The sequence below is a fragment of the Henckelia pumila genome, chromosome 2, assembly GCF_033568475.1.
Source record: "Henckelia pumila isolate YLH828 chromosome 2, ASM3356847v2, whole genome shotgun sequence".
Lineage (NCBI taxonomy): Eukaryota > Viridiplantae > Streptophyta > Magnoliopsida > Lamiales > Gesneriaceae > Henckelia > Henckelia pumila.
In genome coordinates, this window is record NC_133121.1 from 119739451 (window position 1) to 119810093 (window position 70643).

Here is a 70643-nt window from a genome sequence, read left to right on the forward strand (position 1 = left end):
AAACTCAAACTGGCGGCATAACGGCTAAAACTGATCAAACCGGAAATACAGACAGTATAATATCAATCCAATAAACTCAAATCAACCATCAAACCCAAAAATGGCTAAAACCCAACAAATCTCCAAAACCCAAATTTTGAATAATCTTCCAAAAATCAAAACAATTCCGAACGACGCTCAAATTCAAAACTGACTGAGAATAAACGATCAGAACTCTGCCAAGAATAACATACTCGAAACTCAGTCGATTCTAACAACATCCGAAAAACAAAACGTATCTGATCGGAGAAATACTTATGGTATAACGGAGCTCTCGCTGCCGTGATCGCTAATCTGCCTTCAGAATTAAATTCCAACGGACGGATCGACCGGAAATCGAAATCACAAAGCTTGGAATGGGTTTGGGGCGTCGTCTATGGAGGAGAGAAGCGAGGGAGAGAGGAAGAAGAAGTCAAAAGCCCATTAAATATCTAACAATCTCCATTTTTGCATTTTAGTCCCTGAAAAATCCAAAATTTTCAAAAAGGATCCTGATCAAAATCAAGTCGGCTCTTGAACTCTGAAATCTCCGATTAACTCAATTAAGATAAATTCGGGGCGTTACAATTCTCCCTCTCTAAAAATAGATTTCGTCCTCGAAATCAAAACGGTTCAATCTCATAAGAACTAGATAGAGTCAAGACTGCAATAAGGATTCTTCTCTCAGGACTAACCCTGAATTTGCTGCTCTAAACAAACTCTGTTCTTCTAACTGCTTCTTCAAATCCGTAGCAACTTCACTGCACTAATACAAACTAAAACGGTTTATCTCAGAACTGTTCTGATTCAGGTCGAAACTCTGAATTAGTCATCTCAAGCAATTTGTCATCTCAACAAATCCGGTCTCATCAGTTAAAGAGCTAAAGAAATTCTGATCTGATAACCCAACAACAAGGATTCGGTGATAATCCGCATCAAAAGACGGAAAACACTACGTGAAAACCAGAAAGAGACGGAATAAAACAAGTCTGTAGGAAAGATCGCCCATCATCTCCGGACTCTAATGATATTCAAACAATCTCAGAGACGATTTATCTCTCTTCTCATCTCTGACAAATCTTTCTGAAACTCGGAGTCTTCCGAAATATTCAATCTTTCCGACCAAAATACAAAATTCTGCATCTAAAATCTGAATACTTCGACCGCTTAGTCCAAGTCATCTTCATTCTTGACACAAAATCATCAACTGATCAAAATCTCGAAACAATTCTGGTCCCAAAACAGGTGATTCAAAAGAAGAACCATCCCAATACAATGGAGGTTTTCAATTCTGCTCGCACAACTCGTCAAAAGATTCTATCCAGATAATCATCTGATAGTTTTTTGTTGTACAAGAACTTCATAAAAGTTAGCGACACTCGTCAGCTAGCGCAAGAGTCAAGCACCATGCTTCAGATTTCCCCCTCCCGGGATCAGAGAGTTTCATATCTTCCTCTCATTCGAACCATGGACCTTCAGGATCGGTACCATGATTTACCAAGTCTGGTTAAGGTTGAGCTTAAGAGAGGGCATAGACTGCTCATACAAAAACTTTTTTCTAAACAATAGGCAAACCTCTAATCCATATCATCTGTTCTGGCTGTCCGTCGTTCTGAGGATAATCACTGAACTCAGGTGTACTAGAATAACAAAAGTCTCTTCGAAGACTATACCAAAAGAAAGGCCATAACCAAGATCTCAATCTAAAATGACCAGATTCGACATTCAATCAATCTGACAAAAGTTCTAACAGAAACACTAACATCTGATCATGTCTGAGAACCATTCTGTAGGGAATACAATAGCAGATTCATCAATCGGTCAATCAAACTCGGATGGAAATTCAAACTCAGACTGACCGGTAGCTCTGCAACAACACCTGTCGAAAGTTCCCAATTCTATTCTGAAATAATAAACTGTACCACCGAAATCAGATCTCTCTCTCAGCTACCAGCTGTGGACAGTCCAGATTATCAGTAGTTATTCTTTAAACTTCCTTCTGCATCTGTTCTGAAAAGATCAATCCCTCAATTCTCTGAATATCCGTCTGTCATCTGAAAGAATATTGAATAACTCAAAAGTGCCGATCTCTAGATACTCTGCTTTCTCGAAACATTTGACGTAGCAAAACAATTACTCCCAACATACGATCTCAGCACTGAACTGAAACTCAAACTGTAACCCAATCTGAATTTCTTCAACGAATTCTCATACATGCTTCAAACTCAAAATCGAAACTGTATCAATCGTCACTCAAAGAGAATTATCGATAGTAGATAAAATAAAAACATATCTTTCGGCTTAGAGCAACAGCTGCTGCATTCGATATCCCCGAAATGAAAAGATTTCCAATCAAAAATTCCTCAGTACTACTAATCATCTTCTCTTTCTTATACTCAGTCTGTACAGAAAATTATTACTACAGCTACCAACATCAGGGAAGATTACGGAAATTTCCTCATAAGAAAAGCGATACAGATCTTCTAATCAATAAGATCGCGACGAGATCAAAGTCCAGATTCAGACATTAAGTCTCGAGCGTCTTCAGCTGTCTCGATGCTCAGGCTAATAATTGATTCTTCCAAACAATAATAAACCTCAAATCTCAATAAGAAAAAGTGCAAAGAACCGTAAGGTATGCAATACAGAATAATAAAGAATTCTGAAGCGCTGGTCAATCTCTTATTCAAATCTATAAGAACTGGTCTCATAAGATTAAGTCCAGACATAAGAATATATCCTGCTGAGTAATCGGCTTTACGAACGATAAGAATTTCTCACAGAATCTGCGATAGGACTCAAACATCTTCAAATTCTAGGTAAAGACGTCGATATAGATCAATTCATTTTGTGTCGGTCGTAAGGTGATCAACAGAAATTCCACCTCCAGATAACATGGTTGATAAGAACACCTCAAACCAATCAAAATTCCGTCGATAAAATAGCGTATCACTGCTCGGCATGCAATCAGCGATCATCAACCAAGAATCTAAAAGATCAGTACAACTCTTCAAACGGATGAGAAATCCACCGATCGAATACTTACGAATTCATCTAACATCTCTGATAGGTTGAGTTCAAAGGGTCTATAAAACTGAAGACGAGTTTACAATTCAAACGGTACTACAACAGAATCAAAGCGGCCATACCTCATTCCGAATCCACTCTTCCATACCTCTTTCTTACTACTCTCAAATAACGATGTCTGATCTCAAGTCGTTACTAAAATTAACTTCATAAATCAGAGTCAATCCCGGAATCTCATCTGGCAATACTAGCAAACTCTCTAACCACTGATTTATCAACCAATTCGGGCTAGATTCTAAGACATTAACTGTATACAAAGAGAATTCCTCCGTAAAATTCTGAAATCAAGCGATCATACAACAGACAAAAGCAAATATGGAATGCAAAAGCTCAAAAGGCAGAGGATGCATCATAGTAATATCCTCAGTTAAGAACAAGGAGCGTAACAGAACTATCAGAATAAGAGCATAAAATCATACTCAACAATTACCTGTTGTGTCATCATCGGGTGCAACCCAAGTCTGCGGATCCTCATGGAGAGAAAGATTCAACGTCTGTTGAATCGGAGGTTGATTCATGATCGAAGAGCCTCTAGGCCGATTCTCGTGCGGTGGTTGAAATGAGGGAACTACACGAGCTTGTCCCTCCTATTGAACCATCGGTCTAAAAGAACTCCCCGACTGAGACCCACTGGTATAACGCTGAGGACATCTCCTAGCAAAGTGTCCTGGCAGATGGAAGATATTGCAGCATCCAGAAATCCCAAGGCAATGCTCACTAAGGTGTTGACCTCCACAGTTATTGCAAGATACACCGGAAGATCCTGAACTATGTTCGGAACCAGACTGTTTCAATCCGCTGGAGCTGGAAGAACTACTCTCATACTTCTTGAATGACCGTCCTCTCGGTTGCAAAAGATCTCTAGTGGTACTCCCTCTGTACACGGTCGGTTTTCGGAACGGAATCTGCCTAAAAAATTCAGCTTTGAACAAACTCCACAAAACAACCAAACCTTGATTCTATAATGCCTTCTTCCTAGAAATCCACCAAATTTTGGCAGTCCCTTGCAGTTGGTACATAACTAACCGAATTCTACGGTCATCGTTGTATTCCAGAGAATCAAATAACTGGTCAATTTCTTCTAACCAATTCACACATTCCACTGCACTCTCTGAACTTCTCAGGGTTTGGGGTTGAAAGGTCTGGAACCTCATCAACAAGGCTTCCATCGGTGTTGGAGTAACGTCCATTCTTCGGTCGTAGAACAACCTCGTTCAATCGAATTTCGATACGAAATGTTCATGTTCAAAAATTTATCGAGGAACGCATATTTCAAATTCGAGAGCATTAGGACACAACATCTCAATCTCAACTCAATCATCTCGTGTCCATAATCTCTATTCAATAATTTTCTTCTATCTCAGAAATATTTAGTTGCAATTGAGAAACAATTACAGTTTATATTCCAGATAATTCATGCTTCACAAATTAAACCACAAAATCATGCAGTTCAAATAATCTTCACGTAATAAAGCATGCTCGCATGGTATTTAAACAAACAATTAAATAACTCAATCACATGCGAGAATTCAATTCATGCGAACTCGATCTACCCTGCTCACTCTAATTCAGTCCAAGAAACTTATCGCTCTGATACCACTTAATGTGAGACCCCGTTTCTAACCATCTAACTCATTTAATTAAACACAAACGAACACGAGGAGCCGCGGAAAAGAAATCAAAATTTTTTTTTTAAACGAGCTACAGGCGCGGGTGCGCCGGAATTTCGCAAGATGCAAAATTCCAAGCCCAAGAGAGGCGCGGGCGCTCCTCGAGTTGCGCGGGCGCGCTGCCCCCTCGACCTGCACTGAAAAACACTCCCAAAAAGCAAAGCTAAAGCTAGGGAAAGTGCAAAACCATAAACCAACTTAATCATAAACATGCATTGATATATCCGACTGTCAAAATATAATACATGAAGTTCTAGAGTTGTACAATAATCAATCTAGTAGAACATGCATCACTTCTAAGTTTTACAATCAAAATACAACAAGTACAACCGAGTTCGAAAACAAAATCGACTCCTACAATAATGAGGCCTCACTCTATCAACTCGACCACCTAGCCACGCGATCTCTGACTCGATCCTGTCCCACCTGCCGTCAAGTACACATACAAATAAAACGACAGCCGGATAATTCGGTGAGAATACAATTCCCAGTAAAAGAGACAAAACATGCATATCAAATAATATATCGAACGCGATATATGAAATAACCAAACAATAGTTCCAATAGCATGTCAATAACTCCAAATCAATTGCATAAAGTGCAATGCATGTCTTTAAAACAAGGATTATCAAGTCTGGATAATCACAAGGTAAAAGGTTCTCTTTTCTCAATTGGGATCCCGAGGACAAAATATCACCAACACACCGACTCTCTCGATCGAGGTGGACGGTGCATATTTTTCTCCTCTAAACTCTGGGCACATATAGCGAGTGTTTCTCGACAATTGGTAAAAATCTACTAACCAATGTCACTCAACTATAGTCCATAGAACATCTAACTCTTCTGGGCCTCTCTTGCCCACAAAAACAAAGGTAATTGGCTCAATATGAATGCAATGCAAATCAAAACTCATTCAACTGATTCCAATAAAATAAATAACATATAATTCAAGAAGCATGCAAGTATGTGATTTTCCCTAGGACACTCGAATCATTCCGATTCGAGTTAATCGTCCTATTCCATTCCAAAGTCGTTTTTTACCTCTTCTTTGATTGACGTAGCTGAAATCCGGACAAGCTACAAGCACAAAAGGCTCAATCAAACATCATTCGATTCAAGTCAAATAATAAATTAACCTCGATATCAAACCTCGATCAATTCGTCAACGATTCGAATTCTGTAATTTCTGGACTCCAAAATCGGAAACTGAATCTGAAAGGAGATATAAAAGAATTTCAATGTCAATCCATCCAAATCAACCATTCAAACTCAATTCCAACTCCTAAATCCAAAATCTCATCAATATAAACGATTGATATTCCAAAACTCAAACTGGCGGCATAACGGCTAAAACTGATCAAACCGGAAATACAGACAGTATAATATCAATCCAATAAACTCAAATCATCCATCAAACCCAAAAATGGCTAAAACCCAACAAATCTCCAAAACCCAAATTTCGAATAAATCTTCCAAAAATCAAAACAATTCCGAACGACGCTCAAATTCAAAACTAACTGAGAATAAACGATCAGAACTCTGCCAAGAATAACATACTCGAAACTCAGTCGATTCTAACAACATCCGAAAAACAAAACGTATCTGATCGGAGAAATACTTACGGTATAACGGAGCTCTCGCTGCCGTGATCGTTAATCTGCCTTCAGAATTAAACTCCAACGAACGGATCGACCGGAAATCGAAATCACAAAGCTTGGAATGGGTTTGGGGCGTCGTCTATGGAGGAGAGAGGCGAGGGAGAGAGGAAGAAGAAGGAGAAGGAATGGAGAAAAAAAGTCAAAAGCCCATTAAATATCTAAAAATCTCCATTTTTTCATTTTAGTCCCTGAAAAATCCAAAATTTACAAAAAGGATCCTGATCAAAATCAAGTCGGCTCTTGAACTCTGAAATCTCCGATTAACTCAATTAAGCTCAATTAAGATAAATTCGGGGCGTTACAGATTCAAACTTCTTCGATATATTCAGTGTTTTTCCTTCTTTCTGAAAGTGATTTTGACTCTTTGAAAGGATGGTATTCTGTTCTGGTCCACATATCCTCAATGGTTTTCCAACAGTAGGAGCATTCAAAACTTTAGGTTTCTGACCAGGTTTCTTAAAATCTCTCATTCTCTTCAAGTAGTTACCAAATTGTTTGGTAAGAAAGGCGATTGAATCATCTCCTAAGTCAGACTCGTTGACTCCCTGTGTCAGATCAACAAAATCATTGTATGAGTCATTAGAAACTTGAAGTGCAATAGACTTACCTTTGTCCTTTTTTTCAAAATTCATCTGTAACTCATATGTTCGAAGTGAACTCATCAATTCATCCAATCCCAGAATTGATGTGTCTTTTGATTCATCAATGACACAAATCTTCATTTGAAATCTTTCTGGAAGTGATCTCAACACTTTGCTAACCAAGCGTTCATTTGAAATAGCATCACCAAGATCAATTGCCTCATTCTCGATCTTCCTCAAGCGGCGTTCATAATCATCAATTGTCTCACTCTCTTCCATTCTCAGATTTTCAAACTGAGTAGTGAGAATCCTTCTTTTGGTTCGACGCACACTATCTGATCCTTCACATTGCATTTGAAGTTTTTCCCAAGCCTATTTAGCACATACACAGTTAGTGACCAGTGAAAACATATTAGAATCAAGAGAAGTAAATATAGCATTAAGAGATTTGTTGTTCATATTCGAAGCAGCAGTTTCATCGGCATTCCATTCCGTTTCTGGTTTGAGGAGAAAATCTCTTTCTCCATCAGTTCTCCTTGGTGGATTCCATCCTTGTAGCACACGCTGCCATGCTTTTTCATCAATCGATTTGATGTAGACACGCATCCTTACTTTCCAGATAGAATAGTTGGATCCATCCAAGATTGGAGGGCGTTCAGCAGTTCCTGAATAAGGTATCTCCATTGTGATGTCCTGTCAAACACAAAAACAGAATCACACTTAATATCGTCAAGTGAATGTCTCTGACGCCAATTGTAAGGTTTGGATAGTCTGAAATCACAGAAATACCAGAAATAAATATTCGAGTCTATGTTATCTTTCAGTGTTGTCAACACTTCACGATAACACTATGTAGCAGAATAATTAACTAACAATAAAAGTAAATAACACAAAAATAATTATGCACAAGTACTAAGTACTTGTACGATGCCTCATGGCGAAATAATCACTAGAAAATCAAATCAGTTTACAAAAAACAACTAGTGATTGTTTTACGAAAAATATACTTTTCTCAACAGATTGAGAAAATAAAAGACTTCCTAAAAACTAGTAAAAACTAGAATAAAACATCAATAGGAAGTTCTAAATCGAAAAACGAAAATCAAAGAAACACTTTCTGAATAACACTTCACTCGTGTGTTCTTTAGTTTTTCCAACACTACTCGGCAACACAACGTAGCAGTAGTATTTCTTCAGAAATTCTTCAATGATCGAACTTCAATACTCTAGAATTTCTGCAGTACTTTTTCTATGTATTTTGCTCTCTACGTTTCACCATCTTCTCTCTTGATTGTCTCTCTCGTTCTTGTACAATCTGATCGGTCCAAGCACTCCTATAAATAGATCTTCAATATGTTTTCATAAATAAGAACCTACAAAGCATGAAAATAATATATCATCAGAAATCACATATTTCGAATCAAGATATATCTGATATTACCAATTTTAAAACATTTTCTAAGAAAGGCAAAACTATAAATATAGAAATTGAATGCAATAAGGAAATAATTTAAAAGACATGTACACAACATGTTCTTTCAATTTACTTTTCATATATTTATGTATCTAAATGCTCAAACAAAATATTTCTCAATAGATCAATAATCAATTATTAATGTGACTTAGGTAGTGTTTGAGAGAGCTTCTAAGAAGCACTTCTCAGCTTTTCGTTAACAAAATTTCACAAAATTTTAAATTTTTGTTAACGAAAAAGCCGAGAAATGAGCCTAAAAATCTCTCCTAAACACTACCTTAATGAATTTGGAAAATGCTCATTTGAAATGTAACATAAATCACATCAATATATATATATATATAGCCAAAACTTGACAGAATAAAACTCAAAATTTGAAAAGTGAATGGAGGTGAAATATATTTTCTCTGCTTTTGACTTTTGACCGTACGTAATTAAGTAGTTAGTACATAAGCCACGAATGAATTATTTCATGACTGTTATTTATTGCATTTTGTTCCTTATTTTTGTGAAATTTGGATATAATGGTAATTATGATCATTTCATGGAGATTTTATAATTTTCCTTGTGACCCACAATTTGCTTTTTTAGCAGAAAAAAATAATTATTTTTAAAATTTAAGAAAATTAAGGCGATGGAATCGTTCTAGCTTACTAGGCGACAAAATATTTATAAAAACCAGGGCCACGTGAGAGTAAGTGATGTCTACTTGTAGTCAGGACTCAGGCCTCCACTAACTCGTGCAAATTATGAATGTATATGCAATTTTTATTTTTTAGGTTTTTGTTTTCTCCATCTCCATAATTAATAGTAATGTTTATTTCTCATTTTTTGGTGCGTGGGATGGCAAACTCATTGTGTCTAATGTTTCCAGGGAATATTTTAGGAAAGGCTTTTTTTAAATTTTTTTTATAATTTTGTTAAAAAAAAATTTGAGAATTACATGTTTCCTAAGAGTCCTATGGAACGTTACCAAAGATTAATTTCTTATATCATTCCAAATTAACTAAAAACGAGCTAAATAAACTCATTTATTGCATTAATATTCACGTACGCAATCAGCTTTATATATATACAAGGCTTTACGTACCCTCAAAACTTTACTGCTCAGGATGAAAAGTTTGAGGAAAAAAAAAAAAAGATGGTAGCACCAAAAAAAAGCAGATGCTTTTCTAGCTAGTTTGCTTTGCCATTTTCTCTTCCTCTCTTTCTTTGATCTTTATTATTTTGCAAGATAAGAAAGAGAGGTTCTTTTTCAGTGTGTCACTTCTGCAAGATATCATCATGTTAATTTGAAGGATCTTCCCCTTGGCCTTGAATGAAGAATATGTATTCTCAGAATAATATTATAAATGGCGTTTCCAATGGGAGAAAAAGAAGACCTGCTGGCACGCCGGGTACTTCATTGCTTACCACTTATTTATCTCTATCTTTATATAATACAAACACATGCAAATTAAGAATGAATTTTTTGGAGTAAAACTCACCTGCATTTTCTTTGAAAGTACCACTAATTAATATAGCGAAAAATGGTGTTGGATCTTGAGTTTCTTGAATCATATATATATATATATATATATATAGCTATCGTACGTGCATAAGTGCATTGTGAGTGCAGATCCAGATGCAGAAGTTGTTTCCCTTTCACCCAAGACATTACTGGAGTCAGGCCGCTACGTGTGCGAGATCTGCAACCAATGTTTCCAGAGAGACCAGAATCTACAAATGCACAGGCGCAGGCACAAGGTGCCGTGGAAGCTTCTCAAGAGAGACCATAAGCCTGATGATCAGCAAGCCAAGAATCGTGTGTTCGTGTGCCCCGAGGAGACATGCCTGCACCACGACCCCAAGCATGCGCTGGGCGATCTTGTGGGGATAAAGAAACATTTCAGGAGGAAACACAGCAGCAACAAGCCATGGGTCTGCCAGAGATGCTCCAAAGGTTATGCGGTTCAATCAGATTACAAGGCCCATGTCAGGACTTGCGGTACTCGGGGACATTCTTGTGACTGTGGCCGAGTTTTTTCCAGGTACGTATCAACCAAAGTTCCACGTTGGTAGACCAAGAAAATGAGACATTTTGGGTGGCTTCAAGAGCAAAATCATGAAAGCTTGTGGACAATATTATATCAATATGAGATATCAGATTCCATTAATCTAACATTTTTCTGTTTTCATTCATAATATATATGGACCATGTGTCACAAATACATTTGATATATAATACTTTGTAATATATATTCTCAGAGTGGAGAGTTTCATTGAGCACCAAGACTCGTGCACCTGCATCCGCCACCACAACCCGCCACCGGAGGCCAGTTCTTCCCCGACAGATTCAAGCTCCACCACTACTCCATCCATGGAGAATTCCAATTTCAGCGCAGTCTCGATCCCAAGAATCCACGTCCCCACAAGTACTACTCATCGACATAACTTAGAGCTTCAGCTTTTGCCATCATCCACCAAAATGATCGGTGCTCGTGAGAATGACGATCGTTATATTTGTAAGACGATAACAAGTGAGCAGCAGCGCCTGAATTTCGCTGAAAATGGTTTCGCGGAAGAGGCGTTGAGACGAGCAGAGCAGCAGATTGAACTGGCTGAATTGGAGTTCGCAAAGGCTGAAAGAATCAGGCGGCAGGCGCTTGCGGACCTGGAAAAGGCTCGGGTTTTGGAGGAGCAATTCACCAAGAAAATCAGCAGCACGATCTTGGAAATCACCTGTCATGCTTGCAAGCACAAGTTTCAGGCGCTAACAGGCAGTACTCTTCCGACTGCGGCGGAGAGCTCTTCGGCTATGAATTACGTGCCTTCAGCTAAACTGAATTTGAAGAAACTCATTGATTAAGATGTTTCATTATCCAAACAATTGTTTGATGATTATTTATCGTTAAATTTCGCAAAATGGTATTAATTCGATGCATGAATAATTAAGTCTAGTTAATTTCTCGCACTTTAATTATATATCCATATTTTTTGACCAAATCTAAATCAAACACAAGCAACCATAGTATTATTTGCTAATGAATTTCTTGATCATTGGTTTCATTGCAATCATCGATGGTCCAAATCTGGTACAGGACTAGAAACTGGACAATACACGTGATGGGAGTAGATGAGTTTGTACAATGCCTAAACAGTGACATGCATATACGCGTGAACATCTTATATTAAAAAAAATATATATATATTTTTCTTGATATAACATAAACTCGATCGTCCGAACAATATATAAACGTGTAAGATTGGCCTGTAATGGTACAAACGAGCTAGTGAACACAAAATACATTAATTCACTGTAGGTAGGTAGCTAGGATTATGTATTGTCTGAACAAATAGAAGCTGGCATATGCATGGTTTTCGGAGCCTGAGATTGAATGATTAAACATCAGGGACTTGTCTCTCTCACCCCAATTAATATGGTACAATTCGTGATATTTTTATTATCAGAACCAATATTCCAATTTTTCTTGCCAAATACACGGGTACACATACGTGTGACAAGGAAACTTGAAAATACGTACCCTTTCGGAAATGGTTGGCATACTTGAAAATATATGATACATCATGTAGGGCCTAAGCCATGTTGGACTCTAACACAACATCGATTAGCTTTTATTACCATATCAAATGATCATTGGCCTTTATGAGAGCTATTTACAATGCTACAATAAAAATAATACATTTATCTTGTTTAATTACTTGGATAATTTTAATGTATGTAATGAGTTTTATTCTGGTTACGTGAGCCAATGATAGCATATCAATGAAAAATAATTAATATTCTATCAATTTAGTAATTTTCGGTGAAAAACCATCAAATTCAAATAAAAAAACAAGAAAACTGCAATTTCGGTCATCTATATTTTCATATTTCAGTTTTAGTCCTGCGTGTTTTGATTTTTGGCAATTTCAGTCTTTTTTCTTTGAAAATGCATATGTGACACTGTACACGTCAGCTCCACATCAGCACTGCATTGGTGCCACATCAGCACTGCATCAGAAAAATAACTAAAATTGACAAAAAAAATAAAGATAGCGGACTAAAACTGAAATCTGAAAATATAGTTGACCGAAATCGCAAAGTGACAAACATACAGGACCAAAAAAACTTTTTTTTTTCTAAAAAAAACACTCCAAATTTACTGGATAAAATTCATAAAAAAACCAATTTACACGACTAAAATAATTATAATTTTTAATTGTCGTAAACACATGCCACCGACGTATTGCAACGCAAACACATGTACACACGCATGCTCTAAAACTTTGGTAGTTGGCCAAGAAAAAATTGCATTAGTACTATAAAGTATAAACCCTCTTAACAATAAAGGTCTCTCGAAAACTGCCGGGATACGATGAATTTAAATCACAAATACTCCCCATGATCAGATGCATGGCACTATTAATTAATACACACAACCCTAAAATTTTTCCCACTTGCCATTTTTTTCTACAACTCATGCATGGAAAGTGACCCATTTTCATAACCCGATTCTATCGTTATTTTGTTTGTCTAATTCCTTGCACCATATGTGTGAGTGACCAAGCAACACACATATATATATATAAGATGATATGAGGACTCTTTAAATCTTTTGTGTTGCATCTTAATATATATATATATGTTTAATAAAATACAATGTCTCAATTAGACTTGAGTGGATTCAAGAAAAGGAAGAGAGGTGAAAGGGTTTTCAAGTTCAAGATGTTCGGAGAAAGAGGGTATCCTGCCGAATTTAATGGCTCGTTCCATGAAAATGTGAGAGCCCTTCTGGAATTCGGGCAGCTTGAGAGCGGTGTGTGTGGAGGAAGAGCGAGTTGGTCGTTTCAACTCGAAGCTCGCCGCCATCCATTGTTACATCTCTTTCTGTTTGTTGTTGAGGAGCCTGCTGAGCTATCAATTGAGCTTCATTGCAAGCACTGTCACTATATAGGTAGAGTAGTATATTGTAATAATTAAGCATTTTATGCCGGGACTGGATCCAGAAATTAGGGATGAAATTTTAAGTTCTAGTTTGATTCATTTGTGTATGCATGTTAATTTATGGTGCATGCATACTTCTATTTTCAGATATAACTAGTACCTTTAAGATGTCTAAATTGTTAGGTGTGTTTCTGGTTTTAATCTTCAATATCTTATTAATTATATGTCACCAGTCTAATTCTCTTGATTGAATATATATAGTCATGAATAATAATTATATATCTTTAAAATTTAGATCAGGCTGGGGACATCACATGATTTGCAATAAGAAGTATCACTTTGTGTTGCCATCAAAGGATACAAATGTGTGTGAGTTACAAGGGGAGAGCCATTGCATGCATGGCGTGTTCCATTCCAACGGGTTCGGGCATCTTCTCTGCATCAATGGGTTAGAAACCGGGTCGGATGTACCCGGTCACCAGATCATGGAACTCTGGGATCGTCTGTGCTCTAGTCTCCGCGCAAGGTTCGTGCCATTCGACGTTGAATTAACTCACTTGTCACTCTATATATATTACCAAAGATACGCTAATCTTGTAAAGTACTTTTGTTCAATGTTGTAGGAAAGTGAGTTTAAAAGATACGGCGCAGAAGAAAGGCATGGATCTAAGGCTGCTTCATGCAGTGGCCTATAGTAAGCCATGGTTTGGCCATTGGGGCTACAAATATGGGCGTGGGACCTTTGGAGTTACTCAAGAAATGTATCAAAATGCTCTAAAAGCAATCCAAAGCATTCCCCTCAGCCTACTCACTCAGAGCCTCGGCGTCGAATTCTGCAAAACCGAGACGAAAATTATCTTGGCACGGTATCAGGTGTTGTCTGGCCATTCCCTAGTCACATTAGGTGATCTATTCCATTTCATGATCGAGCTGAAGTCTAGGCTTCCCAAAGAAAGCAGCAAGGATTCTAACTATCCCGGAATAATGTCGGATTCGTCGTGTCGATGGTCGCCTAAACGGGTGGAAATGGCCATTCATGTGGTGGTTGAGGCCTTGAAAAGAGCTGAATTTAGGTGGGTTTCTAGGCAACACGTACGAGACGTGGCTCGAGCCTATATCGGCGACACGGGATTGCTCGATTTCGTGCTCAAGTCTTTAGGAAACCACATCGTGGGGAAGTATTTTGTGCGGCGTTGCCTGAATCCGGTCACCAAGGTCCTAGAGTACTGTCTAGAAGATGTCTCCCGTGCATTTCCTAAACAAGATGGTTCCCCCTTCATCGAAGCAAAATGGAAGCCTCAGCATAAGATTGGTTGGGCTCAAATCATGAGAGACATCTTCTGCATGTACAAAAACATCCTTACACAAGACAAGTACTCAATCACAACTAATGGGACATTAGCCTCTATTCCATTGGCATCAAGAATTATACTAGACACAAAGTACTTCCTTAAGGATTATCGCGGGGACGCGCCTTCGGAGGATGAAACCACGACACAAAAGATCTATTGCACGGTGGTTTTAGCCGATCATGATAAGCACGAATATGAGACGGTAGCTGCAGACATAGAGAACGTGTCGTCGATAACACCATACGAATGCTTTGAGTTGAAACATGGTGCTACATTCGACGAGCTTAAGTTTGTAGTTGAGAAGACATTCAGAGAAATTTATCTGGGATTACGAGACTTTGTTGCCGGATCAATGATGAACATCAATCCGAATGGGTCGGATTTGGTGTTACAGAAAGTTATAGCCGGTAGTAAGATAGCGTTTGAGGGCGTCCTCGGATCAGGAGTGACTGGTGATGGGATCTGCCAAGGATGGATGAAGAGAGATGTAGTTGTGGATTGTCCTTGTGGAAGTAAAGATGATGATGGTGAAAGAATGGTGTCCTGTGATATATGTCAAGTTTGGCAACACACTCGTTGTGTTCAAATCCCAAATAATCAAGAAATTCCAAACATATTTCTATGCAGCATTTGTGAGCAAGATATAATGCATTTCCCTTCGTTACCTTAACTATATCTAATTTTTCTTTTGTCAAAGTTATATATGTTGGTGTAATTTTTAATGTGGCCGATTCAATACCACACCACTTGCATATGCTTATATTATAAGCTACATTTATTTTTTTTTGGAAGTAATTGCTATATATTGGGTCCGAGTATTCATAAACTTTTGTATTATGTGTAGGTCGATTTGATCCGGATAGAAACAAAAAGTTATAGCTTTGTGAGAAAAAATATATATATATTTTTATAGATTCGATAAAAATCCATCTCATAAAATTGACTCCTGACATATAATTTTTGTGTTGTTGTATGCATAGAAAACATAACCACATTGAGTTCGGATTAGTCCATAATCAATGTCTTCTTACATATCTATTTCATTCACAAAACCAGAATTAATAAATTTGCTAATAAAAAAACCGGGTTTTGTAACCCCGGCCAAAAAAAACCGTATAGTCTGTGTATCGGATCGGGGTCCTACCCCCGTCTCTCTATCATCTCTCTCTCACCTCTTCGTCTCTCTCTTTCAAATCTCTCTCCTCTCTCCAAAAAATTAAAGTGTTTTTGCCTTAACAAGTGAGTCTCTCTCCTCTCTCTCTCTCTTTATATTGGATCGGATTGGATTGGATGCAAAATATATCATACGGGCTATGCTCTGTTACCTCCATCTTTAAAGCTGAATGTTCTTTTTTTTTAATCTGTATTTCTGATTTTTCTGTTTTGTTTTGTTTTGTTTTGTTTCTTTTCGTTTTTGTTTCAGATCCCTTTTGTCTGAATTATTAGAAATGACTCTAGATGCCCAAAGATTGAATCTTTTTTTTGAGAATCGTTGTTTTCTTGAATGTTTGTGGATTTTAAATAGATTGTTTATGGGATTTTCGATTTCGAGATTTGTTTGATATTTCGTTCATTTTGGTGCCTCTCGTTTGGGTTTTGAATGACTACTCTGCCTGGCTATTTGCTGTGGTTTCGAAATTGTCCGGATCTTGTTGGTGGTTTGGATTTCGAAATTGTGGGTTTTTGTGGGTTGGGGGGTAATCTTGAATTTCGATCGGTGTTTGATTCACTTGGATTGGGCATGATTTGTGTTGGACAATTGATGTTTTGCTTTAGATATTGGAATTATGCGGAGTTTAATTTATGTACATCACTGATTCTGATGTTAATTGCTCACCACCAAGCATCTCAACGCATTGTTCCCTTCAGATTTATACCAGGAAAATGTAGATTCAAAATCCTGAATCATTTCTTAGATGATAACCGGCTAAATGCCTTGTTAGTTATGACGTTTTCCAATTCATCGTTGGAGCAAGTTGCTGTCTTTAGCTACTTAAAAGATTTATTGATTCATTAACTGAATCTGTATGCTTCATGGATTTCTCGAGTTTTCTGGTTATCATTTCGATGATCTTTTGTGCCAAGAATGCAATGTTGAATGGCTTTATGTGGGAACTTAATGCATGAGATTTTATCTGATTTCATTCTGTAGTTGTAATGGATGAAGACAGCTTGAGGAATTGGGGTTATTATGAACCTTCCTTTAAAGGGCATCTTGGTCTCCAGCTCATGTCTTCTATGGTGGATCGGCATACAAAACCTTTCCTGTCAGGACATGATAACCCTTTAATGGTTTCACCTAATGGCACCTATCATCCACGGGATCGTGTCACTGCAGAACTTCCTGCCACGCACATGGACTATGTTCGAGATAGTTGGATAAACCATCGGGAGAAATTTTTGCACATGTTCCCAACCAACACTTTTAGCCCGGTGGTTCTTGCTGAAACTTCTGGGACTCGTCATGCCATGCCAGCACCCCACCAACCCGAGCCAACAAAAGATACCGAGTCGAACATGGAAGAGCCAAGTGTGAAGAAGGGACGTGTTCCTGCAAAAAAGAGAGCCGCTTCTGCGGCCCCAAAAACTTCGAAATCAAAGAAGCCAAGAAAAGGCCCTGTGCCGAAGGAAAATGGTAAAACCTCGGTTCATCGTGCAAAAACATCGAAGAAGAACATCGATGTTGTGATAAATGGAGTTGATTTCGATATTTCTGGTATGCCTATTCCTGTTTGCTCTTGTACGGGTACTCCCCAGCAGTGCTATCGCTGGGGGTTTGGGGGTTGGCAGTCAGCTTGTTGCACAATGACTATATCCATGTATCCGTTGCCTATGAGCACCAAAAGGCGAGGGGCAAGAATCGCAGGACGAAAGATGAGTCAGGGTGCTTTCAAAAAAGTTTTGGAAAAACTCGCATCCGAAGGCTATGATTTCGCTAACTCAATTGACCTGAGGACTTACTGGGCAAAACACGGTACCAACAAGTTCGTAACAATCAGATAAGACTTATTTTCTGTTAGCCACGACTGGATTGACACCATATCAGTTATGTTTTCACTGTATATATTCAGTGGCCTGTGGCAGAGGTTTGCTCCGTTCTTCAAGTTCTTGAATTTTCGAATACATGCTTTATGTTTAAAACTTAGACATTTGAGCCTCTTAAAGCTGTTAATGAGTTATCGTTTATATTTGTTTCATTGGCTAGCAACATTTTCTGGCCACTGAGAGTAGGATTCTGAAATCTTTCTTCTATTCTAATCAATGGACAGATATTGAGAAAGCATTTTACTGTCTTTTTCATGCTGATGTTTAGTGACCGATGTTTATTGCCACTTCGAATGCATTCTCTATTTAAAGTTTGAACAAGCATACACTACATAGTTTTGCATTAATCAACTACAGTCAATACTCAATAATGATGAACTCTAAGGATGTTTCCAGTACCTTTCTTTTTGCTCGCCCGATTTTCTTATTTCCTGCGTGCTTATCTTGTCTATAAAATTGCTCGAGGGGGAACTTAAAAGTTTATCCTCACAAGATGTTGATCGTAAGAATGTCCACAGCAAGGTTCCACAAGAAATCAAGTGGACAGAAAATTCAGAATACAAGTTGCATGCCAAAACATAAAATCCAAATCTTGGGGGGAAATATCTGAGTCAATATACATTTTTTCCTACAGTTGAATTAGATAAAACTATAGGCACTTAAATGATCACGATTTTTTTAAGAAAAATCTAAAAAGGGAACAACCAACGATAGAAATTTCGTGTAGTCATCGTGGTCCTTCATTCTTGTACAGTTTATAATCACTTCTGCAAGAAGCAATCAACTTTGATCGAATGAAAAATTTCCTTTATATTTCAAATATAAATTTCGTCACCCCAATCTCAATGCATGTAAAAGGGAAATCCCGTTAATTTTGGCATATTTTGGTAACACCGGCCGGTCCTTTTCTATAGATAGGCTAACGAACTTTTAAGAATTTCACTCACAAGTTGATCGACCAAATCAAATTCTTTAAAGATTTAAAGATATTTTTTTTATTTTTTATTAAAAAAAAAAAAAGAATAAAGTTTGTGATTAGCAGCTAGCGAAAATGATCCATATATATCAGTAAAATGCACAAAAGCCGCCGTCTGGCATTCGCCACTCTTCCACGCTTTTCTTGGATGCCATGCCCATCTCTCACTGCAGCTTCTGCAAAACCAAGAAAGCACAACGAAAAGTGGGATGTTTGTCTCTATATTCAAACTAAACGGTGAAAGTAAAAGCTAACGCTATATCAGAATCATGGGTCCATTAATGATTAAAGAATGAAAAATATCAACTTTGGTTTCATTTACCAAAGGAAAAGTACTGTTACATGGAGCCAAGTGGTGGGAATCTTTCCTCTCTTTTCACTGTTTGGAGAAATCCCATCATGCCAAATCTATCTTTCCTACTCACCATATATACGACCCCTACTAACTTTGTTTTTCATTCTTAGTCTCTGCTACTACGTGCATGCATTTCAGTTCATTCCATTGTCTTTTAACCTCGTTTGTTTTGCAGAGGTTACAGGAAGGAGTTCGGTGAAACCCAATGTCACTTTCCTACGTGGGTTTTCCAAGCAAAGAAGATCATGTAATTAATGTTATTCTCTTTCCCTTCTATCGTATATACTTACTTTGAAATGGCAAATATATCGTTATGTGTCGAGTTTCTTGACAATCTTTCGGGTGAATACGTAGGCCGGGGACAAGAAAAGCATGGATGCAATGGTGGAAGATACCGCAGATTCCGGTACAGACTTGGGGATGAATAAAGAGAAGAGCTACTTCGGGTTATGGCCGATTGAGCATCCGATGGAACCTGATCCACACCAGGACAGACCAGTGAACTGCCCATTGCCTCACTCTTCTTTCATAAAAGTGAGCGTGTCTCTTTCTTATTTACATGAGCTAGCGATATAGACACATGGGAAAAGTTATGGTCCATATGAACATTACACGAGCATCCTAAAAAAGTTGCAAAAATCTCTCACAAGCAAAACAAAAATCTACATGGTATTTTATCACAGCCTAGATAACTCCATAGTCCATATATATCACATCATCCGAGTTTATTAAGTTGCATCTCTGATGTTAAATTGCAGGAGGAAAGAGTTTGGTTCGGAACAAGGCGCAAGAGGCATCACAGCCTTCGTCACAATCAAGACCATATCAAAATCACCCCTTTATCGAAGGTCCCTCTTCCACCAGTGTAGTAAAATATATCAAATGCTTCAGCACCAGCGAGTAAACGAAGTTTGAATCTCGAAAGAGCAATCATGCACCTTGCTGGCACATCAGAAGCTATGCCTACGTTACTGCAATTTTACAAGTCTTGTCTTTTTTTTTTTTCCGCAAACATGTACGTTGCGTGCTAAGTGCTATCCTTTTAGTGTATCAGTGTGTGCAAAATCCGAAATATTTCTGCACAATGGAATCATGTAAGATTAACCAAGAAAAGTTGATCTCATTGCCAACTGATTGTTTGTCAACTTTGGCACTTACAGTGTTACCAAGGGTGCAAACATTTTGGCGAGCCATATCAAGCTATTCACAAATTGCTGAACTCGAGAATCAAGTTCAAACAATTTCGTATATTTTTTCAATCTGAATTAAAGTAGAATTTTAATATAATAATATGTGTACAAGTACACTTGTTAAACAACCTCATGAGCTGGGGTTTTTATTTGACAAAGCTAGATCACTCACACCAGATTAATCAAACTGTAATTCGAAACAAACCCGGGTCCAAATTAGTTCTGAATAAAGTTTGAGCTTGAGCTCTGATTCGCGTTCTACTATAACAAATTCAACCATGCATAAGAGCATTAAAACTTACACAACAAATGATGTCAACAAATAGAATCGTCTTGGTAGAAATATATACAAAACAAACGTAAACTAGAAAGGAAATAGATTGAGTCGAACGGTGAGAACTTCCACTTGAAAACAGTATTTGCACTTGCTGTCTCTACCAAGGAGTACAAAACACTAGCATGTAGCCTCAATCCATCTTCGAGTAGCAGGATGTCTAAATGTCAGTTAACATTGCCTACGGCTAAAACATGTTTGGAAGAAGCTGGTACAGCATAAATCCACCTATATTCACAACCTTTAGCTGGTACTTTCAACATAGCATGGCCCGTATTAATCAAAAGATACTTGTTTCTGCAAAAGTGGGGTGTTAAAAAACTGAAATAAATCAAAAGTGGGTGGCAAAACAACTTGCAGCATAAAACTATTTATATAAAACAGAAAAAGTTAAGGAAAACTGGGACCCTTGGATCAAATTTGCGGAAACTTCACAAACCAGAGTGTCAACAGTGTGTGCAACGTTGAAACAATTCTTTTTTTTTTCTTTTTAACAAAACCGTGAGTGGTTCAAAACAGATTCTTTAGCTTCTTTGCAATGATAATGTTCAACAGCAGCTGGATACACAATTCAATCTCTCAAAGCTGAGATCTAAATTCTTATCTTTGAGCAGAAACATCAATAGTGTAGTAGAGGCAAATAAAGTATTATAAGGAAAAACGTACCGCTTCAATTTTACTTTTAGCTCTGGGGGGACTCTGGCTCTGAACCGTAAACAGATGAAAATGACATTGTATCTTCTTTGGGGATCGCCACAAAGTTTATAGGAGCAGTGGAAAGTCTTCTCATTTCCTTGAAATATCCGTTTTGTCGACCGGAATAAGAACGTGGAGTATGGACCTCCGGAGTTGCACAGCCAACAGAGTTCCGACGGGGTGAAGGGGTCACAGATCCATTTCCATATGCTTGGTACCCATTTGTAGTCCTAAAGCTGTTGCTTCTTCTAGGACTTGGCTTAGAACCATACATCGCCTCTTTCTCAGTAAGTAGCATATTTTGGAGTTTTTTATGATCCTGAACAGAAAATTTCATATCAATGGGGCACAGGATAATCATGGTTATTTTTACAATTATTATATGATGCAACACACCACTCACAATTAGTATGGTCCCATATTTTGTGCCATTGTATATGGTAAGTAATTGTAATATCAGTTGTTGTAAAAGGACAACTTAGTAGGTAAACATCTAATTGATGCAGAAATATACAACACCAAGAAACTTTACTCAGATTATTAATTTGTTTACCCTGGAACGCTTTTTCTCCTCTTCCTTCTGTATTCTAGTCAGTTTGTAATCCTCCAGTATTGATACCAAACGAACCTGAAGGCAAATGACACAAAAAAAAAGAGCCAATTACTCCAATCATAGAGAAGATCCAATTATTCCAATCATAGTGAAGAAAAAAATCTGAAAGTGCACATGAAATATTTTGGAAAACCAACCCCATCATAGAGAAACTGTTTATGTTTCTCATCCTCCCATGCCAGTGTATGTCTAATCAGGTTTTCAACCATAGCTGAAAATCATAGCACGTTACCTCCAGATACTTAACCAGCTTAATCAATAAACAAAAAGTTATATAGTCTCTAATGAAGTACCTGGTATTTTACTTATCACAGTTCTTGCTCGCTCTGCCCGTTTTAGATTCATGTGTGCACCTCTCCCAGCACTGTACCGGTTATCATCCTGATAAATCAGACCATAATTACAAACAAGCACATAAGATATGGAGAAACGTTTTCTTCATCCTATTCTCATCAAACCACACTTTCTAGATCAAAACCATTATTTTTTCGCTTACTCGATTATAATCTTCAAGCCAATTTTCTTCATCACAAGCAGAAAGCCATCGGTCAATCTTTTCCATTATTTCTTTGCGAGTTAAAGCTTCATCTTTGGCATTACATATTTGGGTTTCAATGTTAGTTAATATTTCACTCGGATCCACCAAACCTGCAAAAGATATGGATTCCAATCAGTACCTAGCAAAAAAATAACTTACATAGAGTTCTTCTCGAGGACGGTGTCATCTACCTGAGTCTATCAAAGCATTAGTTTTATCAGCAGCACTACTTGCATCAGGTTGAATATGAATTTTACGGCAAATATCTTCAAGTTCTGATCTCTTCTTCAGGACAAGTTCCTTCAGCCTGCTAGCTTTCAGCTTACCGAGTCTCTCGACCTCTGCCGATGCCTGCCCATGATAACATTAGATTTACTGAACTATATTCACTTAGAAGGGCAGACTGCAAACCATAGGGAATGGTCTTGTTAAATACCTGTTCAACTATCTCCACTGTAAGAGCACCTGCTTGCACAATTTCAGATTCTGACAAATTGAGGATCGAAGTAATCTTCAAGAAGTAGACCTTCTCTTCATGTTTTGTGTCCATTAATTTCCAGAGTTCGAAGAGAGATCCAGCTACATCTTTCAGCTGCAGCAGACCATAGGTTGCAATGAAAGGGAACATGGGAGATTTATCAGCTACTTATTAGAGGTAAATGATACCTTCTGATATCGGAATTTTCTCTCTGTTTTCAACCTTAGGACAGCCTGATCAAGACCCTCTAATGTGCTGTCGCTGATATTTGTGGCATGTTCCAGGCTAGATTCGCGCAAACTAGGATCAACATCGCTCACTGTTTTGCCAAAATCCAACCCTAGTACACTGCTCAAAGTATGGACCTCATTCACATAATCCATGACTTTTTGAAGGCGTTCAGACTGCAAATCATTTTCAAAATGCAAGAAGTGAGTTATAGAGCTCTGAACTCTAATACAATATTAGCCTGTAAAGTTGCCAAACTCTAGCAATCTCCATAGCACAATATTCCATCAGATAATACATTCAAACAACACAGGCTATCAGAACAAAAAAGAACACATGCCAGTCAATCTTATACTTCTACAACATTATTTATCAAAGGCCGTGCTCAAGTAGGAGTTGGCCAGTCTGCGCAATCCTCAGTGCAGGGAGTAAAGGGAGAATTCGTCCATGCCTCCAACAATCAAGAATGTCATGAAAAGCCTCAAAAGAGGAAATGATTACATGAAAGATTCCATCGACTAGTTTGGAATCATAGTTTACAAAGAAGAAACTATAAATTTGAACCTAGGCCCCACGTGCCAGTTTGGCAGTTTGACATAGCTCATAGACCCCAATGTTGCGAAGTTGAATGATTCTAAGGCTATAAGAAATGGGTCATCATAGTGGATGCAAGACACTAGTACGTGGTAATGCTTAATTTTTCAGGCCAAAAGAGACATATGTTTGGTGTTGGATTGATGTCCAGTGACATTTATCTTAGAATTGATGAATTGACTCTTATTACGCCAGCTCATCCTTTTCTCCAAGATTTGTTAAAATTCATATCACTGAATCAAGTATAGAATGGGAATGAAAAGGATGATCATGAGAAATGGACCTAAGCAATTTCTGGATTGGCACTAGTGTCATCAATCAAGATGGCCCATAAGAGAGAAGCTTAGATTACGGAGAAATAGTAAATATGTACAATTTCAAATTGACTACAAGTTCCTGAGACAATATTCCATACCTTATCCTTCTGTAGAGCACGGAGACGTGATTGGTATTCCGTGAACTTTCTCAGCGACAAATCTTGTTCTTCCAGGTCCAATGAGGTTGCGGCACTGACAAGATGACCATATCCAGAAATCTCACTCGTGATTTTCTCAATTTGTGCCTTAATATCTGCAAATTGTTTTGTTCTTTCTTCTTTCTTACGCTTCAGGTCCTCTACAATTGGTGTAACAGAAGCCAGTTGTAATTTCAATGATTTTGATTTTTTCTCTGACTGGACCTGTAACATTCACAATTAGTAAGTTGATAAACAATATGATGTAACCCCTAGAGAAAAGATAATTGAGCTCAACAGTCATGATTGATGATGACACCACATTCTATACTCTCTGCCGACCTTTCCCAGCATATTTTTTCAGAAAAGAAATGAGCACAAACAGATGAAACTTAGATGCAGTAGTACATTAAGTGCGTCCAAAAACATATACAAACATTATCCAGCAAAAATTTTAATAAAATTATTTGAAAAAGGGGAAGTTACATTGACCTCCAATCAGGTATATGAAAAATACAGAAAGATTGATAAAACTGTCCAGACACTAGTTACATGCAGATAAGTAATTTTTAAATGTTTCCTGTATTTTTTTTATCGATACACATAAATAAGATGCTATGTTTCATATGTATTCTCTAACCTCGTCCAACAAAATAATCATTGCAATCAAAACGACAAGTAACCAGCTACCCGTGAATAGTGTGACGCAGTAAATAATGATATCCTCTTTGCACAGATTTTTATTGAAAATTTTATACTTTTTAAGGGGTGAGTTTTCTCAGCTGAATTACTATAAATTTCCAGCAAATTAATCATCGAACAGCACTTAACTAGTTAACTTCCTGTCATTTTGCTTTAGTCGTAACTTATATGTTTCTAGAAGCTTTTCATTTTGCAGACCTCACAACACATTCAAAAGATATGAGAAACCTTTGTTCAAAATCGCAACAAACATACTGCTCATTAGAGAAGCATGAACATATCATGGCACCAAACATACTGCTCATTAGAGAAGCATGAACATATCATGGCACAACATATGGCCAAAACGAACGTTGGGCTCGTGCGACTAAGAGTTCTAAGTTTTTTACCAATAAACCAAACTTTCTCACAGAAATTCTTACAGACTTGTTCTAATTATGACAACATAGAAGCAGGGGGAAAACACGAAGTTAAAGATTTAATTCATTATCAACATATCCAACCAGAGAAGAAAAAGGGGGATTGTTCCAGTTCTAATAAACACTTCATTACCGGCGAGTTCATATAAATTTCTCCAAGGGCAGCCATGAGCATCGCAACCTCGGCTTCTCTGGCAGCAATAAATTGATGAAGGCGAGCTTTTTCATTTGCAGCCTCCTCAACCTTTTTTCGGTAGATTTCTAAGCATTCCCGCTCAAGCTCCAACAACATGCGATCTTTATCAGCTTCAGTTTCACCAATTTCAGCCCATATTTGCTGCTCATTGATTGAGTAATCTCAAAAAATACCCCTTAACATAAGTCCATAATGCTAAAGCAGTACAATTTACAGTTTTTCTCACATCGGTGTTGGCTCCAACATATACTGGCTAAAGCCCATTTTCTTAAAGAATCATAATTTGTAGACGTAATTAGAACAAACGTGATATGCATAATTATTCTTTCCATTTTTTTGCAAGAATCCCACTTGAACTTCAACCACTACACGGTTATAGGTAGCAATAATTACACATAACAGAAAGTCAGAGAAAATTCAAAGGCTCGTTTTCAATTAGGCTCCCTTGAAGTTAATTTAAAATGGAAACTTTAAAAAAAAAGCAAAAACGAAAAAAAACACCAGCCAAGCAGCAAATTCTTAAAATCATGAGAAACGAATTTATTTCCAAGTATCCGAGTCTCATCCACCCAATTAGAAAAAGGTAAAATCAAAAGGTCACTTCTACTCCCATTTTCGCAATAAACCGTTACTAGTAGAAAGCCGAAGCACCCCAAGCTTCTACATTAGGAAGAAATTAACACAAAAACCTAAAGAATGCTCGAGAAAATTGATGCGCACAAAAATTCTAAATTTTCAAAAGAAGGAAAGAAATCATTACGTCGAAGATACAGACTTCATAAAGAAAGGAAAAGAGACCTGAAGTTCTTTGACTAAAGCATGGCAATTGTTGCTGGTACGGACACTGCTGCAAGTACTCCCAAGAGCTAGCATTATTTCCACTAAATTAATTGACCCTTTTCGCTTTCCGTTCTTTTTATGTTTCCCTTCCAACTCACTGCAGAACGAAAGAGAAAGGCGAATCCAACAAAAATGCAAGGCTTTTAAGCATTACCAAGAAAACAACACAAGACCTCCACAATTCACAGCCAAAAATAAACCAAGAAAATGAGACTCTTTTTTCCACTTTCTCCACTTCGTTTGTCAAAAAAACTCGGCAGCTGCTGCTCTCTTTCCTCCACACAAAAACAAATTTTTTTCAACGCAGATAAACACACAACCACCAACCCTTAATTGGCAACAACTTGCTTTAAAATTTTCTGGGAATCCTTTGCTTATGTTCTTTGTTAAAGAAACAAATGGGCCAACAAAAAATTAGGTATAGTAGAGCTAGCCAAAAATTCTATACGTATAATACAAGAAAAGAAGGGGGCACCAACCCAATTATGCACCCAACAGCTACCGACTGTTTAGCGGTAAATTTGCTTCTTCAACAGGTTAAAAATTAAAATGGATTGGAGAAAAAGTGAACCAAGGTTTAGCCAATTGAGGGTTTTCTCTCTCGAGTGTGGGGCTTCAATGGACCAATGCGGGTGGATCTACGCAGATTAAGCATACTTGTCCAATTCTTTTTCACTCTCCATTGTTTAGCCATGAGAGAAAAATAATGGCTCCGTCACTCACTATTTATTGCAAAATATTTTTATTATTACTTTCCATGGTTGTGTGCGTTCGTTAATTATGTTCATATTTATAAGGAAAATTAATAGATTTTATAAATAATTTAAATAATATATTTATCTCACAAATTGATCGTAAAACTATTGAAAGAATTTCAAATTCACTTAAGTTTGAAGTATAAACTAAGTCTTGAATTTCACACCTTGTTATGACAAACTCTTATTTCATCTAAAATATATATATATGTATGTGTGACATTTAAAAAAAAGGAAGAAAGAAAGGAAAAAATGTGAATGTAAAGCTGGAAAATGTTAAAAGTGAGAGGGGCACATAAACATCATGAATTCCACCAAGGAATCCCTACTCATTTAATAATGATGATGTCAAATGAGAGGACACTTATGCCTCACCCTCTAATATCAACCAAAGTCCAACTTACATAATTGGCACCCTATAAATTATTATATTATTTTCAACTCTTTTATTATTCGAAATAAATGCACACAATTTTAATTTTAATGCGACATTTTAACCCCAAAAATATTGTCTTCCTACAATTCAACTCTAAAAGTACATTTGATTTTAATATATAAATTTTTCTTTTTTTTAATTTTAAATAAAAACATGGTTATCTGGAAGTTAAAAGTATTTTCCTTCATGAATGAAAACAAGCATCGAGTTGAGATACTAAGGTAGTATTTGAGAGAGCTTTTAGGAAATATTTCTAAGTTTTTTTTCAAAATTTTGAAGGAATAGCTTAGAAGCGCTTCCTATAAACTATCCCAAACAGTATCTAAGTCTATATTTGGATTTGAAGAAAAACTACCTAAATCTATATTTAGGTAAACTTTGAAGCAACTTTAGTTTTTGTTTCTTGTTTTTATTTGATCATTCTATTATTTATTTATTTTTTTGGAAAAAAAAAAACAAATGTTTGTTTGGAATGGATCATAATTTTCGTCAGGAATGGGAAAAAGCGTCTGTTTGGGACAAATAGTCCAAACATGTGTATTTTATGGTTCAAACTTCAAATGGATAAAATAAGCATCGGGTAAGCAGCACGAAAATTTGTAGGTTCAATTGTATTATTGGTTATATAAAATTTTGCGGTTTTATTGTGTTGTCAAAATTTTGTTTTAACTGACCGTTTTATTTTAATAACTGTAGTAGTTTTTCGATTTGATGTTGATAAATATACGCTAATATGTCACGAACGTGTGTAGTGTTACATTAACATTTTCGATGTAAAACAAAATAAAAAAACTAAAATTATCAATATGATCATTAATACTAAAATGAGTTATTTGCACCAACCACCCATGTTAAATATTGAAAATGCACACTTCTTCCTTGTGAAATTTTAATAGGCATCTTCAACCCTAACCTTTTAAAAAATTAGCACACTCGCCCCTTCAGATGAGTGATTGTTGCGCACGCGCCCTTCATTCGACTGGGCAAATATTTTGATATTTTTTTGCACCAAATACCCCTGTGAAATATTAAAAATGCATATTTGACCCCTGTGAAAATAATTTTTAAATCTATTCAACTCATAATACATAATTTTTAATAAAATACAATTACAAATATTTATAAAACATTTTTTGTTTTACTATTTTTTATTTTTTTTATTTTAAATGTATTATCATTAATTAATTATTTTTTAAAAAATATTATTACTTTATCCCGTTATCATTATTTTATTAAATTCACTTCGTATTTCCAACTTTTTCATTAAACATGCATTCATAAACAAGTATTTAAATAATTTCAAGTATCAAAATATTGAACTATACTGATAAGTTCAAACATATTGTTTTTTCGATTTAGGACTATATATTATTGAACCAAAATTTAAGTTTTTCGAGAATATTCATTGCACAATTTATAATAAATAATAAAAAATAACATGCTAATATAGTCCTAAATCGAAAAAGTAACGTTCATAAACTTATCATTTGGTTCAATATTTTGGTATTTTTAGATATTTAAATCTTTATTTTTGAATCATGTTTAATGAAGAAGTTGAAAACACGAAGTGATTTGATAAAATAATAATAACGAGATAAAATAATAATTTTATTTAAAAATAAATTAATTAAAAATTTAAAATTAAAAATCAAAAATTAAAAATAAAAATAAATAAAATGAAAAATGTTTGGTACTTATCATTCACTTATCATTTTGATTTACTATTTTGGTACTTTTAGGTATTTAAATCTTGTTTATGAATGCATTTTTAATGGAGTAGTTGGAACAATAAGAAAATTTAATAAAATAATGATTATAAGATAAAATAATAATATTTTTTAGAAAACAATTATATAATCATAATAAATTAAAAATAAATTAATAAAACGAAAAATATTTGCTAAATATTTTATAATTAGATTTTAATAAATATTATGTATTATGGGTTGAATAGATTTAAAAATTATTTTTGTAGGGGTCAAATATGCATTTTTAATATTTCACAGGGGTATTTGGTGCAAACAAAATATTAAAATCTTTGCCTAGTCGCATGAGGGGCGCGTGCGCAACACGCACTCTTTTGAAGGGGCGAGTGTGATAATTTTTTAAAAGGTTAGGGTTTAAGATGCCTATTAAAATTTCACAAGGAAGAAATGTGCATTTTTAATATTTCACAGGGATGGTTGGTGTAAATAACTCATACTAAAATTTGAAAACATGAACGACCAAAATTTTAGGAAAACAAACATACATGACCATAAATATTGTTCTAAAAATTAGATAAACACAAGATATAATGCGTTTAAATACCAAAATTAGTAATAAATTTTAGATAAAATATATATATGTATAATGCTCCAAATTATTACTCATTCGTACCATATTATAATGTTTTTTTAAACTTATTATAATGTATTATTGAAATTTGATATTTTATTTAAAATAATTAATATTTTATAGATTCCAAGCATAGCCGCCGTGTATTATAAATGGTTTAATTTTTTCCCCCTCTAATCAAATTAATTATTTCCCAATCCATTGGCTGAGGTGTATTAGTCAATAAAGTTAAGACTCAATTAATGTTACGTTTCATCTAACTCGTTTGTTTATTATTACATTAATGCTTTATTTTGGTTTTGAAATTGTGGTCTAATGTGTCTTGCTCTCAATAATAACCGATTACAACAATTGAGATGCATTTGTGAATGACGTTTTGTGAAACGTAAAATCTTTTATTCAACATAAATGACATAATTACGAGTTTTAATAATTAATTTAATTAATATATTTATATATATATATTGGCAAATACTTGAGTGGACGGGCGAGCGATTGATCAATTCTGATATTTGTTTTACATTAGCACAAGATGACTCTGACTAAAAATCGGATTGAAGACCATGAAAAAAATAATGACGTGATATTAAAATTGATTGTGTATACGATGTCATATCACATTTCTATAAAAAGAAAAATCACAAAACTAAAACACGATTTTGATAAGTTACGTGGCCAAAATAAAAGTATGATAATTTTGTTGAACGATGTTGATATGACTTTATAAATGTAATATCTATATATATATTATGGAAAGCGAAACCATTTAAGACATGGACGTTTCACCGGCTGCAACTCTTATCTCAGAAATATAATTATAATTACAGGTGGGTATATATTTAAAAATAATAATCAATTAGAGGATTAGGTTGCAAGTAGAGCAATCATTGGCCAAAAGGAATAATACTTTAGTTTGTTGAGTACTATTAATTTATAAATAAATAATTAAATTTACATAACAATCTTCTTTTCTTTTTTCATAGTGCGTATCTGGTGTCAGCCATGCAGGAAAATGACAATTACAACAGAAAGTGAATAATAATCACTTGGACCCATGCACATATATTTATGTAGAGAGATAACTTTAAGCTTTATTAAATGCACTGTAAATGAACGAGAATTCTCCCGGTGATACTTTTATTATACGATATATTTTTATCTAAAAAAATTATTCATTTTATGTAAATTATCGCGAGGTATGGCTGATTAAATTTTTTAAAAAACCCCCGAATCGATCATTCCGATCCGTCTTACATCGCACCGCACTGCACCGTCATATCTTATTTTTTTAAAATAACCGCGGTTTAAAAAAAGAAACAACCCCGTCCCCACGTGTGGTTATAATATTTGGCCAAAACCACACTGCCCGCACCTCCGTGTATATATAGTTTAGTTTTATTTAGTTAGGATTATATTTATTAATGAGCACACATATATACACAATAGATGCCTACTTGTGCTTCCTTCACTCTATGTTTTAGAGCAGGATCAAACATCTAGTATTTACATTTGAAAGTGACAAATGATGAGGATATTGTAAATTATCTTTGTGATTTTTTGAAGAAAAAATATTATGTTCGACGTTCAATTGTTCTGGTTGTGTGGTTAAACAAAAAAACCATATGTTGGATTGTTTGTGGGTGTTTTGTTATGTTTAAACATATTATAATTGATTAACTTTATTTTGTCGCTTGATTGTTATTTTATCTACTTTAATTTGAATAGTTCAATTTTTTTCCATTTTATTTATCATTTAAAAAATCGCTAACCGGTCACAACCGCTTAAAACCGCGAAAATGATTTTACATATAAAATCTCAATTTTAAAAAATAAAATATAACCGAACCGCAATTGACAATTCGATTTGAATTTCTTAAAAAAAAAAAAAAAGCCCAAATCGCACAGGGCTTCTCAAATTAAATGACACGGGTCTTTATTTTTATTTTTAACTTTAATTTTGTATTGTCTAAAATTGTTCTACTTTTAAAAATATGTACGTACAGTTTTTAAATCAAAAGACTTGTATGTTGTGAAAAATATAGTTATATTATATCTTATTATATATACCATCTAATTAATTAACTATTAATTAATTGATGAAGTTTGATTTGAAATCACCGTTATATCTTAACTTAATTTTCATTTAAATCAAAATTATTAGGTAAATTAGTCATTATATATGATTTTGTTTTTTTCAATCATTAGATGTTTTGTTATTTATCAAAATGTCACTAACTTTGTAACGTTTGACTTTTTTTACTTAAAAAATGTCACTTACTTTATAAAAATGATACATCTATTGCATTTTTTTGAACATTTGTTTAAGAAAACACTATAAATTTTTTGTTTTTTTTAATTTTTACAATTTATTTTTAGTTTTTGTATACGTTTAAAAAATGAACTATACGAGCATGCAACGCATGCAGCGGAATGCTAGTATTAGAATTAAACCCCTTCGTTATGTGGTGGTGAAATTTATCTTTTTTAATTATTCTTCTTAATTTTCTCTCTTCAACTTCTTCATATCTTAATTTTTCGATCAACCCAACCAAATAATAACAAATTGTTTAATGATTAACATGGTTGTAAATATTCATATTTATGTTTTGGTGCGTCACTTGAAAAATACATGTACCACTCCAAAAAAAACAATAATAATTACTGCTCGCAAAAATTGGATACTAATTAATTAAAATACTTTCAGTTAAACATTTTTTTAAGTCAGGGAAGGGATTTTTAATTATGAGTCTCGAACCTGAGACCTTGTCTTAAATTTAAGAAATTTTTGTCTATAAGTTAACATTTCTCTGTTCAATTTGGTATTGTACGATTTTAGTTTTGACTTAGGTAGTGTTTGAGAAAGTTTATATGAAACACTTAATAATGTTTTCCTTTACAAAATTTTGAAATTCTGTAAAATTTTGTTAAGAAAAAGTTGAGAAGTGTTTCCTAGAAGCTCTCAAACACTACTAGGAGTGTTCAAACTTCAGATAAAACCGAAAAAACCAATCACCGAACCGAAAACCGAAATTTGAAGTTTGAATATAAATTTTAAAACCATAATTTATTTGGTTCAGTTTCGGATTATATATCTCAAAATCGAACCAATCGAAATAATCAAAATTTTATTAAATTAATAATTTTATTTATATAATTGTTTAGATTATATATTTTATGAAATGATATCTAGTAAATAAAAAATTATTTTTAATAATTTTTAGTTGATTGTTGTTTATTTAAGTCATTTAGACTTTGAATTTAAATGTTTTACAAAAAAATCATTTAAACAATAGCATATTATATTTTAAAATATATTATAATGTTAATTAAAATAATTATATCAAACCGAAATAACTGACTGAAATAACCGAACCGATTTAGTAGAAAATCGAACCGAACTGAAGAAATACAGTTCGGATATCGAATTATATATTTCTAAAACAAAAAACTGAAGAAACCGAAATAAAAAATCAAAAACCAAACCGACCGATGAATACCCCTAAATAGTTATAAAGTGATTATTTTTACTTAGAATTTAATATCACATTGTGAATTTTTTTCCCGGATATTCTCGAAACATCTCTGACGTACTTTAAATTGTGTATTCAAATATAGTTAATATATGTTTAGTGGAGAACTCCTTAGTCCTTATCTCAAGGGAGAAAGTGTTGGTAGGGGATTCGAACTTCTAATCTCAAGGTAAAAGAGTTGACTATTCCATTAACTTGGACACTCTAAGTGGGATTTCTTTTAAGTATTTAAATCTTTGTTTATGAATACATGTTTAGTGGAGAAGTTGAAAATACGAAGTGAGTTTAATAAAATAATAATAACAAGATTAAGTAATAATATTTTTTGTAGAAACAAATTAATTAAGAATAATAAATTTAAAATAAAAATTAATAAATAAAAAATGTTTGATAAATATTTTATAATTGGATCTTAATAAAAATTGTGTATTATGGGTTGAATAGATTTAAAAATTATACTTTTAATGGATTAAATATGTATTTTTAATATTTTACAGGGGTATTTGGTGATAAAAAAAACCTCAAAATATTTGCTTAGTTGCATGAGTGATGCGTGCTCAACAATCACTCATATGAAAGGACACATGTACTAATTTTATAAAGGTCGGAGTTGGAGTTGCCTATTAAAATTTTATAGGGATGAAATATTCATTTTAAATATTTTACAGTGATATTTGGTGCAAATAAATCTAATATTTTATTATAATGTCAATGCATTGCAATTTATAGATATAATAAAGAAACCAAGTGAAACAATTTTTTTTTTTTAAGAAAGTGAAACATATTTTGATGTTGTGACTGGTGTAAAACGACATATAAGATAATATTGCCATCATCCCGAACTTTTCGGTTTCATTGTGCGTGATAGGTAAACGTGGGCAACTCCTGCACCCACGACCCAGATCGTGGTCACTTTCCTGGAAATGCGGAGTGACTCTCTCACTCAAGACCTATAAATACCTTGCCATAGGTATTCGTAGAGGTATGTTCACAAGAGATCTCAAAAACACTATATTCATTTTTCCTAAAGCCCACTCCATTTCTGAGCCTGACTTAAGCATCGGAGTGGCTCCGTCGGAAAACTTTCCACTAGCGTGCTTTCGTTTCTTTCCGGCGTGCAGATTACCTTAATCAGAAAAGGACGGATCACTTATCATTCTTGTTAGCCCGGTCATCTCGTCAGGCCCAAAGACTACCCTGACAGCCCGGGCCCCGGTTTAGCAAACCGTCATCATTGGCGCCGTCTGTGGGAAAGCTTGTTCTATAGACGTAGATATGGCTTCTCATGAACAAACACCTCGGAAGGCCCCCAGCAGGGCCGGAACATTGTTATTCCTCTGGAGCAGCTCGAATTATATGTGCAGGATATGATACAGAAATCCTTAGCAGCTACAAAGCAGCCACGATCAAAGGAAATCACAATGGAAGAAGAAGAAAATCGGGGTAATCCGAACCCTGATGCCCGGACCAGGGAAGGTGAAGAAGAGGAAAGTTCTTGGATGCACTCAATACAGCCTTCTGTGGCGGACGAATTACATGAACTTAGGAGGAAGATACAGAAGTTGGAAGAAGAGGATCCCAAAATGGTCTGGTCTATCAAGATCCCGAGTTGCCCTTTTTCACAGGAGGTGATAGAGGAGCCCTTGTCATCTCATTACAAGTCGGCAAAAATCCGGGAGTATGATGGGAGCACTGATCCAGAGGAGCACCTGGCTCGTTTTGAGAATGTAGCTATGCTACATTGCTATGGGGATAAGATCAAATGCAAAGTCTTCTTAACCACTTTGGTGGATTCTGCCCAAAGGTGGTTTGAGAAGTTGGAGCCACAGAGTGTTCGATCGTTTGCAGAATTCAAGCAACTGTTCTTGCAGCATTTCAGCAGTAGCAAGAGGTATAGGAAGACTGCCTATAGCCTATTTGAAGCAAAACAGTCAGGAGAGGAATCTTTACGAACCTACATCAAAAGGTTCAATAAGATTGCTTTGGAGGTCCCGACTTGCGCTCAGGAGACCAAGATCACTGCCTTCACCCAAGGTCTTCGGGAGGGGGAATTTTTCAAATCACTAGTGAAAAAAGCACCCCGGACTTTCGAGGATTTGTTGGCTCGAGCCAAGAAATACATTAACATGGATAAAGCTCAGAAGCAAAAAAAAGAGGTAGCCCGGAGGGAGGGAGGCCGGGATCAAGGAAGAAGCAGGGAAAACCATGATCTCATGGGGCGGTTGTCCCGGTATGCACCGCATCGAGGGATAAGAGATAGGATTGTGCACGTATGTGAAGAAGGGGTTGAAGTCCAGGCCCCTGTTTCTAGAGAGAAGTCCGGGAAGTACTGTGCACTTCATCAAGAATGCACCCATGACACCAAGGAATGCCGAACGTTGCAGCAGAGACATCAGTTGCCTTATACAAGAGATTGTAAGCCGGTCCAGAAAAAGCCCCGAAGTCTGCCTTGGTTTCGGGGGTCACAGGTGTCGGTTCCCCCCGGGATGTCATTCCTTCCCGGGAAAAGGAGAAACAAGAGATAGATTCTATGAAAGAAGATAGAAAATAGGGAGATGGGCCAACCAAAGGCGTCATTAACATGATATCAGGGGAATCTACTGACGGAGACTCAAATCGGGCTAGAAAATCTTGGAGTCGGAAGGAGAGTTTGGCGTTGGAGGAAAGGAGATAGGATTTAGGGCCAATCATCACATTTGGACCCCGAGACTTGGAAGGAGTGAACCTGCCACATAATGATGCCTTGCTTATACAAGCTCGGATCGCTAATTATGATATACGAAGGGTGTTCGTAGACTCAGGAAGCTCGGTGAATGTCCTTTTTCAGGACGCCTTCGAGCAGATGGATCTGCAGGGGTATGAGTTGAGCCCAGTAAAAACTTCCTTGTACGGATTTGCTGGGCAGAAAGTACATCCTCAAGGGGAAATGTTGCTGCCCATAACCTTGGGCACCGGAGATGGGAAGAAGACGGTCATGACGAGGTTCACGTTGGTTGAAGCACCATCCTCCTACAACGTCATCTTGGGGAGGCCGGCTATGAATGCCTTCCGAGATGTGGCTTCAGCTTATCATCAGAAGATTAAATTTCCCGTGGGAGATAAGGTAGGAGAAGTTCGAGGAGATCAACCTTTTTCCCGAAAGTGTTATGCCGAGACAGTTAAAGTAGATTACAAAAGGGCGAGACAAATCGGGAAACAAGGAGGTCAGGGAGGAAGAGAAGTTTGTTCCGTGGAGGAATCCAAGGGCGAGTATGAAGAGGTGGAGCTAGTGCTCGGACAAGCATGGAAGTCCGTCAAGATTGCCCGGGACTTAGAAACAAATTTGGCCGAGCAATTGAAAAGCTGCCTCATCCGAAACAAGGATGTGTTCGCCTGGGCTCAGGACGATTTGATGGGAGTTTTATCTCATGTTGCGGAGCATAAACTCAACATCACCCCTAGATCCCGACCTGTGCTACAAAAAAAAAAAGACATTTCGGGGCTGAGAAGGATAAAGTGATAGCGGAACAGGTTCAAGAGCTATTACAGGCTGGGCACATCAAGGAAATACAATTTCCTACCTGGCTGTCCAACGTGGTGCTGGTACCGAAGGCCACGAGGAAGTGGCGAATGTGTGTGGATTTTCGGGATTTAAATAAAGCCTATCCCAAGGATTGTTATCCTTTACCCCGGATTGACCAGTTGGTGGATTCCACGTCCGGATGTGAATTGCTGTGCTTTATGGATACATACCAGGGCTATCATCAAATTCCTTTAGCTCTGGAGGATCAATACAAAGTCAGCTTTATCACATCGGGAGGTACTTTTTGCTACGTAGTTATGCCATTCGGTTTAAAAAATGTAGGGGCTACATATCAGAGGATGATGGACAAAGTGTTCCGGGAGCAGAGAGGTCGGAACATGGAGGTATATGTGGATGATATATTGGTGAAATCCAGGACCCGGGATTTTTTTATTCCCGACTTGGAGGAAACTTTTGCCACAGTTCGGCGGTATGGGATCAAGTTGAATCCAGCCTAGTGTATGTTCGGAGTGAAAAGGGGTAAGTCTTTGGGGTTCATGGTGACTGAACGAGGGATAGAAGTCAACCCAGAAAAGGTAAAACTGTTGCAGGAAATGCCTTCACCCACATCAATCAAGGAGGTACAGCGATTGACTGGGCGAATTACGGCCCTGGCCCGGTTTATCGCTCGGTCAGCTCATCGTAGTTATCATTTTTTCCAAGTGTTGCGCAAGGCCCAGAGGTTTGGCTGGTCCGAGCAATGTGAGCAGGCTTTTCAGGAATTGAAGGAACATTTGGCTAGTTTGCCTATCCTAGTTAAGCCTGAGCCGGGGGAAAGGTTATGGATATATTTGTCTACTACCGAGAGAGCGGTCAACACTGCTTTAGTAAAGGAGGAAAAGGGAGATCAGAGGCCTGTATACTATGTCAGTTATGCTTTGAAGGGGGCGGAAGTCAGATACACGGAGATTGAGAAGATGTGATATGAATCTTGTTGTGTAAGATTAGCAAACACGATTACAATTTGAATCGCACCCTCTAACCAATAAACAAAAGACTCAAAGTTTTGCCCAATCTTTGAAACAAGTAAAATTGATAGGGTTTTGGATTTCCACCTTTAATCGACGATACGATTAACAACAGAAACCACAACAATTGAAACCAAAAAAAAGCTTCAGATAAACTTGTATCTGACAATCTTCAGTGAGAAACAATCGACAAACGTTTCCAAGTAATTAACTGAGAAAGTTTGATTTGAAGAACAAAGCAAAGCTTTGAATAAAATTCTTGAGAGAATTTTCAATAATTTTTTTGTATAAACTGAATATGAATTATTATTAATGAAATAAAACAAAAGTATTTATTATTTACAATCAAAAATAAAAGATAACGCAAAATATAGCCTAAATATATCAAAGATATCATCTAGAAAGTTTCCTAGAATAATTAAAAGACTCAAAATATAGAAAATAATGCCAAAATATCAAAAAGTCTCGCACACACACAACATGCCGAACTGTGTGTAAAATTCGAAGGCACGGGCGCGCGTGAGCAGGCGCAGGCATGCATGAAGTTTTGTCCGTCAGGCGCGGGCGCACGTCAGGGAGGCACGGGCGTGCATGAAGTTCTGTCCGCGAAACTGCAAAATTGCTAGACAGCGCGCGGGCGCGCGTGGACTAGGCGCGGGCGCGCATACGTCTCGGGATGTGTTGCATATTTTTGAATTCTCTTCGAAATTTTCTTCGCTCTCTTGACTTCTTTGGACTTCAATAACATTGTAACACCCTTCAAAATGATCTTCAAGCATTCCAATGCCTTCTTGACAATCCACCATCAAAGATTGAAGCGCATCTTTGAATCTCTTAGCTCGACCTCTCGTAATTGGTCCTCTTGGCATCCCCAACGGATCCTTAGCCACTTGATCAGCATGCGAGCTATCCTTGATCGCATCATCCTCCCCTTCTTGAAAAGGATTTGTCCTCAAATCTCGATCATCACCTACATCAAACAATGACAAATCAGAAACATTAAAAGTAGTACTCACGTTGTACTCACCTGACAAATCTAGTTTGTAGACGTTGTCATTGATCCGCTCCAAAACTTGGAAAGGTCCATCACCCTGAGGTAGAAGCTTTGAACGTCTTTTTTCCGGAAAACGCTCTTTTCTCAGATGCAACCAAACCCAATCACCGGGTTCAAAAACAAATTTCTTCCTTCCCTTATTCGCTTGTTTAGTATACTGCAGATTCTTTTTCTCTATATTCGCACGTACTTTCTCATGCAAAATATTCACAAACTCAGCCTTCTTCTTGTCATTCATATTAACCCTTTCACTCATAGCTAACGACATCAAATCCAACGGAGTCAATGGGTTAAAGCCATACACAATTTCAAAAGATGAATAATTCGTAGTAGAATGTACACTACGATTATAAGCAAATTAATAAATGGCAAACAATCCTCCCAATGTTTCAAGTTCTTTTTAAGGATAGAGCGCAACAATGTCCCTAAAGTTCTATTAACTACCTCAGTTTTTCCATCAGTTTGTGGATGACAACTAGTAGAAAACAACAACTTAGTTCCAAGTTTACACCACAATGTTTTCCAAAAATAACTCAAAAATCGAGTATCTCGATCACAAACAATACTTCTAGGCATGCCATGCAATCTCACAATCTCATTAAAGAACAAATCTGCAACATGCGAAGCATCATCTGATTTATGAAATGCAATAAAATGTGCCATTTTTAAAAACCTATCAACCAGAACATAAATAGAATCCCTCCCCTTCTTAGACCTCGGTAATCCAAGAACAAAATCCATGGAAATACCCACTCAAGGGTCGTTAGGTACTGGAAGTGGAGTATATAACCCATGTAGTTGTGATCTAGACTTTGCTTTCTTACAAGTCACACACCTCTCACACATTCTCTCAACATCATGCTTTATATGCGGCCAATAAAAATGCTCATGCAAAGTTTGATATGTCTTTGCCACGCCAAAATGCCCCATTAAACCACCACTATGCGATTCCCTAACAAGTAACTCCCTAATTGAAGACTTAGAAATGCACAATTTATCCTCTTTAAACAAATAGCCATCATGTAAATAAAATTTATCCTTTGGACCACGCATACATGACTCATAAATCTCACCAAAATCAACACCACTCACATACAGATCTTTCACATGCTCAAACCCTAAAAATTTAGAATCTAAAGTAGTTAAGAGCACGTACCTTCGCGACAATGCATCCGCCACTACATTCTCCTTGCTTGTACTTGATTACATAAGGAAAAGTTTCTACGAATGCTACCCATTTGGCATGTATTTTATTCAACTTTTGTTGTCCCTTGAGATGCTTCAAGGACTCATGATCCGTATGAATCACGAACTCTTTTGGCCTCAAGTAATGCTGCCATGTCTCGAGTACCCTTACCAATGCATAGAACTCCTTATCGTAGGTAGGATAATTCAAAGATGCTCCACTTAACTTCTCGCTGAAATACGCCACTGGCTTTCCCCTTTGCATCAAAACGCCTCCAATCCCTACACCTGATGCATCACATTCAATTTCAAACATATTAGTAAAATCAGGTAAAACAAGTAAATGAGCATTAATTAACTTTTGATTAATAATATTGAAAGACTTCTCTTGCTTCTCGCCCCAATGGAATGGAACGTTTTTCTTGATGACAGCAGTCATAGGCGCCGCCAATGTGCTAAAATCCTTCACGAACCTCCTGTAAAAACTTGCAAGGCCATGGAAACTTCGAACTTGACCAATAGAAGTGGGTGTTGGCCAATCTCGAATAGCAGTTACCTTTTCTTCATCAACTGTCACACCTTGTGAACTCACAACAAACCCAAGAAACACGAGTTCTTTTGTACAAAACACACATTTCTTAAGGTTAACATATAAATGTTCAGCACGCAATGTGATTAAAACAACTCTCAAATGTTCCGCATGATCATCTAAGTTTTTGCTATATACCAATATATCATCAAAATAGACAACCACAAACTTCCCAAGATATGCACGCAAAACATGATTCATTAAACGCATGAAAGTACTAGGTGCATTAGTCAAACCAAAAGGCATAACCATCCATTCATACAACCCATACTTTGTTTTGAATGCAGTTTTCCATTCATCTCCCTCTCTCATCCTAATTTGATGATAGCCACTTTTAAGATCAATCTTGCTAAACACACAAGCACCATGCAATTCATCTAACATATCATCAAGCCTAGGAATATGATGCCTATACTTAATGGTAATGTTATTTATAGCTCTACAATCAACACACATACGCCAAGATCCATCCTTTTTAGGTACTAACAATACAGGCACAGCACACGGTGACATCGACTCACGTACAAAACCTTTGTCTAAAAGCTCACTTACCTGTCGTTGCAACTCCTTAGTTTCCTCCGAATTGCTCCTATAAGCTGGACGATTCGGCAATGCACTCCCGGGTACCAAATCAATTTGGTGCTCAATTCCTCTCAATGGTGGTAATCCTTGAGGTAGCTCCTCCGAAAATAAATCATCGAATTCCTGCAATAGAGAGACAACAACGCTCGGAAGATCTCCGGCTATATCACTTGTGTTAAGGAGTACCTCCTTATAAATCATCAACACAAGTGAAATTTGAGAATTCATAACATCTCTCAACTCACTCTTTTGGGCTATATATATATTTTTTTCAGCCTCTTTTCGCTCAATTTTATTTTCATCTTTTCTTGTATCATTCTTTTTTTCTAAGGCCACCTCACTTTTTTTGATAACTCTTTCTTTCGGCCTCATCTCTCTTTTTATTTTTTATTTGGTCCTCCAACACTTGCTTTGGAGTCATAGAAAACAATACAATGGACTCTTTTTTCATTACAAACGAATATTTATTTTTAAATCCTTCATGAACCACTCTCCCATCAAACTGCCATGGTCTACCCAATAAAATATGACACGCTTGCATAGGGACCACATCACACAAGACCTCGTCAACATATTTGCCAATAGAAAATGGCACCACAACTCGCCTATTAACTCTCACCTCCGCACAGTCATTGAACCATTGCAACCTATATGGTTGAGGATGCTTCAAAAGAGACAACCCTAATTTTTCCACAAGTTCGCAACTCGCTACATTGGTGCAACTACCTCCATCAATGATAAGACTGCATACCTTTCCCTTTACAAAACAACGAGTATGGAAAAGATTTTTCCTCTGGCTCTCTTCCTCTCCTCTAGGTTGTGCATGTAACGTTCTCCTACTCACCAAAAACTCACCAACAACAGCCCCCAAACCCATCCTCATCATCAGGATCTATCAACGCAGACATTTCATCATAACTTTCCTCCTCACTCTCTGACTCCACATCACCACAAGCATTAACAATCATCAATTTTTTATTTGGGCATTGGCTAGAGATATGACCAATACCTTGACACCGAAAATAATTAATATCTCTAGATCGAGTATTAGAAGTTTCAGATGTACCTTTAACCACTTGCTTTGGTGTCTCCGATCTGGTGTCAGGTTTTGGTTTGAACCCTTGCTTGTTGTCCTCCCGTTTTGCAACGCTTGGACGCCAAGAAGTCGACGATCCTCCACCTGAAGGAAATCGACCAGCTCCTCTTCTCTTGAGCTGTTGTTCCACCTTCATGGCCGTCTGTACCATCTCATCCAAATCTAAACAATGGCGAAGCTCCACTTGGTCTTGGATTTCTCTATTCAAACCGCACAAAAATCTGGCCATTGTAGCTTCATTATCCTCCTCAATATTGGTCCGAATCATCGTGGTCTCCAACTCCTTGTAGTAATCCTCCACACTCCTTGGACCCTGCTTTAAAGTTTGTAAACGTCTGTACATTTCACGATAATAATGGTTAGGCACAAACCGCTTCTTCATGACACGCTTCATCTCTTCCCACGTCTCAATAGGCGGTTCTCCACATCTCCTTCTAGTGGTCACTAATTGATCCCACCAGATTAATGCATAATCTACAAACTCAACCACTGCCAACCTCACTTTCTTAAGATCAGAATAGTGATGGCAATCAAACACAAACTCTACACGCTTTTCCCATTCCAATTACGCCTCCGGATCAGATTTTCCCTGAAACGCTGGAATTTTCATCTTAATAATACTGATATTCTCATCCTCCTTACTACCCTCCGTATATTTTCCTCGCACTGCTTCTCGCCTATGTCTACCCCTATGTACTCTTCTCTCCTCCTCCCAATTCTCATCAAAACTTTCCTTATCGTATTCAAAATCATTCCCCTTCCTATTTTTATTTTTCTTTCCACTACCACTACTATCCTCCAACTTACTCATCCTCTCATGAAGAGGTTCTAACTCCGATCTCATCGCCCTAGTCAACTGCCCCATCAACTCATCCATTTGAACCTTGGAAATTCCTTGGTTCACACTCTCACTAACATCCTTATTGGGGTTTATGGTACCTGCAAGAAAATCGTTAGTAATAAACTTCTTCACACAAATTCTCATAGTTCACTCCAAACGAATCACTCAAACACTCCTTTTTTTCACTCAAATTTATGGAGAGGCTTTGCTTTGTAGAATAAGATTCAAACCTTCAAGTTTAAAACTTTTAAACGCTTGAAAATTGACCCAAAAAGATTGCACAAACACAATTAGGAAATTTTATGGACAACTTGACTCTGACTCGCTTCAATGATGAATAAAGACAAAGAAATTGGCCACAAGTTACTTTTCTTCACTTTTTTTTTCAGATTTTCGAACCACTATATATATTTTTTTTTTTGAAATTTATAACTTGTAGCACAAGACACAAGACTTGGATAACAAGTTTGAAAGAAACGACACAGAAATTTGATAAAGAATAGACTAAGATGAAGAACGAAGAACACGAAGAACAGAGATAGATGAAGATATGTACTTACTTGATTCAAAACCTTGGCTTTGATACCAAATGATATGAATCTTGTTGTGTAAGATTAGCAAACACGATTATAATTTGAATCGCACCCTCTAACCAATAAACAAAAGACTCAAAGTTTTGCCCAATCTTTGAAACAAGTAAAATTGATAGGGTTTTGGATTTCCACCTTTAATCGACGGTACGATTAACAACAGAAACCACAACAATTGAAACCAAAGAAAACCTTCAGATAAACTTGTATCTGACAATCTTCAGTGAGAAACAATCGACAAACATTTCCAAGTAATTAACTGAGAAAGTTTGATTTGAAGAACAAAGCAAAGCTTTGAATAAAATTCTTGAGAGAATTTTCAATAATTTTTTTGTATAAACTGAATCTGAATTATTATTAATGAAATAAAACAAAAGTATTTATAGTTTACAATCAAAAATAAAAGATAACGCAAAATATAGCCTAAAGATATCAAAGATATCATCTAAAAAGTTTCTTAATATAATTAAAAGACTCAAAATATAGAAAATAATGCCAAAATATCAAAAATTCTCGCACACACACAACACGCCGAACTATGTGTAAAATTCGAAGGCGCGGGCGCGCATGAGCAGGCGCGGGCGCATGAAGTTCTGTCTGTCAGGCACGGGCGCACGTTAGGGAGGCGCGGGCGCGCATACGTCTCGGGATGTGTTGCATATTTTTGAATTCTCTTCAACATTTTCTCCGCTCTCTTGACTTCTTTGGACTTCAATAACATTGTAACACCCTTCAAAATGATCTTCAAGCATTCCAATGCCTTCTTGACAATCCACCATCAAAGATTGAAGCGCATCTTTGAATCTCTTAGCTCGACCTATCGTAATTGGTCCTCTTGGCATCTCCAACGGATCCTTGGACACTTGATCAGCATGCGAGCTATCCTTGATTGCATCAAGATGGCTCTGGCTTTGGTAATCACAGCACGGAAATTGAGACCTTATTTCCTGTCTCAACCGGTAACTGTCCTTACCAATAGCCTCCTAGGGCGGATCATGACTCATCCAGATGCCTCGGGGAGGCTCGTAAAGTGGTCAGTAGAGTTAGGAGAGTATGACATTGAGTACCAGCCACGTAACGCCATCAAAGCCCAGGCCCTATCCGATTTCTTGACAGAGGTGGCCACTTTTGGTCAGGAAGAAGTATGGAAAGTATTTGTAGATGGAGCCAGTGGTGTTGGAGGCAGTGGCGTAGGAGTCATCTTGGTTTCACCCACCCTGGATAAAATCAAAATAGCCATGAAGTTAGATTTCCAGGCGTCCAACAACGAAGCTGAATATGAGGCTATGATAGCTGGGATGAGACAGGCTCAGAAAGTCGGGGTAAGTCATATTATAATATACTCTGACTCGCAGTTGGTTGTCCAGCAAGTAAAGAAAACCTTTTGTACCCGAGAATAGAAATTGATAAAATATTTTAAGGTGATTGAAGAGCTCGGGGCCGGGTTCATTACTTGGGGTATAGAGCAGATACCCCGGGAAGAAAATATGGAAGCCGACGCCTTGGCTAAAAGAGCTGTCACTGGGGAAAATGATGATAAAGAATCTTTACTACAAAGGGAAATGGTGGCTGCTATAGAGGCCCTGGAGCCGGTCGTTCGAGAAGATACATGGATGGCCTCGACGGTCAAATACTTTACCAGCGGGGATCTTCCGGCAGACAAAGGACGAGCCCGGGACATGCGGATACATGCACCCAGGTTTGCTATCTTGGGAGGTAGGCTGTATAGGCGTTCCTATCAGGGCTCTTTGCTCAAATGCTTAGCAACAGGGGAAACATAATATGTCTTGCGGGAAGTGCACGAGGGATGCTGTGGAAACCATGGAGGGTCTATGAGTCTGGCTCGACGAATACTGCTGTCAGGGTACTGGTGGCCCACTTTGCAGACGGATGCATCCAAAATTGCCCGGTCTTGTGAAGGATGTCAAAGGTTTGGCAATGTGCAGCATAGCCCGGCAACTAATTTGAAGCCGGTATGGGCCTCGTGCCCTTTTGATCAATGAGGTCTGGACATAGTAGGACCTTTCCCACAAGCTCGGGCACAGAAAAAATTCTTGCTAGTGGCCGTGGATTATTTTTCCAAATGGGTGGAAGCGGAGCCTTTGGCAAAAATAACAGAAGGCGAGGTGATGAATTTTTTGTGGAAGAATATAGTATGTCGGTTGGGCTCCCAAGGAAGTTGGTCTCGGATAATGGCAGACAATTTCAGGGGCAAAAATTGGCAGATTGGTGTGCAGAGATGGACATTAAGCAAGCCTTCACCTCAGTCGCCTACCCTCAAAGTAACGGTAAAACAGAGGTAACCAACCGTACTATTGTTCGATCTTTGCAGGATCGGTTGCATGGAATGGGGAAGGACTGGGTAGAGGAGATCCCGAGTGTGTTGTGGGCATACCAAACCACTCCTCATACTGCTCACAGGAATCACCTTTTAGCCTGGTATATGGGTCGGAGGCTATTCTGCCAGTAGAAATCGGACAGCCTTCAGCTCGGATCAAGGCATATAAGGGTACAGAAGAAGGGGCCCGGACACAAGAATTGGATCTTATTGAAGAGCAAAGGGAGAATACAGCTCGCAGAATGGAGGCCTATAGAGCTCGGGTAATGAGAGCCTATAATCAAAAAGTCAAGCCCCGGGAATTCCAAGAAGGGGAGTTTGTGTTGAAAAGGGTTAATCCAGCAGGGGAAGTGAGGAAGTTAGATGCCTGATGGGAGGGGCCGTACAAACTTGCTAGAAAATTCGGTGCCAATACTTGGTACCTTGAAGATAGTCAGGGATGGCTACTCAAACGACCGTGGAATACATTACACTTGAAGAAATATTTTGTTTAAATGTTGTACTAAATGCTTATTAATGAATGTATTTATTCGTTCAAGAAAGTTTTGCCATTATATAAGCCTGGAAGGTTTCAGGCCCCGGCACCAGTCTAAGCCCAAGACATATATAAGCCCTTGGCATTATATAAGCCCGAGAGGTTCCAGGCCCCGGCACCCACTCTAAGCACAAGGCATATATAAGCCCTTGACATTATATAAGCCCGGGAGGTTCCAGGCCCCGGCACCAGTCTAAGCCCAAGGCATATATAAGCCCTTGGCGTTATATAAGCCCGGGAGGTTCCAGGCCCCGGCACCCACTCTAAGCCCAAGACATATATACGCCCTTGGCATTATATAAGCCCGGGAGGTTCCAGGCCCCGGCACCAGTCTAAGCCCAAGACATATATAAGCTCTTGGCATTATATAAACCCGGGAGGTTCCAGGCCCCGGCACCTGTCTAAGCCCAAGGCATATATAAGCCCTTGGCATTATATAAACCCGGGAGGTTCCAGGCTCCGGCACCAGTCTAAGCCCAAGGCATATATAAGCCCTTGGCGTTATATAAGCCCGGGAGGTTCCAGGCCCCGGCACCCACTCTAAGCCCAAGACATATATAAGCCTTTGGCATTATATAAGCCCGGGAGGTTCCAGGCCCCGGCACCCGCTCTAAGCCCAAGGCATATATAAGTCATTGGTATTATATAAGCCCGAAAGGTTCCAGGCCCCGGCACCAGTCTAAGCCCAAGGCATATATAAGCCCTTGGAGTTATATAAGCCCAGGAGGTTCCAGGCCCCGGCACCCACTCTAAGCCCAAGGCATATATAAGACCTTGGCATTATATAAGCCCGAGAGGTTCCAGGCCCCGGCACCCGCTCTAAGCCCAAGGCATATATAATCCCTTGGCATTATATAAGCCCGGGAGGTTCCAGGCCCCGGCACCAGTCTAAGCCCAATGCATATATAAGCCCTTGGCGTTATATAAGCCCGGGAGGTTCCAGGCCCCGGCACCCACTCTAAGATCAAGACATATATAAGCCCTTGGAATTATATAAGCCCGGGAGGTTCCAGGCCCCGGTACCAGTCTAAGACCAAGACATATATAAGCACTTGGCGTTATATAAACCCGGGAGATTTCAGGCCCCGGCACCAGTCTAAGCCCAAGGCATATATAAGCCCTTGGCCTTATATAAGCCTGGGAGGTTCCAGGCCCCGGCACCCACTCTAAGACCAAGGCATATATAAGCCCTTGGCATTATATAAGCCCGGGAGGTTCCAGGCCCCGACACCAGTCTAAGCCCAAGGCATATATAAGCCCTTGGCGTTATATAAGCCCGGGAGGTTCCCGGCCCCGGCACCCACTCTAAGCCCAAGGCATATATAAGCCCTTGGCATTATATAAGCCCGGGAGGTTCCAGGCCCCGGAACCAGTCTAAGCCCAAGGCATATATAAGCCCTTGGCGTTATATAAGCCCGAGAGGTTCCAGGCCCTGTCACCCACTCAAGCCCAAGACATATATAAGCCCTTGTCATTATATAAGCCTGGGAGGTTCCATGCCCCGACACCCATTATGTAACGCCCCGATTTTATCTTAAATGAGTTTATTTGAGTTAATCGAAGATTATAGAGTTCACAAGCCGACTTGATTTTGATCAGGGTCTATTTTTCAAATTTTGGAAATTTCAGGGACTAAAACGCAAATATTAGATTTTATATATTATCTACACTTGTTTGACTTGAGAATAGTCTTCATCCTCCTCCTCCAAATCGTTTCTCTCCATGGAATCTTAGGAACACCTCTTTCAAGCTTTCCAATCTCGGTTTCCGGTCGATTCGTCCGTTGAAATTTAATTCTGAAGGCAGTTTAGCGATCACAGCAGCGAGAGCTTCGTTCTATCGTAAGTATTTCTCCGATCAGATACGTTTTGTTTTTCGAATGTTGTTAGAATCGCTTGAGATTCGAGTATGTTATTCTTGGCGGAGTTCTGATCGTTTATATCTGTCGGTTTTGAATTTGAGCGTCGTTCGGAATTGTTTTTATTTTCGGAAGCCTTGTTCGAAAATTGGGTTTTGAGATTTGTTGGAATTGCCTTGATATTGTTGTTTTAGCATTGATTCGTATTGATATCGGTATTGAACTACTGTCTGCGTTTCCGATTTGTTCAGTTTATAGCCGTTATGCCGTCAGTTTGAGTTTTGAGATTTCGAACCGTTTTGAGTTATTGAACTTGGCTTGTAAGTTGATCGTGGTTATTGATCATTTATTGTATCTGAACAGATTCGTTTGGAGTTTGCCAAGCCTAGGGTTAACAGCATTTGATCGTCAAGAGTTGGACGAAGATCGGTAAAGAGTTTTCCTTGAGCCGTCGATTGTTGTTTAGGTTGTATAGTTGTTGATACAATATTTTGTTGTACCTTTTCCAGAGTTGGAACTACTTGCCTTGAAAGGTAAAAGCAGTCATCGTAGCGGGATAGCATACTCGGGACAGTTGATTCTCGAGTTTCCCTTAAAATCACATACTTGCTTCAATACTTGTTCTAGCATGTAGAACTTGTATTTTGTTGATTTATTGAGCTCTTTTTATGTGATTTATGTTTTATGTGTCCTTATGCACTCATCTTGAGCCAACTTTGATTTCAGCGGCAGAACAACCCTTCTTTTGTTTAGACGTTTGGGAACTATGATTGAGTGGCCTAGGTCGTAGCCGTTTCGCCTAGTGCTAGCGTACTCATTATAGTTGCTCAAAGTCTAGAGGAGTGGGATACGTGGCACCACCTCGATTGGGAGAGTCGGTGAGTCGTCACGTGATCTCATCCTCGGGATCCCAAAAAGCACAGTAGTAATTCCTCGTTTATCAGAATTGATATCCCGATTTAAAGACGTGCATTTCGTTACGTTGTTATTTGATTATGTATTGCCTTGGAAGCATGTTGATTGATTGTATTACTTGTTATGTTGCTTGTACTGGGAATATCATTCTCACCGATTATCCGGCTGTTGCTTTGTTTTGTATGTGTACTTGACAACAGGAGGGGCAAGATCAAGTCAGCGTAGACCTGGTTAGCGTCAAGAGCAAGAGATAGAAGTGAGACACGTTTAGAAGTCGAATCAGCATGTCAATCTAGTTTATGTTTTGCGATCATGTTTTGTCTTTCGAACTTCTCGTTTTGTATTGTAAACAAGTATCGATGTAGGTACTACCGAATCGAATGTTTTTCTTCCCTAAATTGTTCTTGTATTGTTATTGGCTTATCAGATACTTTAAATGCAAGTGTTTAGGTTTGGTTGGATTTCTTTTCGGTGCCTTAGTTTTCTGGGCAAGAGGGCGGCGCGGGCGCACGGCCTCTTGGTGAGGTTAGGGCGCGGGGGCGCGTTCTGAGAGCGCGGGCACGGGCGTGCTGACTTCAGCGCGGGCGCGCGAACTTTAAAAAAAAAAACCAAAAATTATTTTTGGTTGCTTCTAATCTTGGTTCTTGTATGCTTATCAGTTGTTTTGTCCGAGATTAGTTGTTTAGAAACAAGGTCTCACATTAAGTGGTATCAGAGAATTAAGATTCTTGGTTGAACTAGAGTGAGCGGGATAGTTCGAGTCTGCATGTATTGGCTCCTCGCATGTGTTTGAGTTCTTTAATTGTTTAATTAATACTATGCGAGCATGCTTTATTATTTAAGAATTAATTGAATTACGTGATGTTGTGATTTAATTTATAAAGCATGAACTACTTGAGATATAACTGTTTTTGTTATCGACGGGTATCCGGTATTCCAAGAGGTTGTAAGGGCACCGAATTGTAGCGATTGAGATTTCTCATGTCCTAACCTTTGATTATCAGATGGGTCCTCATCGAGTGATTAACAGGAACACACCGCCAGTCATTCCTACGACTGAACAAGCTAGCACTGAAGTTGATCAGTTGGATGCTACATCGACTCCTATGGAAACCTTACTGAAGAGGTTTCAGTCTTTTAATCCGCCTTTGTTGAGGGGTACTGAGAGTCCAGTTGACTGTGAGAGTTGGTTGGATGACATTGATCAGCTTGTTCGATTCCCTGGATTATATAGATGACCGCCGAACCAGGTTAGTCATTCATCAGCTGCGTGGTGTTGCAAAGAACTGGTGGATCATGACCAAGAGATCCATGGAGAACAGAGGTACAGTTGTTGATTGGTCTCTTTTCAAAACTGAGTTTTATAAGCGGGTTTTCCCTGTTTCGTACCGAAAGGACAAGGGAGCCGAGTTTGCCAATCTGAGGCAAGAGAATCTGAACTTTGAGGAGTACGTAGCCAAGTTTGACAGCTTGTTGCGTTTTGCCCCGCACATTGCCGACAGTGAAGAAGCCAAAGCCGATCAGTTTATCAACGGCTTGAATCCCGACATCTTTACGTTGGTGAACACGGCTAGGCTAGACAACTTTGCGGATGCCATGAATCACGCAAAGGGAGCAGAAGCAGGCTTGTGGAGACAGAGAGGTAATCAGATGGTGTCTCAGCAGCAGAGAAAGTTTCAGAACCAACCATCTCAGCATCAGAATCAGCCACCTCAGTTTCAGAACCAACAACAGAGGTATGAAGGTGGAAGCAGTGGGAGAAACAGAAAGGATCAGTATAAAGCAAGAGGGAAACAGTTCAAGAGGCAGGGGAACAGTTCTTCTAATTCCAGTGGTTCCAAGCAGTTTGGTTCTGGACAGAGTTCCGGATCATCTTCCTTATATTGTAGCAAGTGTGGAGGTAGGCACTCAACAGATCAGTGTGTACGAGTCTTTGGGAACTGCAACACTTGTCAGCAACCGGGACATTTTTCCAAGGTGTGCCCTCAGCGCAACAGAGATCGAGCTCAGAGTGGAAGTTTATCTCGACCTACAGCTCAGCCTGAGAGGCAGTCTTCTGCAGTGCACTCTTTCCAGCCTCAGCAGCAGAATAGACAGGGAGGTAACCCTAGTGCGAACCAGCCTCCGAGACAGCAGGCACGAGTCTTTGCTCTGACAGAGGATCAGGCTTAGGCAGCACCTGACGATGTTATAGCAGGTAACTGTTCGATTTTTGGTTATTCTGCTCATGTCTTGATAGATACAGGTGCTTCCCATTCCTTTATCTCTGAGAAATTTGTGTTATTGCATGTTTTGCCTACTGAGTTGTTGCCTACTGTAGTAGCTGTTACTTCACCTTTGGGTGGAGGAATTGTTTCTGTCAGATTATTCAGGAACTGTGAACTGTGTTTTGAGGGAAATATTTTAGAGTTCGACTGTATTGTACTTGGGCTGTTAGATTTTGATTGTATTGTTGGTATCGATGCTTTAACCCAGTACAGGGCAACAGTCGATTGTTTTTTGAAAGTTGTCAGGTTCAGACCTGAAATGGCAGACGAGTGGAAATTCTTTGGTAAGGGTTCTCGATCTAGAATTCCTTTGATTTCAGTGTTATCTATGACTCGTTTGTTACAGAGAGGTGCAGAGGGGTTTTTGGTCTATGCAATTGATGTACTGAAATCTAGCCCCGAATTGGTTGATATACCAGTGGTTAGAGATTTTGCGGAGGTGTTTCCGGAATATGTTCCTGGATTACCGCCTATTAGAGAGATCGAATTCAGCATCGATTTGGTACCAGGTACTCAACCTATTTCCAAAGCTCCTTATCGTATGGCACCTATTGAATTGAGAGAGTTGAAGGAGCAGCTTGAGGATTTGATTTCCAAAGGATACATCAGACCTAGTGTATCGCCTTGGGGTGCTCCTGTTCTGTTTGTTCGGAAGAAGGATGGTTCTATGCGGCTCTGTATCGACTATCGTCAGTTGAATCAGGCTACAGTCAAGAACAGGTATCCTTTACCCAGAATAGATGACCTTTTTGATCAACTGCAGGGTTCTTCTGTCTATTCGAAGATTGATCTGAGGTCAGGATATCACCAGTTGCGAGTGCGAGAGGAAGATGTTCCTAAGACCGCGTTCAGAATGAGGTATGGTCATTTCGAGTTTATAGTCATGTCGTTCGGTTTGACTAACGCTCCAGCAGTTTTTATGGGTTTGATGAACCGTATCTTTCAGCGTTATTTAGATGAGTTTGTTATTATCTTCATCGATGATATTCTTATCTATTCGAAGAACCGTACTGACTATGCAGAGCACTTGAGGATCGTCTTGCAGATTTTGCGAGTTGAGCAGTTGTTTGCCAAACTGTCTAAATGTGAATTCTGGTTAGATCGAGTTGTCTTTCTCGGTCATATTATTTCTGGAGATGGGATTTCTGTCGATCCCAGCAAGATTGAAGCGGTTATGAATTGGCCTAGACCGACATCAGTACCTGAGATCCGAAGCTTTATGGGTTTAGCTGGTTATTATCGCCGATTCATCGAGGGTTTCTCTTATATTTCCAAGCCCATTACCCAGATGACTCAGAAGAATGCGCCTTTTATCTGGACTGCAAATTGCGAGGCTAGCTTTGTTGATCTGAAGAGGAGACTGACCAGTGCTCCAATTCTTTTTATTCCGAAAGGTACTGGAGGTTTTACCGTGTATTGCGATGCTTCTAACCGTGGCTTAGGATGTGTTCTTATGCAACATAAGCATGTGATAGCGTACGCATCGAGGCAGCTGAAACCGCACGAGACTTGTTATCCGGTTCATGATCTGGAACTAGCTGCGATCGTCTTTGCTCTGAATATCTGGCGTCACTATCTTTATGGTGAGTCTTTCGAGATCTTTTCTGACCATAAGAGCCTTAAGTATTTGTTTTCACAGGCAGAGCTGAATATGAGACAGAGACGATGGTTAGATCTATTGAAGGATTTTGACTGTGAAATCAAGTATTATCCGGGAAAGTCGAATGCAGTTGCAGATGCCTTGAGCCGAAAGCTTTGTTCTCTATCTCTTTCAAATATCGGTGTTTCTCAGTTGATCGATGATTGTTGCACTTCTGGTTTAGAGTTTGAAACAGATAGGAAGACTATCAGAGTGTTTGCTATTCAAGCCGAGCCGGAGTTGTTTGTTGCGATCAGAGAAGCACAGAAGTCTGAGCCAAGCATTCAGGTTTCAGTAGAGAAAGTCCGATCTGGGCATCAGTCTGAATTCCAGGTTAGAGATGACGTTTTATTCGTGAATAACCGTATTGTTGTGCCTGATATTTCGGAGTTGAGACAGCGTATTCTCCGAGAGGCTCATTGCATTCGGTTCAGTGTTCATCCTGGAGGTCGTAAGATGTACAACGATCTGAAGAACCAGTTCTGGTGGAAGAGAATGAAGAGCGATGTTGCGAGGTTTGTATCTCGGTGTTTGAACTGTCAGCAAGTGAAAACAGAGCGAAAGCGACCGGGTGGTCTATTGCACAGTCTATCTGTACCTGAATGGAAATGAGATCATATTTCTACGGATTTCGTCACGAAGCTACCGCGATCTGTTCAAGGGTGCGATGCTATTTGGGTAGTGATCGACCGATTGACGAAGTCTGCTTGTTTTATTCCGTACAGGATGACGTATCATCATGATTAGATGGCTGAGTTATATGTTAGCAATGTTGTGAGATTGCATGGGGTGCCGAAGTCAATCGTTTCAGACCGAGACCCTAGATTCATTTCGCACTTCTGGCACAGTCTTTAGGAGGCACTTGGTACTCGATTGCATCTGAGTACAGCTTATCATCCTCAGACCGACGGACAGTCAGAGCGGACTATCCAGACATTAGAGGATATGCTGTGAGCGGTAGTGCTAGACTTTCGCACTAGTTGGCAAGATTCTTTGCCTCTCGTTGAGTTTTCTTACAACAACAGCTTTCAAGCGAGTATCGGTATGGCGCCTTTTGAGGCATTGTACGGTAAGAAATGCCGATCTCCGTTGTTCTGGGATGATTTATTCGAGTCACCTAATTTGGGACCGGATATGCTTAGAGGTATGGCAGAGCAAGTTAAGATCATTCAGTTGAGAATGAAGTCAGCTCAAGATAAACAGGTGAAGTATGCAAATGTCAGACATAGACCTCTGAGTTTCGAGCAGGGAGACCGCGTATTCCTTAAGATTTCTCCATTCAGAGGTACTGTCAGATTTGGGAAGAGAGGGAAGTTATCTCCAAGATTCATCGGTCCGTACGAGATTCTTGAGAAGATAGGCGATCTTGCCTACAAACTTGCACTTCCTCCGTCTTTATCTGGTATTCACGACGTTTTTCACGTCTCTATGCTGCGAAAGTATCATCCAGATCCTTCTCATATCCTTCAGCCTGACGAAGCCGAGTTAGACGAGACTCTGAGCTATTTTGAATGACCAATTCAGATCCTTGATCGAAAGGAGAATCAGCTCAGAACCAAGTTGATTCCGTTGGTGAAAGTGCAGTGGAGTCATCACGGGGTCGAGAAAGCGACTTGGGAGACAGAGTCCGACATGAGACAGCGTTTTCCTGAGTTATTCGGATGACGTGAGTTCTTCTTACTGTCTTTAGTTCTTTATTCTATCTTATGAGTTGTGATTCGTATTGATTTCGAGGACGAAATCTCTTCTTAGAGGGGGGGGGGGGGAATTGTAACACCCCGATTTTATCTTAAATGATTTTATTTGAGTTAATCGAAGATTACAGAGTTCACGAGCCGACTTGATTTTGATCAGGGTTTATTTTGCAAATTTTGGAAATTTCAGGGACTAAAACGCAAATATTGGATTTTATATATTATCTACACTTGTTTGACTTGAGAATAGTCTTCATACTCCTCCTCCAAATCGTTTCTCTCCATGGAAGCTTAGGAACGCCTCTTTCAAGCTTTCCAATCTCGGTTTTCGGTCGATCCGTCCGTTGAAATTTAATTCTGAAGGTAGTTTAGCGATCACAGCAGCGAGAGCTTCGTTCTATCGTAAGTATTTCTCCGATCAGATACGTTTTGTTTTTCGGATGTTGTTAGAATCTCTTGAGATTCGAGTATGTTGTTCTTGGCGGAGTTCTGATCGTTTATTATCTGTCGGTTTTGAATTTGAGCGTCGTTCGGAATTGTTTTGATTTTCGGAAGCCTTGTTCGAAAATTGGGTTTTGAGATTTGTTGGAATTGCCTTGATATTGTTGTTTTAGCATTGATTCGTATTGATATCGGTATTGAACTGCTGTCTGCGTTTCCGATTTTTTCAGTTTATAGCCGTTATGCCGTCAGTTTGAGTTTTGAGATTTCGAACCATTTTGAGTTATTGAACTTGACTTGTAAGTTGATCGTGGTTATTGATCATTTATTGTATCTGAACAGATTCGTTTGGAGTTTGTCAAGCCCAGGGTTAACAGCATTTGATCGTCAAGAGTTGGACGAAGATCGGTAAAGAGTTTTCCTTGAGCCGTCGATTGTTGTTTAGGTTGTATAGTTGTTGATACAATCTTTTGTTGTACCTTTTCCAGAGTTGGAACTACTTGCCTTGAAAGGTAAAAGCAGTCATCGTAGCGGGATAGCATACTCGGGACAGTTGGTTCTCGAGTTTCCCTTAAAATCACATACTTGCTTCAATACTTGTTCTAGCATGTGGAACTTGTATTTTGTTAATTTATTGAGCTCTTGTTATGTGATTTATGTTTTATGTGTCCTTATGCATTCATCTTGAGCCAACTTTGATTTCAGCGGCAGAACAGCCCTTCTTTTGTTTAGACGTTTGGGAACTATAATTGAGTGGCCTAGGTCGTAGCCGTTTCGCCTAGTACTAGCGTACTCATTATAGTTGCTCAAAGTCTAGAGGAGTGGGATACGTGGCACCACCTCGATTGGGAGAGTCGGTGAGTCGTCACGTGATCTCGTCCTCGGGATCCCAAAAAGCACAGCTGTGGGGACCTCGGGTGCTAATCTCATCTTATAGGGCGATTAATAACAAGAAATATTCAATCAGAATATTAATCTACTTAAAAATTAAATAAATAATACAAGACATTTGGCGACGCAAAACCTTACATTTGGCGACGCAAAAACGAGTCGCGAAAAGATCGACAATTTTTTATTTTTCTTAGAGAACCCTTGACGCGCGGGCGCGCCTCATGTGGCGCGGGAGCGCATAGGGCTCGGGCCAAGGCACTCAAAGTGCCTTGGTTAGGCGCGGCCGCGCCTCTGGGCTGGGCGGGCGCGCCTGGCCCTCTGATTTACCTTCCAAACAGCTGAAAAATGATGTCTTTGTCCATGTTTTGATTCTAAAACATTGACAAACATATATAACATGAATTTAAAATCAAAATCTAGATGAAAACATGCAAATCCATGAACTAATCAAGTAACTAAACAAGGAACTTGACATACAACCATAAGATCTTACATACTCTTGTTCTTGACAAACCTACATATCTATATGTTCAAATGCTCTTATTCTTGCCATACATACAAGTCTTTATGTGCAAATGTTTATAACAAAACATACACAAGATCTAGATACAAAGGTTGACAACAACTCTACTTCTTATACCCGAAATCACCACATACTAATCTTGATCTCGTTCTTCTTACAACCTTCTTTGTCCTGTGCTCGCCCCATCTATTCCCATGCACACATACAAACATATAAATAGCCGGATATCTCCGGTGAGAATTGAATCCCAGTATAAAACAACTATATCATGCATATCATAGAGTTTAAAGAAATACTCACATAAATATCTCAACAAGAGTTAAACCAAGCTAGTGCAATGCATGATTTAAAAATTTGCTATCAAGTTCTATATCGGTTCTTGGGATCCCGGGGAAGAAGAACACAACAAATCTCCCACCTACTCTCCCTTTCGGGGTGGCGTCTTTTCCCGAACTTTGAAACACTATATCGGGTTTCTAGCAATAGGAGTCGATCTATCTCCTATGCTCCTCGATATATATCCAAACGTCCAAATTCTTTTGGCGAATCTACCATTAAAATTGCAAGGACTGTTGGCTCAATATGAATGCATCAAAATCTAGAAGCATAAGACTAAAAGCCAACTAATAACAAGTTAAATCAAACAAGCAAGTAAGTGTGCAAATACAACACATATAAGCACATAGTATGTGGTTTTGAAATGGCATTCAAGCAAAATCTCTTGAATATACAAGCCCTTATTCAATGGTTGTCTTATACCTTTCAAACTTGGTTTCAAAGCTCTTCAAATCTGATATAGCTGCACAACAAGAACACAATCAAAATCTGCTCATTCTCTTCCCAATCTTCAAGGCTAACAAGTCACAAACCTTGTTCTTCCGTCGATTGGTTTCGAAGTCGTGATTCTTAACTTGAAGTCCCCTGTTTTCAATTTGAAAATACATCAAACATGTCTAAGAACATCAGCAAGAACTCACATCATACTCAGCTCAAACAATCTAGACTCAAACTTAATCATTTTTCAAATCGCTGGAGAACATGAGAAATATCAGGTTGATACTTCCGTAGCATAGAAACATGAAAGACATCATATATTCCAGAAAGAGCTGGAGGAAGAGCAAGTCTATAGGCAAGATTGCCTATCTTCTCGAGAATTTCGTAAGGACCGATAAATCGTGGAGATAACTTCCCTCTCTTGCCGAATCTGACAGTGCCTCTGAAAGGTGAAATCTTCAAGAACACTCTGTCCCCCTGTTCAAAACACAAAGGCCTGCGTCTGACATTTGCATACTTGGCTTGTCGATCTTGTGCTATCTTCATTCTTTTCTGAATCAGTCTTACTTTCTCGGTCATCTCTCGGATCATATCTGGCCCAATATCAGGTGTCTCTGAAATATCATCCCAATAAAGAGGAGATCTGCATTTCTTTCCGTACAATGCTTCAAATGGAGCCATCTCGATACTAGACTGGTAGCTGTTATTGTACGAGAATTCCACAAGTGGTAATGAATCTTGCCAACTAGTGTCAAAATCTAGCACTACAGCTCTAAGCATATCCTCGAGTGTCTGGATAGTCCGCTCTGATTGTCCGTCAGTCTGAGGATGATACGCAGTACTCAAGTGCAATCGAGTACCAAGAGCTTGTTGCAAGCTGTGCCAAAAGTGCGATGTAAATCTAGGGTCTCGATCTGAAATGATAGATTTAGGCACACCATGTAATCTTACCACTTCTCTGACATAAATCTCTGCCATCTGATCGTGTTTGTATGTCATTTTGTACGGAATAAAACAGACTGATTTCGTCAATCTGTCAATAACTACCCAAACAGCATCACAACCTCTGGATGAACGCGGTAGCTTCGTTACGAAATCCATAGAAATATGATCTCACTTCCATTCTGGAATAGGTAAGCTATGCAATAAACCACCTGGTTTCTTTCTTTCGGCCTTTACATGCTGACAATTCAGACAACGAGATACAAACTCTGTAACATCAGATTTCATCTGTTTCCACCAATACTGAGTTTTAAAATCATTGTACATTTTTCTGCCACCGGAATGAACACTGTATCTGCTGCAGTGAGCTTCTTTCAAAATTTGCTGTCTCAAATCTGAAATATTTGGAACAACAAGCCTGTTATTCATATATAAAACACCATCTACACTAACCTTGTATTTAGACTGATGCCCTGATCTGACCATGTCAATAGACTTCTGAATACTCTGATCATTCTTTTGTGCTTCTTTGATTCTGACTAACAATTTTGGCTCAGCTTGAAGTGCACAAATTCTGATAGACTTCATATCTGTTTCAAATATCAATCCAGAAACACAAAAATCTTCTACCAATTTAGTAATACCTATCGTAGATAAGGATAAGGCACATACCTTTCTACTCAAGGCATCTGCAGCTGCATTGGACTTTCCCGGATAATATTTAATCTCACAGTCAAAATCTTTCAGTAAATCTAACCATCTTCGTTGCCTCATATTCAGTTCAGACTGTGAAAATAGATATTTCAAACATTTATGGTCAGAATAAATCTCAAATTTCTCACCGTATAGATAATGTCGCCATATCTTCAATGCAAATATGATGGCTGCAAGTTCCAGATCATGGATAGGATATCTGGTCTCGTGTGGTTTCAGCTGTCTCGAGGCATAAGCAATGACATGTCCTCGCTGCATAAGCACACAACCTAATCCCCTGTGAGAAGCATCACAATATACAGTAAAATCACCAGTACCTGAAGGAATAGTCAAAACTGGTGCACTCGTCAATCTCTTCTTCAACTCAAGGAAACTGGCTTCACATGCTTCAGTCCAGACATACGGTGCATTTTTCTGAGTCAACTGAGTAATAGGCTTGGAAATACTGGAGAAATCTTTAATAAATCTGCGATAATAACCTGCTAAGCCCATAAAACTCCGTATCTCTGGTACAGATGTCGGTCTAGGCCAATTGATCACAGCTTCAACCTTGCTAGGATCAACAGAAATTCCATCTCCGGATATAATATGCCCAAGGAAGACCACTTTCTTCAACCAGAATTCACACTTTGACAGTTTGGCATACAACTTTTATGTTCTCAAAGTCTTTAAAATAATTCTGAGATGCTCGGCATGATCACACAGATTCTTAGAATAAATCAGAATATCGTCAATAAAAATAATAACAAAGTCATCGAGATATTTCTGAAATACTCTATTCATAAGACCCATAAATACTGCTGGAGCATTCGTCAGACCAAACGGCATAACAATAAACTCAAAATGACCATACCTCGTTCTGAATGCGGTCTTCGATATATCTTCATCCCGAACTCTTAACTGATGATATCCGGACCTTAAATCAATCTTGGAATACACTGAGGAACCCTGCAACTGGTCAAACAAATCATCTATTCTAGGCAATGGATATTTATTCTTTACCGTCGCCTTGTTCAATTGCCGGTAGTCAATGCAAAGTCTCATTGAACCGTCTTTCTTTCGTACAAATAGAACCGGAGCACCTCAGGGTGAAACACTCGTTCTAATGTACCTTTTTGCTAAAAGATCTTCAAGTTGGTCTTTTAACTCTTTCAACTCTATTGGTGCCATTCTGTAAGGTGCTTTAGAAATCGGTAACGTACCTGGCATCAATTCAATACTGAAGTCTATCTCCCGGGCTGGAGGTAATCCTGGAATTTCATCTGGAAAGACATCAGCAAACTCACTAACCACTGGCAGATCTGCCAATTCTGGGCTAGTTTTCGGCACATCTACTGCATAAACAAGGAATCCCTCTGCCCCTTTCTGCAATAAACTAGTCATAGATAGAACTGATATCAAAGGTATTCGAGATCTTGAACCTTTACCATAGAATTTCCATTCCCCTGCCATTTCTGGTCTGAATCTCACAACTTTCTGAAAACAGTCTACGGTAGCCCTGTACTTGGTTAACATATCGATTCCGATAATGCAATCAAATTCTGACAACCCAAGCACAATACAATCTATTTCTATCACATTACCTTCAAACTGTAGTATACAATTTCTGACAGATTTCACTGATACTATACCGCTCCCCAAAGGTGAAGATATAGATACTACAACAGATAATGACTCAACAGGCAATGCATGTAATATAGCAAATTGTTCAGATATAAACGTATGGGATGCACCTGTATCTATGAGCACATAAGCAGGATAACCACAGAGAGTACAGTTACCTGCTATAACGTCGTCAGGTGCTGCCTGAGCCTGCTCTTCAGTCAAGGCAAAAACTCGAGCTTGTTGTCTTGGAGGTTGATTCGTTTTTTGGCTACCTCCTACTCTATTATGTTGCTGAGGCTGTGGCTGGAAGGAGTGTACAGTATATGCTTGCCTTTCAGGCTGAGTCACTGATCGTGATGACCCCGCACCTTGAGACCTCACTGAACCACGCTGTGGACACACCTTGGCAAAATGTCCTGGCTGATGGCATATGTTGCAATTCCCAGACACACCTCTGCACTGATCACTAGGATGTCTTCCTCCACATTTGTTGCAATACATTCCTGTATAGCCTGAACCCTGTCCAGCACTGCTCTGTCTTGGCCCACTAGAGCTGGATGAACCACTGCCTGAATTCTTAAACTGCTTTCCTTTTGCTTTCAGATAATCTTTCTTACCACCGCTGCTGCTACCTCCCTCAAATCTAGGAGATGATTGTTGAAACTGAGCTGGGGGTTGTGGTTGTCGTTGAGACTGTGAAACAAACGATGCTCCTCTCTGTTTAATCAAACCAGCCTCCGCTCCCTTTGCTCTATCAAGTGCATCAGCAAAGTTATTCGGCCTCCCAGAGTTCACAAGGGTAAAGACATCTGGATTTAGTCCATTAATGAACTGATCAGCTTTGGCATCCTCACTTCCAGCTACATGTGGAGCAAACTTTAATAATGTAGAGAACTTGGCAACGTACTCTTCTATATTCAGATTCCCCTATTTCAGATTTGCAAACTCTGCACCCTTGTCCTTTCTGTACGACACTGGAAAGAAACGTTGATAAAATTCTTTTGTAAATACTTTCCAAGTGATAGGTGTACCTCGATTTTCAAGAGCTCTCTTGGTTGTTATCCACCAACTCTTGGCAACCTCGTGTAGTTGGTGCCCAATCAGTCTGACTCTTCTGTCATCTGCATAATCTAGGGAATCAAACAACATTTCCATATCCTCTAACCAGCCTTCACATTCAACTGAGTTCTCGGTTCCTTTCAAAGTAGGCGGCTTGAAGGATTGAAATCTTTTCAGTAAAGTCTCCATAGGTGTTGCTGTAACATCCATTGGATCATTGGATGTACTACCCTGTTCTGGTCTAGGAGCTTCTGCGGCCTGTGGCACATCTGCCTGTTCTGGTGGAGGAACGGCCAATGTCTGTCTAGTAACCGGCGCTTGACGAGGAGGCATATCTGATATTCAAAAGGATTAGCACACAATTGTATCAATCTATCAGACTCACCCATTCTGTTTCAGTCCTTCTCTGATTAGCATTTTCATGCCTTCTCTAGAGATCAAGTTCTGATCCAAAACCGGTTCTAATTCATTCTCAAATAATACATACTTGATAAAGCAATAAATCATGCTTATAAAATCAATACACATAATCATGTGATCAATTTAATCTAAAACATTAAATCATGCAAGCAAAATCAATCAATCAAGAGGACTCGATCTACCCCGCTCGCTTCTCTCTAATCAGTCCAGAACTTACGCTCTGATACCATCTATTGTGGGGACCTCGGGTGCTAATCTCATCTTATAGGGCGATTAATAACAAGAAATATTCAATCAGAATATTAATCTACTTAAAAATTAAATAAATAATACAAGACATTTGGCGACGCAAAAACGAGTCGCGAAAAATCGACAATTTTTTTTTTTTCCTTAGAGAACCCTTGACGCGCGGGCGCGCCTCATGTGGCGCGGGCGCGCATAGGGCTCGGGCCAAGGCACTCAAAGTGCCTTGGTTAGGCGCGGCCGCGCCTCTGGGCTAGGCGGGCGCGCCTGGCCCTCTGATTTGCCTTCCAAACAGCTGAAAAATGATGTCTTTGTCCCTGTTTTGATTCTAAAACATTGACAAACATATATAACATGAATTTAACATCAAAATCTAGATGAAAACATGCAAATCCATGAACTAATCAAGTAACTAAACAAGGAACTTGACATACAACCATAAGATCTTACATACTCTTGTTCTTGACAAACCTATATATCTATATGTTCAAATGCTCTTATTCTTGCCATACATACAAGTCTTTATGTGCAAATGTTTATAACAAAACATACACAAGATCTAGATACAAAGGTTGACAACAACTCTACTTCTTATACCCGAAATCACCACATACTAATCTTGATCTCGTTCTTCTTACAACCTTCTTTGTCCTGTGCTCGCCCCATCTATTCCCATGCACACATACAAACATAGAAATAGCCGGATATCTCCGGTGAGAATTGAATCCCAGTATAAAACAACTATATCATGCATATCATAGAGTTTAAAGAAATACTCACATAAATATCTCAACAAGAGTTAAACCAAGCTAGTGCAATGCATGATTTAAAAATTTGCTATCAAGTTCTATATCGATTCTTGGGATCCCGGGGAAGAAGAACACAACAAATCTCCCACCAACTCTCCCTTTCGGGGTGGCGTTGAACTCTTTTTCCAGACTTTGAAACACTATAACGGGTTTCTAGCAATAGGAGTCGATCTATCTCCTATGCTCCTCGATATATATCCAAACGTCCAAATTCTTTTGGCGAATCTACCATTAAAATTGCAAGGACTGTTGGCTCAATATGAATGCATCAAAATCTAGAAGAATAAGACTAAAAGCCAACTAATAACAATTTAAATCAAACAAGCAAGTAAGTGTGCAAATACAACACATATAAGCACATAGTATGTGGTTTTGAAAGGGCATTCAAGCAAAATCTCTTGAATATACAAGCCCTTATTCAAAGGTTGTCTTATACCTTTCAAACTTGGTTTCAAAGCTCTTCAAATCTGATATAGCTGCACAACAAGAACACAATCAAAATCTGCTCATTCTCTTCCCAATCTTCAAGGCTAACAAGTCACAAACCTTGTTCTTCCGTCGATTGGTTTCGAAGTCGTGATTCTTAACTTGAAGTCCCCTGTTTTCAATCTGAAAATACATCAAACATGTCTAAGAACATCAGCAAGAACTCACATCATACTCAGCTCAAACAATCTAGACTCAAACTTAATCATTTTTCAAACCGACGACATAACGGTACGGAATCGGTAGCCGAAACTGAAATCCAACCAATCTATCATTCATATCTACTTCAAATACATGATATACCAGCCAAAATACATCAATATGCCAGCATATCAGCAGCTACCATTTCGAAATACATGCTGAAAAATTCATAAGAAATAGAAACGGCATCCAATCTTCGACCCGATTGCGATAATACAACACATAGAATCTCAAGAACACATATTCATACTCAAATTCTGAGTTCTTTATCATCTCAATTTCGAAATATCCTGAATCATAAAGATACTTACACCAAATTGAAGCTCTTCTTTCAAGGATCACGGAACTATGCCCGGAATTTAATTCGGATGCACGGATCTTGAAATATTTAACTTGGAAGACAAAATTCCAAGGTAGAAGATGATGTTCTCGATTTTGGGCTGAAGGAATTGATAATTCTGATTCAAAATGCTTACAATACACGTTCAGGTTCATGTGTAGACAAGTGTCCCCCTCAAAATGTCAAAATTTCACTTTGGCCCCTCATCTCTTTACTATTTGCAAATTGACCCTTGAAACTTCTTTTTAATTCAATTTCAATCATAAATAATTTTAGAATTTTAGAATTTAAATCTAAACTCCAAAAATTCTCAAATTAAATATTCTCGAATTAAAATTAAATAATCTCGGGCCTTACAACAGCAGTAATCCCTCGTTTATCAGAATTGATATCCCGATTTAAAGACATGCATTTCTTTACGTTGTTATTTGATTATGTATTGCCTTGGAAGCATGTTGATTGATTGTATTACTTGTTATGCTGCTTGTACTGGGAATATCATTCTCACCGGTTATCCGGTTGTTGCTTTGTTTTGTATGTATACTTGGCAACAGGAGGGGCAGGATCAAGTCAGCGTAGACCTGGTTAGCATCAAGATCAAGAGATAGAAGTGAGACACGTTTAGAAATCGAATCAGCATGTCAATTTAGTTTATGTTTTGCGATCATTTTTTGTCTTTCGAACTTCTCGTTTTGTATTGTAAACAAGTATCGATGTAGGTACTACCGAATCGAATGTTTTTCTTCCCTAAACTGTTCTTGTATTGTTATTGGCTTATCAGATACTTTAAATGCAAGTGTTTAGGTTTGGTTGGATTTCTTTTCGGTGCCTTAGTTTTCTGGGCGAGAGGACGGCGCGGGCGCACGGATATTGGCGCAGGCGCGCGGCCTCTTGGCGAGGTTAGGGCACGGGCGCGCGTTCTGAGAGCGCGGGCGCGCTGGTTTTGGCGAGGCGCGGGCGCGCGAACGTGAAAAAAAAAACCAAAAATTATTTTTGGTTGCTTCTAATCTTGGTTCTTGTATGCTTATCGGTTGTTTTGTCCGAGATTAGTTGTTTAGAAACGAGGTCTCACACATTATAAGCCCTTTACATTATATACCCCCGAGAAGTTCCAGCCCCGAATACTTATTAAAATTCCGATCATTCAAGCCCAGGATACTTCATATTTGTTTTTGAAGTAAAAAGGGGGACAAATGAGAAAGCACATACATACGAAGAAAATTAGTTTTCATTAAGGGAAAAATTACAAGAGGAGGGGCTTCTATAGCCCAATTACAACAATATTTCAAACTACAGGATTGTCAGAAGGGCCCCCGTCCTCAGTGGTCATGGTCTCCTTTGAAAGGTTAGCCTCTGCACCCTCAACTCTGGCTGGACTGGGAAGAGATTCAATTGCCTTGTCCAGATCTGGAAATCCTTCTTGGCCAGTGGACCAAAGACCCGCCTCTTCAAACTGATCGCGACATTTATAAAAGCCGGTCTGGAAAAAGGCATAGGACTTATCCTCCACAGCTTTCTCAAATTCCGCAGAGGATAGGAAAGATGCTTTAAGCTCTTCCTCGGACTTCATGCGAGTCTCCAAGGCCGACACCGCTTTCTTCGCCTTGTCTTGGGCAGCACTTATCTTGGCCCGGGCTTCCACGGCTACGTGTTGGGCCATTTCCAGTTGGGATTGGGAGAGAGCGAGGTCTGCATATGCAGAATTAAGATCCTGCGTAGCCACCTCCAAAGAAGAACGCAGACTGGACAAGGCTCGATCATGGGCCTGCCTCATCAGCTCCATATCTTCCTCAAACTTTTTTGATAGCTTAGAAGCAACCCGGGACCTCTCTGCCTCAATATTGGCCCGATCCGTCTTCATCCGGCCAAATCGGGTGGCATCCTCATAGCTATCCACTAACAGGTGTAGCCCCTGAAAATACAAGTGTTAAAATAGGGAAAGTTAATACTACTAACACTAGAGGGAAAAGGGACTTACGGACCGAATACGGTTGGTGCCCTCGAAATATTTGACATTGGGGCCCCGATGGTAGAGATGAGTCTGTTCTGCCGGGGTCAGGAGACCCTTCAATGTCTGCACTCCTCGGCCAGAGACCCCAGCTTGGAATATACTCTCTTTAGCACCCGAAGGACTACCACCCGGTGCAGCTTGGTAGAAAGGTGCTAGAAGGGGAAAAGAAGGAGACAGGGGAGCCCCTTCTTCGGGATCGCTCAGAATAACCATGTCTGGATTCCCTACAACTTTCCTTTTCCCTCCTACAAGGGAATAAGGATCATTAATTGGGGAGGCCGGCTCCTCCACCATGACGGATTCAAGGGCGCTCGCCGCCGGGGGCACAACCACAGATGAAGGGGCAGTAAACCCTGTAATTGGGGTAGATAGAGGAACCTCCTGCCCTGGTAACCCCCTGGCTCGGCGTTCTTCGGCCAGCTGCAGAACTCGGGTTTTCCTAACTGCTTCAGCGACCCGTTCTCCCTCTTTCTCTTGAGCAGCTTCCTTCTTAGCCGCCCTTTTCTGTGCAAAGGCTTGTTTCATCAGTCTGGATTTCTTCTTTTTCTTGGGAGTTGTTTCCTCTGTACAAAAAAATGGTGAGAGTTGGTATATTAGTAAAAGCATATAAAGAAAAACAAGCACATAATGGTAATAGAGCATACCAGGAGCTGGGTCCGTGACTCCATACTCATCAATTATCCGTTCTACCGGACCTATTACCCGGGCACCCAGGCCCCAAGCGATCAAACTACTTTCCTCCAACAGAGGAGCAGAGGGAAATTTCCGGTTTTCCACCAATTCTTGGGACCGGAGATAGGGCTCCTCAAATTTATACTTTTTTGGAAGTTCTGGTTGGGAGGGAAGGGCTGTCAGAAACTTGGTGGGTCTTGTCCGGGCTGATGGAAGTTGGATAAAAAAATACCTCTCTTTCCATCATTTCCAAGAAGAGGGGGTTTCATCTAAGAAGCGAGCGTTTTGCCGAGCATTCAAGGAAAAGGTCATCTCGGTAAACCGGCAAGCATAGTAATAATGAAAAACTAGGGGGGTAATGGCAAGATTATGTGTTTTGAACAGCACATAGGTGGCAGCCATCATTCGAAAGGCATTAGGATGGAATTGGTTTAAGGGCACTTTATAAAACTGGGCGATTTTATAATAAAAAGGATGGACGAGGAAACGAAGCCCATTCCTGAGTTGTTCCATGAAAAAAGTATAAAAACCTTCAGGAGGTTGGTCAGCCCGGCCCAGGGGGCCGGGGATAAGGATAGAATATGAAAAAGGGATGTTACCCATAACCCGGAGCTCTTCTATAGATTCCGGGCGAAGGGTACTGATGACTTGGCTAAACCAAGGATCCTCAGGGCTTGGTTTGGGAAGGGGGGTAAGAACAGTAGGGTGAGTCACCTTGGCTTTACCCTTATCCTTAGATGCCCCGGCTTGGGATTTCTTGGGACGAGAGGAAGAAGGGGCAGCTGCCACCGCCTGTGCAACAGAAGTAATAAGAGAAGGAGAATCATGGCGCAACGCTGCGGACTCTACACCCGCAGAGCCACGAGCATTGGCCCCAGAAGTTAAGGAGGCGGATTCCGACATTATTTTAATGGGAAAAGATAAAATAAGGGGAAAATATAGTAGAGGAGAGGGGAAAACTTACAGCAAAGAGGGTAGATGCGAGAAAAATCAAGTAAGTCTAGCTTGAAATGCAGAATCGCTGGAGCCGAAGAAATTTAGAAGCAGCGAAGGAATGCAGAAAGTAAAAAATGGAGGGGGTTTGGTATTTATAGATGAAGAACTTACATCCAGGCCGTAGATTTAAAGATGATCAGATGGTGAGGATGAGCTTGGGAAGTTGAACTGGGCAGGGTAATGATGATTGCGGGCAGGTGAAAGGACAGATAACGTCCACTGACACCTGCCTGTATTTTCAAAATTTTAGGGTTGACGTCAGCCCTATCACATTTTCGCAATCTTTGAAAATATATTTCTCCAATCCCTTAAGATAGGCGCATCAGGAGTGGTCATACACCGGTAAACCAGGGGTAGCAGGGCTATGCGAAGGCAAGGGAGTCAGGGCTGCTAGTCAGGACAGCGAGTAAGGCTCTAGCCCGACTATTTTAGGGAAGAGTGGTGATACCCTGGTAAGCCAGGGGTAGCAGAGTTATGCAAAGGCAAGGGAGTCAGGGCTGCTAGTCAGGACAGCGAGTAAGGCTCTAGCCCGACTATTTTAGGGAAGAGTGGTGATACCCCGGTAAGCCACGGGTAGCAGAGTTATGCAAAGGCAAGGGAGTCAGGTCTGCTAGTCAGGACAACGAGTAAGGCTCTAGCCCGACTATTTTAGGGAAGAGGGGTGATACCCCGGTAAGCCAGGGGTAGCAGAGTTAAGCAAAGGCAAGGGAGTCAGGGCTGCTAGTCAGGACAGCGAGTAAGGCTCTAGCCCGACTATTTTAGAGAGGAGTGGTGATATTCCGGTAACCCAGGGGTAGCAGAGCTATGCAAAAGCAGGGGTGTCAGGGCTGGTAACCATAACAAAGGCAGGCCAGGAGCCTCAGGAGCACGGGAAGACCAGGTCTTCATGATGTAGACAATGCCCATTTCTCAAGGGCACGATCCCCACGATTGCCATCATCCCGAACCTTCCGGTTTCATCGTGCATGATAGGTAAACGTGGGCAACTCCTGCACCCACGACCCAGATCGTGGTCACTTCCCTGGAAATGCGGAGTGACTCTCTCACTCCAAGGCCTATAAATACCTTGCCATAGGTATTCGTAGAGGTATGTTCACAAGAGATCTCAAAAACACTATATTTATTTTTTCTAAAGCCCACTCCATTTCTGAGCCTGACTTAAGCATCGGAGTGGCTCCGCCGGAAAACTTTCCGGCGTTCCACTAACATGCTTTCGTTTCTTTCCTTGCGTGCAGATTACCTCAATCGGAAAAGGACGGATCACTTATCATTCTTGTTAACCCGGTCATCTCGTCAGGCCCACTTTACTACCCTGACAGCCCGGGCCCCGGTTTAGCAAACCGTCATCATATATTGTAACTAAAATTTTTAAATTGTACAGCTACATAACAAATCAAGTTTGATTCTTGTTTTACCAATATGAGAGTTGTTACTTCTCAACAATAACACACAAAATATATATTGCAACAACTACTTGTAGGAATCAAACACAATATCGTAAGCTGGATGTTGAACGTGGATTCAAAAGTTCGTTTTTCTAGGAGAGAAAATATCATCATAGCACTCAAATATCTTAAAAAAATGAATACTTTCATCATGTTTTGATCACTTTTTTAGGTGGTAAACTGGTAATCTTGCTGTGGACCAATGGTAAATACACGACTATGATCACCATTTATCGGCTTACTTGTTCGTTTTAGATTAGATAAGCATTTTAGGTCAACGAGTCAATAATATAAGTATTTAAAAATTAAAATCAATTATTAGAAAGGAAAATGTATCAATTACTTTGATTTACAGAAATGGGCATTCTACCTACCATATATGGAAACGCCTCGAAGTACGTATAAAAACTGAACAAATCATTGGTCAATAGTCCACACTCGATATTATATTATATTTTATATATATATATATATATATTATATTATATTATATTATATTATATTTTATTATATTATATTATATTATATTTTATTTTATATATATATATATATATAACTAGTAGTATGGTAATAAAAATATTTTAAATCGAGTGTACAAGTTTGCTAAAAATTTTGTAAATTTGTCGTTCAAAAATGTTTTTTTTAATTTGTAAATTTGTGATTAAAAACAAATACTCCTATAAGATTTCAAAAACATTTCATATTCGTTTCATTATAAATTTTCACAAAAACCTATTTTAATAAAGTTTTTAGTTTATCTGGATCACTAATCTATCTCAACAAAATATTTTTTATTTATAATTTTGAGTTTTTAAATGATCATATCACCTTAGGCCTTTGCTACCATGAATATTATTTAAAAAATATATAGTTTT

At 38.8% G+C, this 70643-nt stretch overlaps 8 protein-coding genes across 10 annotated transcripts; 7 read left to right on the forward strand and 1 right to left on the reverse strand.

Moving 5' to 3' along the window:
* The first annotated feature begins 9621 nt into the window (after positions 1 to 9621).
* Positions 9622 to 11397, forward strand: LOC140883665 (protein indeterminate-domain 14-like). Its single transcript, XM_073290221.1, has 3 exons — positions 9622 to 9885; positions 10107 to 10518; positions 10736 to 11397. The coding sequence occupies exons 1-3, from the start codon at positions 9807 to 9809 to the stop codon at positions 11334 to 11336; spliced, it is 1092 nt and encodes a 363-aa protein (XP_073146322.1). The 5' UTR covers positions 9622 to 9806; the 3' UTR covers positions 11337 to 11397.
* Positions 11398 to 13130: 1733 nt separating this feature from the next.
* Positions 13131 to 15437, forward strand: LOC140885499 (PHD finger protein MALE STERILITY 1). Its single transcript, XM_073292483.1, has 3 exons — positions 13131 to 13425; positions 13716 to 13941; positions 14039 to 15437. Exons 1-3 carry the CDS (start codon positions 13131 to 13133, stop codon positions 15435 to 15437), a joined length of 1920 nt encoding a protein of 639 aa, XP_073148584.1.
* A 467-nt stretch (positions 15438 to 15904) lies between these two features.
* On the forward strand, positions 15905 to 18099 carry LOC140881324 (protein BASIC PENTACYSTEINE2-like). Its single transcript, XM_073286531.1, has 2 exons — positions 15905 to 16006; positions 16920 to 18099. The coding sequence occupies exon 2, from the start codon at positions 16925 to 16927 to the stop codon at positions 17768 to 17770; it is 846 nt and encodes a 281-aa protein (XP_073142632.1). The 5' UTR covers positions 15905 to 16006; positions 16920 to 16924; the 3' UTR covers positions 17771 to 18099.
* An 877-nt stretch (positions 18100 to 18976) lies between these two features.
* LOC140885423 (uncharacterized) lies at positions 18977 to 20266 on the forward strand. Of its 2 annotated transcripts, XM_073292380.1 has the most exons (4): positions 18977 to 19031; positions 19319 to 19390; positions 19498 to 19677; positions 19902 to 20266. In XM_073292380.1, the coding sequence occupies exons 2-4, from the start codon at positions 19349 to 19351 to the stop codon at positions 20010 to 20012; spliced, it is 333 nt and encodes a 110-aa protein (XP_073148481.1). In that variant the 5' UTR covers positions 18977 to 19031; positions 19319 to 19348; the 3' UTR covers positions 20013 to 20266. The 2 variants fall into 2 exon arrangements, with proteins under 2 accessions (XP_073148481.1, XP_073148480.1); XM_073292379.1 differs by lacking the exon at positions 18977 to 19031 and having other exon boundaries at positions 19048 to 19390.
* A 1067-nt stretch (positions 20267 to 21333) lies between these two features.
* Positions 21334 to 27185, reverse strand: LOC140880392 (65-kDa microtubule-associated protein 6). 2 transcript variants are annotated; one of them, XM_073284771.1, is made up of 12 exons: positions 26905 to 27185; positions 26384 to 26522; positions 25523 to 25726; positions 24230 to 24493; positions 23181 to 23396; positions 22951 to 23106; positions 22706 to 22865; positions 22473 to 22624; positions 22270 to 22357; positions 22114 to 22187; positions 21917 to 21991; positions 21334 to 21682 (listed from the first exon to the last, which is right to left on the reverse strand). In XM_073284771.1, the coding sequence occupies exons 2-12, from the start codon at positions 26456 to 26458 to the stop codon at positions 21350 to 21352; spliced, it is 1797 nt and encodes a 598-aa protein (XP_073140872.1). In that variant the 5' UTR covers positions 26459 to 26522; positions 26905 to 27185; the 3' UTR covers positions 21334 to 21349. The 2 variants fall into 2 exon arrangements, with proteins under 2 accessions (XP_073140872.1, XP_073140873.1); XM_073284772.1 differs by lacking the exon at positions 26905 to 27185 and having other exon boundaries at positions 26384 to 26875.
* Positions 27186 to 34904: 7719 nt separating this feature from the next.
* On the forward strand, positions 34905 to 36008 carry LOC140878280 (uncharacterized). The gene has a single exon (XM_073281879.1). It carries the CDS (start codon positions 34905 to 34907, stop codon positions 36006 to 36008), a length of 1104 nt encoding a protein of 367 aa, XP_073137980.1.
* Positions 36009 to 44849: 8841 nt separating this feature from the next.
* On the forward strand, positions 44850 to 45731 carry LOC140878281 (uncharacterized). Its single transcript, XM_073281880.1, has 2 exons — positions 44850 to 45272; positions 45372 to 45731. The coding sequence occupies exons 1-2, from the start codon at positions 44850 to 44852 to the stop codon at positions 45729 to 45731; spliced, it is 783 nt and encodes a 260-aa protein (XP_073137981.1).
* Positions 45732 to 45949: 218 nt separating this feature from the next.
* Positions 45950 to 46659, forward strand: LOC140878282 (uncharacterized). Its single transcript, XM_073281881.1, has 2 exons — positions 45950 to 46238; positions 46283 to 46659. The coding sequence occupies exons 1-2, from the start codon at positions 45950 to 45952 to the stop codon at positions 46657 to 46659; spliced, it is 666 nt and encodes a 221-aa protein (XP_073137982.1).
* The last annotated feature ends 23984 nt before the right edge of the window (positions 46660 to 70643 follow it).

What these genes read in the sequence shown, in the direction of transcription:
- LOC140883665 (XM_073290221.1), top strand. Translation starts at nt 9,807, where the DNA reads ATGAAGAATATGTATTCTCAGAATAATATTATAAATGGCGTTTCCAAT. An exon ending in AAGACCTGCTGGCACGCCGG is followed by an intron (nt 9,886 to 10,106) that starts GTACTTCATTGC and finishes TTGTGAGTGCAG; the next exon opens with ATCCAGATGCAGAAGTTGTT. An exon ending in TGTGGCCGAGTTTTTTCCAG is followed by an intron (nt 10,519 to 10,735) that starts GTACGTATCAAC and finishes ATATATTCTCAG; the next exon opens with AGTGGAGAGTTTCATTGAGC.
- LOC140885499 (XM_073292483.1), top strand. Translation starts at nt 13,131, where the DNA reads ATGTCTCAATTAGACTTGAGTGGATTCAAGAAAAGGAAGAGAGGTGAA. An exon ending in CAAGCACTGTCACTATATAG is followed by an intron (nt 13,426 to 13,715) that starts GTAGAGTAGTAT and finishes AATTTAGATCAG; the next exon opens with GCTGGGGACATCACATGATT. An exon ending in TGCTCTAGTCTCCGCGCAAG is followed by an intron (nt 13,942 to 14,038) that starts GTTCGTGCCATT and finishes TCAATGTTGTAG; the next exon opens with GAAAGTGAGTTTAAAAGATA.
- LOC140881324 (XM_073286531.1), top strand. Translation starts at nt 16,925, where the DNA reads ATGGATGAAGACAGCTTGAGGAATTGGGGTTATTATGAACCTTCCTTT.
- LOC140885423 (XM_073292380.1), top strand. Translation starts at nt 19,349, where the DNA reads ATGTCACTTTCCTACGTGGGTTTTCCAAGCAAAGAAGATCAT. An exon ending in TTCCAAGCAAAGAAGATCAT is followed by an intron (nt 19,391 to 19,497) that starts GTAATTAATGTT and finishes GTGAATACGTAG; the next exon opens with GCCGGGGACAAGAAAAGCAT. An exon ending in CTCACTCTTCTTTCATAAAA is followed by an intron (nt 19,678 to 19,901) that starts GTGAGCGTGTCT and finishes GTTAAATTGCAG; the next exon opens with GAGGAAAGAGTTTGGTTCGG.
- LOC140880392 (XM_073284771.1), bottom strand. Translation starts at nt 26,458, where the DNA reads ATGCTAGCTCTTGGGAGTACTTGCAGCAGTGTCCGTACCAGCAACAAT. An exon ending in CTTTAGTCAAAGAACTTCAG is followed by an intron (nt 25,727 to 26,383) that starts GTCTCTTTTCCT and finishes ATCAATGAGCAG; the next exon opens with CAAATATGGGCTGAAATTGG. An exon ending in AGGAGAAAAAGCGTTCCAGG is followed by an intron (nt 21,683 to 21,916) that starts GTAAACAAATTA and finishes TTTTCTGTTCAG; the next exon opens with GATCATAAAAAACTCCAAAA.
- LOC140878280 (XM_073281879.1), top strand. Translation starts at nt 34,905, where the DNA reads ATGGAAGAAGAAGAAAATCGGGGTAATCCGAACCCTGATGCCCGGACC.
- LOC140878281 (XM_073281880.1), top strand. Translation starts at nt 44,850, where the DNA reads ATGGCTCTGGCTTTGGTAATCACAGCACGGAAATTGAGACCTTATTTC. An exon ending in GACAGGCTCAGAAAGTCGGG is followed by an intron (nt 45,273 to 45,371) that starts GTAAGTCATATT and finishes AAATATTTTAAG; the next exon opens with GTGATTGAAGAGCTCGGGGC.
- LOC140878282 (XM_073281881.1), top strand. Translation starts at nt 45,950, where the DNA reads ATGAGGTCTGGACATAGTAGGACCTTTCCCACAAGCTCGGGCACAGAA. An exon ending in CGCCTACCCTCAAAGTAACG is followed by an intron (nt 46,239 to 46,282) that starts GTAAAACAGAGG and finishes CGATCTTTGCAG; the next exon opens with GATCGGTTGCATGGAATGGG.